The 62,351-nt window shown below is 43.2% G+C and overlaps 3 protein-coding genes across 5 annotated transcripts in view; 2 read left to right on the forward strand and 1 right to left on the reverse strand.

The window, feature by feature from the left end:
- Positions 1-5,289, forward strand: part of BLMH (bleomycin hydrolase) — a 27,169-nt gene extending 21,880 nt beyond the window's left edge. Inside the window, exon 12 of the mRNA XM_019545783.1 lies at positions 4,301-5,289. Coding sequence (XP_019401328.1) covers positions 4,301-4,452 — 152 coding nt within the window. The 3' untranslated portion in view covers positions 4,453-5,289. The remainder of the gene's footprint in view (positions 1-4,300) is intronic.
- Positions 5,290-11,799: 6,510 nt separating this feature from the next.
- On the forward strand, positions 11,800-38,277 carry SLC6A4 (solute carrier family 6 member 4). The gene is made up of 14 exons (XM_019545788.1): positions 11,800-12,124; positions 21,305-21,911; positions 22,435-22,569; positions 22,954-23,173; positions 23,420-23,558; positions 24,384-24,518; positions 26,781-26,884; positions 28,311-28,438; positions 28,938-29,050; positions 29,235-29,366; positions 30,662-30,761; positions 31,068-31,168; positions 33,757-33,924; positions 35,277-38,277. Exons 2-14 carry the CDS (start codon positions 21,449-21,451, stop codon positions 35,349-35,351), a joined length of 2,013 nt encoding a protein of 670 aa, XP_019401333.1. The 5' UTR covers positions 11,800-12,124; positions 21,305-21,448; the 3' UTR covers positions 35,352-38,277.
- Positions 38,278-44,046: 5,769 nt separating this feature from the next.
- NSRP1 (nuclear speckle splicing regulatory protein 1) lies at positions 44,047-62,345 on the reverse strand. 3 transcript variants are annotated; one of them, XM_019545790.1, is made up of 8 exons: positions 62,264-62,345; positions 61,380-61,460; positions 60,836-60,923; positions 52,172-52,228; positions 50,186-50,317; positions 48,978-49,185; positions 48,374-48,482; positions 44,047-45,684 (listed from the first exon to the last, which is right to left on the reverse strand). In XM_019545790.1, the coding sequence occupies exons 1-8, from the start codon at positions 62,281-62,283 to the stop codon at positions 44,667-44,669; spliced, it is 1,713 nt and encodes a 570-aa protein (XP_019401335.1). In that variant the 5' UTR covers positions 62,284-62,345; the 3' UTR covers positions 44,047-44,666. The 3 variants fall into 3 exon arrangements, with proteins under 3 accessions (XP_019401335.1, XP_019401336.1, XP_019401337.1); XM_019545791.1 differs by lacking the exon at positions 61,380-61,460; XM_019545792.1 differs by lacking the exons at positions 61,380-61,460; positions 62,264-62,345 and adding an exon at positions 61,142-61,363.
- Between the last annotated feature and the right edge of the window lie 6 nt (positions 62,346-62,351).

Here is a 62,351-nt window from a genome sequence, read left to right on the forward strand (position 1 = left end):
GGATGGCTGAGTGGGGTGTTTGGTTTTTTTTTTTTTTTTTTCAGCCCTCTATTTTTCTGAAGTTTTTTATGTACTAATAATTATCTCGGCACATCCTGGCCAGTGGGATGGATAGAGGTTGTATGGAGACTCGAGGTCAATACATCAGCCACTTTTTTTCCTTCTTCTTTAAAAGCATAGGGTCTGGTGACTGATGCATTGTTCCTGGGGATTTCTCTTGCAAGAAGCCATCTTCCTGAATTTGTAATTATGTGCTGCTAACCTTTACTACAGAGGAATGCTTCAAGGGGAAAAAAACATGTGTTTACTTGTCCCGCTTTACATATGCGCAGTTCAGCATTTGTTAGGGCTTACAGGACTATACCACTGTACCATTTAAAGATGTTTTGGTGAATTTGCTGAGTAAGTGCCCTTTGAGTGAAGTACTTGGAAACACTGACTGGGTTGTGCAGGGGAAAGGGTGAATAACCATCCAAGGTAAGCGGAAGTCCTAGTTGGATCAGTCGGTAACAGCTCCGCTCCTGTCGTTGAGTAGATTGATTGATCAGGTTTTTAGTCGCAAGCAAAATGAACTAAATGGCCTCAGTGTTTTGGGGGGTATTGTCCATTAGTGAGCAAAGATTTGCTTAATCCGAAAAGGAAGAGTCTGCTCAGGAGAGCTCCAGATCTGAGGCAGCGAAGGGCGGTGGTGGAAGTGCGCTGGCAGAGCTGTGCAAACGGGCACGAGGCTGGACTGTGAGTGGATGCTACTGGCTTGGGACTGAGGTGCCCTGCCAGATCTGGGCAGGACCCTCTCCTTGGCTGTCAACCCAAGAAAAGTCTGCCTTAATTGCAGAAGTGGGAATGTAGCACCACAGGTTTCAGAGTTGGTAATAACAAGCTGAAAGCTAGCTAGGTTACTTGGTACTCCTTGGTTTACTGTGCGGAGCCTGTACTTCACCAACACTGCAGCTGAAGCTGCTGTTTAGAAAAGGTTATACCTTCTACCTGAAATGTTACAGAAGTGAGCTCATTTTACATGAACGAGTCGTCCTACAATTATTTAGTTGTTGCTTGAGTTCCTTCATGGTGGAGCAGGAGGGCAGATTAGATGACGAACCTCCTTGAGGTCTCTTCCAGCCTTACTTTCCTAGAACTTCAAAAGAAGTTGCCTTCTCTGATACCGGTATTACCTTGCCGAGCATAATAGCATAAAACCCTTCCCATGCTGTCTACCTGCATGTATTGTGCGTACAGCACTTGCATGAATTCTCATCCATGCAGGGTAGCGCATTATTTAGCTTGCTCTACTGCAAGCGGTTCCTTTATGTAGAAAGCCTTGGTCACTGCCTATGTTTTCTTCCTAGCTATCTGGAAAATTTTGCGACTTTAAATGTTTCATCAGACCTATTTCATTGGCTCGACCTTTTTTTTGCTTCAGATGCAAGTTTGGGGGAGGTGACTCCTAACTCCATTCTGGGTCTCGCTACACCCTTCCATTCAGCTGAAGGCAACTAGATGCATCTCTTGAGAGTAATCTCTCTTGGACACTGGCCAGAACGATTGATTAATTTGAGAAGTCACATGAGACATGACGGTTCTTCCCCCTTCCTGCCTCCTCCATGTTCCTGCTAAGCAAGCTCAGGACTTGAGTTTGGATAGCCTAGTGCTCCTGTTCGATTTCTGAGGCAGCCTGGCAGTGAGCACATCTTATCTGCCTCGTGAAGGAATTGGGTGGCACCACACTGCTTCAAATCCTGCAAAGCTGCACCTGGACAAGCCCAGTGCGGAGGGCTAGTATCCCTCTCGCTAGGGACGATGTCAAGAATGATGTTCGACTTGGCCCATCACAGCCGAGGCCCGGTCGGGTGTGGGGGATAAGATAACAAAGCCTCAGCATCGCTGTTTCTTGAACAGGCTGATAAAGGGCGTTGGCTGAATCCCTGTGGCAGAGATTAGACTTCTGGGTTCCGGAGAGGACGGTGGCAGTGGGATACAGGCACTGCTTGCGTTCCTCATTCAGCCTTCTCGGGGCTCCTTTTTCACAGCTCTGCATACAGCGTCGGACAGTGGGAGACTGCATGCCCGCTCGCCTCGATTTTGGTAGTGCTGGAAGTGCAGCTAGCACCCAAAATAAAAACCACCAGGAATGAAGTGCTGATGATTGTGCCTTCTCCCCGAAGGGGGGTCCTGCACAGTGCAGCGGTTGGGAGGGGGATATTGAAACCCCTATCTGCTGCAAGTCCTGGGGGTGGGGGGTGGGGACAGCCCTTGGAACAGCTGGTGTGGCCTCTACAAGAATCTCTGTTGTTGAACTTTTTGTGAATCCATGCTGCCATTTTCCAAGGAATGAGTGCTGCTGTTGACATGCACTGCTTTTTTAAGGGAAAAATCCCTTTTCAAGAGAGAAATCCATTCTATATTTTACTGGCATCTTATAACCCTCCAGGCGAGTTCATTTGCTCTGCTTATTTTGTGTGTCCTGGGGAATCGGTACAGGATTACCTAACTTTGAACCCGATTTATCCAATAAGCTGTCTTTTTAAAAGCAAGGAAGAGGTCTTGAAAGGTGAACAATGAATCAATTAATGCATCTGTTCTACAGGGGTCCTTCTGTGTGTTTTGGCAGGAAGAGAAGGCTTTCTTATCCCCAGCTAGCAGCACATAAACAGTTGTCAGGCTGTCACCCCTTTTGACTCTTCTTCTTCTGGCTGCTCGATGACAGCCATATCCCATTGCTTTCTTAGGAATTTTACTGGTGTATCGGATCATCTTGCAATCCTTAATTTCTTTACTCCCTGGCAGGGGAGTATCATTATCGTAGTGTGTACTGGGTGAGCTAGCAGGCAGGAGTGCCAAGTGATCTGCCCAAAGTCCAAGAGGAAATCTGTGGCAGACCAGGGGCTTGAACTTCGATCTCCCAGGTCCTCCACTAGTGCTTAGCCTCTGAACCACCCTTGCTTTGCTAGCTGGTTGTACATTATAAATGCTGCCTTCAGTAGAGTCGTGCACGACTGTCTGCTCCGAAGGTATTCGGAAGGAGTCGTGTGCTGACTGGGCGCTTGTCAGCACACGAAGGGACAAGTCGGGAGTTCTCGTTTCCCGTCTCCTTCATTTCATAAACTTACGGGCAGCTAAAATAGAATGGCTAGACTGCTGGCTCCAGGTGGGACTCCACTGTCCCTTCTGCCCAAAATATAGCAGACTCCCCCTCCTGCTTCCATTCACCCCTTTAGCTGGCCTGCAGAGGCCACGATTGTGTTGGGGCAGCCTACTGGGGTGTACCCATCGCATTCCCGAAGGCATGTGCCCAACTGCTCCTAACAAAGAAAACGATGCCGGCATTTGCCAAGAAGGCCTGTAGGCACGGTCGTGAACAGTGCCCCTCCTTATTTGCATGTTCTGAAGTTGTACTTGGCACTTCCTCCTTGTTCAGACATCACGATCCTAATCGGCACCGTCAGGCAGAATGGCAACAGTCACCGAGGCAGAGAGTTCATTATCCTCTCAAGGTGCAATTACTTGTGGGCTGTCGGGAATGAGAGGTTTTTGTGTCCCCCAAGGAACTCATATCCTGAAGAGAGAGAGTAATCAAGACGGCTCCCCTTGCAGTACTTCCAGAATGGCTTTTAGGCTGGATTACAATTGATAGGCTTTTTAATTTATGGGAATTCAATCTGATCTCTTGCTTTACAGACAAGATGGTATAGATAGATGAGCTTATTGTCCATATTCTTTGGGCATTTTCTTGTTTCATTTGATTGTGTGATGATATTGTTACAGGGACAAGAGGAACTTTATTACACAAAGCTTCTTCATCTCTGTCTTCTACCAAAGGCACCTTCTCCCTTTCCCTGACGGTGCATGTTTGCAGTTCCCCTTGAATTTCCCAGAAGGGGGGAAGCTAATCGGCTCAAGGGAGCAGTTTGATACCAGAAGAAGAGATGTTCTAGATTTAGGCTCTTATCTTATGCCATTTTGAAGGCTTTTCAACTGGGACTTCCCAGCACGAGCTTTTAGTACAGGGGGAGAACTGGAATTACAAGGTATGGTTTATCCTCACAACTTATTTTGGCCAGAGAGAGATTAGCTTTGGGCTTGAGAGAAGAAATTACCCTCTTTATTCTTCCCCCAAACCAGGGAAGTTTGAGGTTTCTTCACAAAGATGAAGTCAAAGTTGGCTGCTGCAAACGACTGAAAGATGCTATGGAAATATGGTGATATTTCTGATAGATGTGTGAGACCTCTTGGCATGGGATCAAGCCTTCCTAGATCAACAGCATTTCTTCCATAGTAACTAAAACTCTGTTTTCATTTCCAGGTTACCTGCTTATGACTGATGACTGGTTTTCTGAGTATGTGTATGAAGTCGTGGTGGATAAGAAACACGTGCCAGAGGACGTCCTGGCAGTGATGCAACAGGTTCCCATTGTCTTGCCAGCTTGGGACCCCATGGGTGCTTTAGCAAAGTGAACTTCAAAGTATTTGCCTCCTGAAGTAGATGCAATAGAGAATCCTACTGGTTGAAAGCCATAGCCAAATGTTCATGTGACCAAAGTACTCAACTTGGTCCATAAGTCTTGACATGTATGCTAAGGATCTTCTTGGGAAATAGCGCTTAATTGGATGGCCAAACAAAAAGTTCTCAGAGGGGCTGCTCTGCAAGGAGAAAAACTTCATGATACTAATTTAAAGCGCTTTCAGTCGGGGTTTGAAATTTTTTTAAGAATCTTGCTGTTTTTTAATAAAATCGACATAAGTCTGTAGAACTGTTTTTGACCAGTCTTCTACAAAGAACGGTGGGATAGATGGCCATATTTTAGCAAAAATAGATGAGTGGTATTAGGACAAATAAGGAAATACTTAAATACTAAATGTCCCTGTTTTTTTTTTGTTTTGTTTTGTTTTTACTATAAAACTAATATTTAAAATGAGCACTTGCTTTCCTTGGAGGCATTTCAGTGTTTGGCTTTTTTTGCTGTACATCAGGAGCAGGTCTTAAGAAGACACGCTCTGAGAAGGCAGCGCTTTCCTCATATAGTAACTTTTCAAAACCTTTCTTGCAGCACAAGGGGAAGACAGTCTCTTCCTCAACATGCTTAATACACCCCAGAATCAGTATCAGGTCTGTGGCAGCGTTATTTTTCAATAAGATTACCAAGAACAACCATAAATACGTTTATAGGCAAGAGTCAAAGAATGTGATGCTCAAGCAAAACTGTTTTTAATTACTGCATTTTATTTGGATATTTTCAACAAATAGATGGTGCTATGAAGCTTTTGAATAAACACTTTCTTAAGTGACCGGCATAGCTTTGTTCTCTTTTTATTTTAATTTATCTGCATGCAATTGTATTAGATGGGGAAAGGTGTTAGTGACCCACAAACAGCCCTTGGATTCGAAACACCAGCAGATCAAGAAGCCATGCTGCTTTATCTTCTCAATGGTAGTTGCCAAGGCTCTCCTCCCACCCAGGATGAAGAGGAGTACAAACACACCATCTCATGCACGCTACAGGCACTCAAATACCATGGTGACTGAGCACTGTGGAAATGCTTTGATCTAATCAGGCCAAACTAACAAGCTAGCATGACTGTCTGTGGTGATGTGACTTTTGCTGTTCTGCACTGAGACTTTAGTCACTGGGGGGGGGAGGAAGAGGGCAGAGAGAACAAAGAACAGCACTAAAACTGAACTGTGCATTAGAAGGTATCATTGGGAAAGGTTGGTTGATTTAAGGACAAGCAAAGCAATAGGATGCTTGATGTACCATGGCTCTGAACCAGATCCACAACAAGGGCTGCTTGCCTTTGTTCCTAGAGTAGCCAAAGGAATGTGGAAGCTGCAGTATGACTCTCGCTCCTTCCCGAAAAGCTTTATCCCTCTGCAAATCATGAGGCTTAAGAAGATGAGTGAGCTGCTACTTTATCAGAAAAAGGTGAAATGTTAAGCATGTGTTTTTTTTGTTTTTTGTTTTTGGTTTTTTTTTTTTCTTTTTCTTGCACTGGTGATTCGAGAGAGACATGCCTACCTCTGAAGTGCACACGCAGGAACCGCATCGCGGCTATGAGAGTGCCAGATACCACGTGCAAAGATGATGTTGGCCTGCAGGGTAACCCAGTCGGCTGTAAATGCCATTCTCTGAATTGGCAGGTATTAGCAGAGGCTGCAGTGCTGTCTGAGCTATTAGCTGGGAATAATAACACAAATGAGCTGGACCCATTTGCAGTACAGGCCCTACAGTACTTACTACAAGAGTTATTGTACTGTCCTGGCCACACTTCATTGATTCTGCTTTCCCTAGCCTGATGTTTCAGTTAGGATGGTGTGGGCTTTTCAGAGAAGTGGTTTCTACAGGGAATCTATATAGTTCTTGGGGACAAAAGGTGCAAAGGCAATATTAGAGGTCAAAAAGCAAGTACAAGTGTCATCCTACCATACCTAAGATGCTGCTGTTTTTGATTCCCCTTTTCTAGCAAAACTATCCCTTTGTTATGATTAGGTTTTCTACTATAAAAAGGCTTTCAGTTTTATCTTCAGTGAGACCTGATCATTCTTGGTGTAAAGGAAAGCAAAAGCGTGTCAAGCTGCAAAAAGAATTGCTTGCAACCTCCTGCAATTTTTTTTTTCTTTAGTAGTAGTCACCAGCACAACCCTGAAACTAGTACATGATGCAATTCCATTGCATGTGTTCCCAATTTAGCAGATTTTGGAGATGGAGCTTGGACTCTGTCCAGGATTCCCTGTGGGAAAAGAGATTTTCATCTTTTTGTTTTCTACAAGAAATGTCTGTGGAAGCCTGCATCAAGTACATCTAATGGCTGCTTTTGTGGAACTGTGGGCACCAAGTAAGGTTACTGCCTTTCAGTGTTTGGCCTCCGTTTCTGACCTACGTGGAAGTATGTGCTATAACTAACGCGTGTGTGGGCTTTTTCCTTCCCAAAGTCCAACGTCCTAGGCGTTCAGAGTGTGCAGTGTCACAAGCAGAGACGCATTCCTCTGTTCCCTCCATGTTATTTACTGCTGGATTGTGCCCACCCTGCAAAGTTATCATTTTCTTGAGACATAACAACTAGCATTTTCTTCACCCAGGCCAGATCTGATGCTGATGGAGTTTGACATGTTTAAAAACTGTTTTCAAGCCCATTTTTGTTTAATTTGGAGTATGTCAAACTATTGTCCAGCATAAGCTTATCTCTGCTGTTCTTACCCAGATATTTTCCAGTCCCGTTTATACAATAGCGTTGGGGACTTTCTTCCCCTTTCTCTTTCAAATAAGCACAGAAAATTCACGTGGCTGAAACACGCTATATGAAATGGAGCCAGTCTGGCAGAGGCAGGAGCATATCTACACCCAGCACTGCTCGAAGTTTATTGTGAGAGGGATAAGGCAAAAATACAAGTTTTCTTTGTCTCCTTTAATACTGAGGGCTGTTAAGCAAACGGTGGCCCCATGCTAACTTGTCTTACAGTCCTTCAAGGCTGTCAGGGGGACCACTAGATTGTTCTGCGTTTAGCTGTGTCCTCATGCTGGTTTTCAATTGCCGATCATCAGCCTTTTCAGCCTCAGTCTTTAGCACCAACCTGTCTGCATAGCCCTATAACTGCCTCTTATGGCTTATAAAACAGGTAGGAGTCCTTACCTACTCGTGACTATAATGACTGCTGAGAAATCAGCATCTTCTCCTTTATTTTAAAACATCAGTGTTTGACATGTTGGTTAAAAATCATGATGTACAAACTGAATTCCCACCAGCTGTAAAAAGCATTACACCAAAAACCTCTCCTTTACTACAGTTCGCTTGGCTGTCCTTTTAAATATCTACCTGTATGAAGTATTGTGACTTATTTTTTGTTCATGTTCGTAAGCAACTTGCCCCTTGCTTTTAGTCTCATTCACTTCTATCCCCTAAGAACCTGATCCACTTTTAGATGCAAATACTATTCTGTAATTAAAGAAATATGAAACTAAGCTCCAGAAATGTGAATGGTTGTTTAAAGAAATCTAAGCTATTTTTTTTTTCTGCCCTATATTAACCGGCATGCCCCTTGCTTTCCCGCTAGGGAAACAAGAGCAAAGGGGCAGCAAGAGACTGCAATTTGGTCATTCTTGGCTCGGAGAACTATTATCAGCTTCCTGAACCAAGTTCCTTCTTTGTCCTGAAGGAAAAAAAATGTAGCTATTTTTGTGGCAGCCCTCGCTTAGGCAATTGAGACGCTAACAAAGCAGGAAAAATAATAAATGACTACGATACGCCTTAAAATCTTCTGAAAATTCAGAGCAAGGGTGCTGATGGTCCCAAAGGAATCTCAATATCTTCTCACCTTCCCAGGAAAAGGGAGTGGTGTAGTGGATGTGCACCTCGCACATCCACCGAAGCGTGGAACTGCTTATTTTACTGCAGTCGGTTTCCAGGGACTGGATCAAAGAAGAGAGGATTAATGTTAAACAATTCTTGATTATTTCTGTTCCATCAATCTGGGCATAAATCTGGCCTGCTCAGAGTACTGTGATGTGGCAAGGGAAGTAAATCCCGATTACAAGGAAACATTCATCTCCAGTTGGTAGAAAGAGGCTAAAGATGGAATGAAAAAAATCTACGCACCTCAGTGCTTTTTCCTTATTTAGGCTGTATGTTTTGCATGTGGGGAAAAAAGATCTGGGATTTACATGTGGACTGGCTATAGGAGAGGAGCTTTCCTTCAAATAACTTCCATGCATAAAACGTTTTTTCATGCACTAATTCAGGAGACCTCTTTCTGATGGTCTCAGTAAGTGTCTGGACAGTTGAGCACTGCATGCAAGCAAAGCTTTTTAAAGCACCTTTGCATGCAGCTATCGTTAATGGATCACAGAATAAGAAAGTCAGCAAGCGAACGTGCCCAGGATCTTGCTCTGAAAAGCAAAGCCACAACTCTGGACTAGTGGCTAAGTGCCTTGATTTTGTGGCAGGACACCACATTACCACATACGAAAAAGTAGCATGATATAATGATAATTTTTCCTCTTATTTCGAGCAGTTAGTCTGGCAGCCAGATTGTTTGGTTAGAGCCGTGCAGAAGTACCCACTGCTGCTCGAGCAAACCAAGCAGACTGAAGATGGCGATGCCAGAAGACCTCAGTAAGCAAGCCGTCCAAAACGGAGCGCTCTGTGTCCAGTGGTCTGCCCTGCTAAGAAACCACAAACCCTGACCCGGGCTTTTAAAGTTTAAACTCCATCCCACAGGAAGAAAAATGGGAAAAATTAAAAGAAACCAATGAGAGATTGGCAGTCTCTCTGCATGGATGAAAATGAACTAATGGCTTAAGAAATGCCATGACTTCTTCACAGACCACACAATAATCACTAGATGGTTCTGAGTTTTAGTGTTCAAAGATATAAATCAGCAAGAAGTATAAAATGAAGAGAAGTGGGAGCCTTCCACCTGACACCATCTTGTAAAGGATTGAACGAATCCCTTCCTGTCCCTATTTTAGATTGAGCTGTTGCTAAATGACACTAATGAGAAGTGGCACAGCATGGCACTTCAACACGCGTAGCTCGCATATACTCCACGTAGCTAGCAAATGAGGGGAAAGGATGATCAAATCTTCATTTCCATTTTACTTCAGAGCAGAACATCAAAGCTTTTAAGTGAAACTCTGGTTCCCGTATGAACCAAGGACACAAACAACAGATCTGGATTTTAATGCTGTTGGTTCCGTAAAATATTGGTGTTTTGTGTTTGATGGTGAAGCAAGGCAAAGCCGCACAAGGCACTGTTACGGGTGGGGCTAATGGTGCACCCCCGGGTAAGGTTGTCTGATATATCCTATTGCAGGACTATTTTTCAGTCCTCTATAACACTGTTCACTCGAACCACTTTGGCCGCAATTCCCCCATCAGAGGCTTGCCTCCTGCTTGTTGCTGGACAGGTTCGACTAAAGTGGTTTGGCCATTTCTTCAGTCACTTTCCTGAGATGCTCTTGTGCCTCTGTGCTTGGGTACCTGGATTTCTGTTCCTCTCCAAACTCCACAGGTTTCTGCTCAGTTGTACTTAAGATCTTCCCTAAAATTTGCGCCTGCAGGGGATCATACAGGGCATTCAAAAGGTATCACAGACAGAGAAGTGCCATCAAGTTGAGAGCGTGGCCTTGCATGTCAGCTGCTACCAAAAAAAGCGTCCTAGATACTTTACAGAACAAATGAAAAAACCCCATACTTCAGTAGAAGGTGTGAAGGCTGTTGTCTGGTCTTAACGCATTGCTGTATACCGTGCAGCGTTACCTGCTCTAGGAAAATTACCCATTGCTGACTCAGAGCGTCACCAGTGCGAGCAGCCGAGCACAATTTAACTACCAGCATTAAGCAAAACAATCTGCTCTGTACTGTTTCTGAAACCGTAATAAAAGTCTGCTCCAAGCAGAAAGTACAGTGGAGATACAGAAATAATAATAACCCCCCCCCCCCAGACACTGATTCTTAAATCTTTCTACAACCATATGTGTGCATGTGGAGGAATCGCAAAACGTACACCGAAAGGTTATACTTCCTGTGAGAGGCCAGCATCCGCGTGCCTGGACAATCGGGTGTGGGCTCCCAGTCCTGGAGGGCTGCAAATGCTGTCGGAGGGGGAAAGGATGGATCCTCTTTAAAATGTTCAAATATCTTTAAAATCCAGAGTTGAGCTCTGCAATTGCATTCCTGAACAGATACCTTTTGTGCTAAGATCTTAAACGAGAGGATTTCCATCTTCTCCAGGTCCTGCAATGGGAGGGGGGTTGGGGAAGTAGGTTCTGACTTGCCTTCTTTAGAGCAGGAGAGATTAAAATGACTAGGACTGTTTACTTTGGAAAGGTGAGGACGTGGGGGAACTGGTATGCAATCATGAATGGCAAGGAGGCCAGTTTGACACTGCTGTCTACCTCAGCTTCAAGCAAGAGACTAGGAACGCTCTAGCGATATTAAAGCGACGCTCGCGCAGTGTGCACGAAGCAGTACCGGGGACAAAAGCAAGGTTTTGGGTTCAGGCACACGAGGGTCTGGTTCCAGTACTCCAACTGTCCTTGAGATGGCGTCAGCCGCACGACGCTAAGTCCCCGGCTGGCCTTCGAAGGGGGCTAGCGGCCAGAGAAAGGGAAGCAATGATTATAACCCTAGGCTTGTTTGTTCTCTGAGTTTCTGTTCTTTCTGAACTGCTCCGAGCAGATCTCTGCAGACTGCCTGTTGCTTACACCAGGGACTTTGTTGTTCTTGAAGTTAGCTATTTTTTTCATATGGTTTTCTACTTGCTTTTCCAGCTCTGCCTATCAACCGAGGCACTTGCTCACTGGTCCATCATTTACCATCTTTATAAACAAAATGTTTAAGTTTCAAACTGTCCAAGTCATTTGTCTCCACTGAAGGAGCTTGGAGAGAAAACATTCATGTCAGGGATCGCATTGGGGGATTTTAAAGCGGAGAAGGAAGAGGGGAAGTTCCTTGCTTAATTAATTAAAGCCCGACAAACACACTTTTCAGGGAGCTTGCAGCGACATCTTACAACCAAGCCAACTCCCCATTTATATTTCTGCATTAAAAGAACGCAAGTGTTCAATAACCAGGAAGATTAATGACTAGCCCTTTCTCTGCTCGATTATAAGCTAAAACCCCAGAACTTCTTTCTTTGATCTACCAGACTCACCTGCACACTTCTAATTCACTGCCTCCCTCAAGCCTTCAGTCCCAGTTTTTGTCCTCTTGTTCCTACCACCCACACACTTAGGGCTGTAAGGAGAGAGACAGGAGCTTCATCCCTCAACCGTTCGTCTTCCCTCCCTCCCTCCCTCTCGCTCACTCGCCTGCCTTTGCTGGATCCTGCGCTCCTGAACTGATCAGAACATATAAATGTAGCCACCCACCTCTAGGAGGAAAACTGAGCTGCAGCCCTGGTGAAACATAAAGTTAGCTGACTAAAAGTGACGCAAAAATTCTTAAAGAGCTCTTTGGCAGCAGATTATCTGGAAATCAGACCATGTGAGGGGGATTGGTGTACAAAAACCTCAACAAGATGCTGAGTTGCCCACAGGCTGAGTTTCAGAGGCTCTGAAGTAAGCATAGGGTCAGGGTTGCTCAGGCTGGGATAACTCCAGGGGAAGACGCTTCCTATTCATCTGAAAGACAGGTACCTTTTAATCTTGCTTTCACCCCACAGCTCTTTAATGCTATATGAGCTAGACACAGGCTCTTTTATGGGGAAGATACTGCCTTCTGCTTCAGGTGGGCATCTGAGTTGCATTAACTTTCACCTCTTGCAACTTCTATTCTGAGCTGCAAGGCGACAATGATCACTTGATAGAAGACCTTTCAATTCCTCGTTTTGTAGTGCTGTTTTTTAAACGAACGCTGTATAAGTTCCCCCGGCAACTTCTGGAGGGTTGGGAGACAGACTCGGCTGTTGTGTCTTTGGGGAAAGGATGACTTAAATCTTGAAGAAACTTTGCTAAGTGCATGGTTCTGCTTGCTGTTCTGCTGTGACATGCCCACTGCCTAACTCAGGCACTTGTCCAACAATTATGAATGTTGGAGAGAAATGCTTGCAGCAGAATGTGTTATGATCATTGGAAATTAGTTTATAAAGCATGCAAAGCCCTTTTAAAATTCAAGCCAAAAATATACTAACAGAGAAATGCATGAAAAGGGCAGAATTGGACACAGAAATCAATGTGAACTCATTTCTTTTAAAAGGACCAAAACAGCGATTTTATATTTCAAATAATCACATATTATTTCAAGAGGGTTTATATACACCACAATAGAATAAGCTGAAGAGTATGCCATAAGTGTATTTACATTGCAATTACTTTTTACTGGGGAAATTAGCCATCTGATTGAGCTGCCTACAATTTGGCTCAACATAGCAGAAGTGCCAGTAAGAATGTAATGTCATCAAAAATGGACTCTAATATAACTTTTTTCAGTGATACAGTAAAGGTATCTTGAAGCATTCAGAACAGGAAAGGGAGACCCAAAAAGAAAGGCATAGCTTTAGGGAGAGAAAAGGACTTGGAGTTTAAATTGGATACTGGGATATATTATAGCATGGGACTGAACTTGGGCTGTTTATTGGCAGGCACTTTCATTGGGTTAAATGTCATGCAACCGATGTGTCTGTCTGTCAGCGTTTCTGCTAAGTGGATTGATCGTAATCTTCTCTGCCCTGCAACCTGGAAACAATAAGGATTCTAAGGACGTTCTCTGGAAATTAGGCATTCAGTAAATGTCTCTTGTGGGTGCACTGAACAAGGGGGAGGGAATGAGTTTCAAACAGCTCTCCAAATTAACCCCCCAAAAAGCAAAAAAACCCCGTGGGAATCTAATAAAAAACAAATGATCTCTTAGCATGGAAAATGTATGTCATCTCCTCTCTCTCATACTCTCCTGCACAGACGTATGTGCTGCTGAGTTTTGAACCAGGAGCAGCACTAGGGAGCCTGAGGACATGAGGACGGATCACTACAGTGTCGCTTCTGGTGCTAACGTCTTAATTCTCTTCCAAAGATAGGTCAGCAGCATTGTACGTTTGGCCGGTTATGGTGTTATGTGAGTAGACTTGTACCATAGTGGGTACAAGTATTTTCAGAAAGCACTACAGCAGAGTTTGGACCCAGGCTGTATGAGTTGGTAACAAGTTGTAAGATCAAGGCATTTTGTGACCATTCATTTTCCTTCCTCCAGCCATAAAAAATTACAAACATAATCAGAACAAGAAACATGTCCTGTTACTAGTCTGTCTTTGAACTGTATTGTGTGCATACGTGCATGTGTCGTGTTATGCAATGTGCATGTATTATTATTAACATGTTTTTATGCTTGCTGACAATGTTCTAGGAGTTTTGTGATATTTAATGCATTATGAGTCTTCATAGAAGCTATATATATATACTGGGAAAAAGGAGAGTATCATTCCCTCTAGGTTTATCTACTCCCGTACCGTCTCCAGCCATAAAATATATTTGCCCCCTCCCATGAGTTGGACTGTCTTTAAAATGTATAGCATTGGACCATCTACTTCAGTGTGCAGCTTTGGCATTAGTACGTGGTGTTTCTTCTGTAAGAATTACACAGGTAAATCCTCGTCACACGGTCTCTCGCTATGGGAGTGGTAAATAGAGAATTAAATAAGACCAAGGTTGCAATATGGACTTCAGAGTGAAGGTGGATATTCCTTCCTTAATATGCCAGGCTGTGTTGCTGCACACGTGGTACTTATAGCATAAATGGGTATGGTCATATGCAAGAGCCCACCAGACAACTGTGTTGCTCCTGCCACTCGTAGTCTGGTTAACACTGCTAGGAAGGTCACTGATTTCAGTACGACTGCTTGTAGAGTATGGCACTGCTCGGTGTTAGTGTCAGCAACTCACTCTTTCTCAGTTATTCCCCTTTAAGTGTAACTAGTATTCATATACAAGATCTATGTTACCATCTCCTTTCTGTAAGCTTCGTATAAGGTGTTCAGTCATTAAGGTGATGGGCAGCAGTTAAAACCCTAAGATGCATCAAATCTTTGAGACTTGGATCAGATCCAAAATACATGAAAGATTCATTGTGACCCACTGACTTCAATGGGCTTTGAATTAGGCTGACACTTCACTTATTATTTGCCACTAGACTAGATAAGGCATAAATAAAACAAAGTGCAGTGACTAACCCAACACCAGTTGAGGGGTGGACTAGAGGTGAGCCGATGTGTCTTCTCTGTGCCTAGTTCCTGCGGCTCTGGTCAAGCAGTGCGATTTCCAAGCCAGCACGGTTTGTCAGGCGATTACAGGCGTGTCAGGTTTGGATATGTGAAATATGCTGATCTGCAGTGACAGATATTAGTGAAGGATCTTCTAGAAACCAAACTGATCTGGTTTCTAATAGATACAAACAGGCACATTTAGTAGCAAAGTATCCGACCATTGGGGTGTCAGTTCTCGACACGGTTTTCTGCTAGAAACCGGAAATAAAAGGAACTGAAATGTGATGCTGGCGGGTTTTAAATATGAATTGGCTAGAACTGGTCACTCCTCCTTGCTGAACACCTCTCATCACCATGGTCTGCCAGCACCTAGCGTATCACATACATATTTTAATTAAAGGTCATTTGTAGACTGTGCTGCTGTACAGGTGTAAGGAGAGAGACGAAAAGGAATTAAGGAGCCCCTGCTCCCCTGCACGCGCAGGAAGCAAAATGTTGCTGTAGGGATGAGTTGCACAAGGTCCTCCACAGCCCTTTAGTCCCGTGGGTACCCGGCACAGGGGACACAGGTGGAGCTGAGGAAAGGAACGGAAAAGGGCCAGGGATTTCTGAGTCCATACTTACGTAGGTCCAGTGCCTGCGAATCCCCATGCATATATATACGTTTTAGGAGGGCTCTGGTTACTATGTTGCCTCCTGTGCTAGCTAAACGGTTTGTATCCCTTCAAAGAAACCTCCCGCTTTGTGCTCTCAATGCCTATTTACTTGGGCTTTGTACATGTATGTCTGCCTTGTGAACTGTCTCCGGGGCAAAGCGCAATTCAAAGCCGAGCAACATCTACATGTAAAATGAGTCCCAATGCAGGCCAGATTAAGAGAGATTATTTCAATGTACAGTATGAACAACAATAAACACTAGTTTGTTCGGATTTGCTGGAAATATTCATTAACCTTTCACTCTCCAGCCTGGAGCCTTTTAAATCTCAGCAGGTGCTGGTGCCGCAGTGGACAGAAGTAATGCAGAAGGAGCATAGGTTTCTATCTGTGCTCAAAATGATATTAAACCTGTCACAATCATTCTACTGGAACTCGATAACGATTTATTCAGGGACTGATACTGCAGAAGGTTCAAGCGTGGTTCAATGCATTTGGACATTACAAAAGAAAATATAATTAATCTGAAGGAAGATGTATGCACATACATGTACTTCCTTACTGCCAGATTTAATAGGATAATTTTGTGATCAGTATTAACTTTTAGAATTGTGACCGCTAAGGATAAGCACATCTTGTGCTGTAGAGGATACATTAATTGCCACATGGCCCAGGAAGTTAGGCACACACCCATGCCCCGTCTCATGTGCAATACTGCACAGCTGGCATGAAGCAACGCTGAGGTCTGCCTTCCCCCGAGGCATCAAGAACTGATTTAATGCTAATGGAAGGACAGATTTGACTGTGTTGCTCTTCTTGCCAACATTCAGATTAAAGGCAAATATTAGTTTTCCATAAGCTTAGGGAACAGAAAAATGAAGCTTTTTTGCTGGACAGATTGATTTGTAGTGCTGCTTGTGTCAGTTTGAATGTTGCACCAAGTCAAAGTGAATTTATGAACAACAAAAATTATTACTTGCAGAAGACATGAGGATATTTGTGCGTTTCATGGTTTTTAACAGTGCTTGTCTCATGTCTTCAGGTACTGATACCAGCATTTCTTCTCTGCCTTTCTCACTCAGTGGGCACGTCTACACAAGACAGTATGGTGCAGAAGCAACGAGCTATTGCGGTGTAGCTTGCTGCTACCGTGCAGTAGAGTTACTGGGCACTAACCGTGACGCGATGCTACTGTGCACTAGCGTCACAAAAAACCATGCGGCGACAGGACCGTGCAGTAACAAGTGTGCAGTCTGCTGCACGTGCAGACATGGCCAGTATCACTGAGCATCAAATATGAGGTGGCTTCAGTTTAGTATCTACTAAACCAATATGATATATTCAGTTGACGCTGGTGTTTGGCATGATTTGCAGAGGCACCAAGGTTGACAGATGCAAAAGACGTTTCTCATGCCTGTCCATGCGGTTTTGCTAAGGCAAAGCTGAGGTTCACTGGAAAATGAGGACTGCAGTTTCCAGGCTCTCAGCTGGCACCTCTTCTGTACCCCCAACACTTCAGTCTTGGGGTCAGTGAGCTGTTAGCTGGGAGAGAGATGCTTAGGGCCCCTGAAATACTACACTTGTGGAAGGCAGCAGAAAACTAACTGCAGTTTCCAGGTCTCATGTTCTCTACTAGCTTTTATTTTTTTGGTCTGTAGCTATTTCAGTTGTTGATAAAGAGCCAATGCATATTTATGTAAGCATGACCTTTGCAACAGCTCAGAACAAAGACAGATAGTCAGCTGTTATTACTATGTCTTTTGCTAAAATAGCCAACGAGAAATAGACACTACAGCAACAGAGAGAGGCCGGCAAGCAATAAAAAGGGGGATCCTCCAGTATTAGCATAACTCTCCCCAGGATATCCAGCTAAAGTTCTTAGCATCCCCTGGGCCTCCAGCTTACCTTCTGTTACTAAGAATATACATGGTCATGTAACTGTGAAGCTGGCTCCAGAGATTTCCCATCATAACCAAACACCTGTAACAATCTTTTAATTGTTGCCTACACATGCATTTACAGCAGCTGAAATTTACTGTGCAGTAAGTGAGAATAGGCCTGCATCTACACATGCAGGCGTTAAAGTGCATTAACACTGTATGTGGACTGACTTGGGACTAAAGTTAGTCCCAGGTCAATCCACACACACACTGTTACTGCGCAGGAACTAACTGGGAGTCAATCTGATACCTGCATGACGCAGGTATCAAACTTACACTCAAGTCAGTGTAAATCACTGTATTTACTGCACAGTGCAGACTTGCACATGTAGATGCATGCCCCTACGGCACAGTAATTTTGGTTACTGCACAGTAAATGTGCATGTATAGACGCACCCAATAAAGGAGGGTTCCAATTTCAGCTATGGCCCCTGAGAGGTCACAAACCATTTTGTGGGCCGGAGGTTAATTCTACTGAAAATCTTACCAAAATGTTTAAGCTAATCCAGTATTTCTTTCCTTTCCGTTATGAATTTTGGCTAGAGGGGATCCGGAAGGAGTTTTGTTCTGGACAGACAACTAGCTTACTTGTCACACACCCAGAAAAACGAGTAAGCTTATTCAGCTGTCTTTCCTCCACAGAGAAGAACATGTTCATTGCATAAACACGATCGGGTAAAAACCTCCTGTCTCTGTACTCCGGTGTACTGCATGTGAAACTTCTTTCCCGTGTCAATGAAATGGACACACTGTGCGAAGAATAATCAAGGATTCGACACATATAGTACAATCAGTCAAACTCCTGTTTCAGCCTGGATGTCGAATAGTCCTTCGTCTTGCTAACAAATCACTTCCTTTCACTCCTGTTTGGGCAACTAATAAACCTGCTCTCTCCATTGCTTTCAAGCAGGTGATTCACAATGTTCATGAAATAGCCGCCATCTTGCCTGAAATACCACCTGCAGAGAGTTTGGTCTCGCTCTTGCTGGGAACAGAAGAACGGCAACACTAGGGCACACCGCTGCTTGTGCACGCCCTTTACTCTGCCCCCCGCAGCGGACTCTTTCTTGCTTGCCACTCGACATGGGAAGTTGGTGTAAGCTGGCAGAGCTGCTCAGTGCCGTCCAGCCGCAGAGCCTCCCACACGCAGCTTTCTCCCATCTTTCTTCCCCAGCTCTTAGGGAAGCGGTTTACATTGGATGCTGAGGAGCACATTTCATTGGATGGGATGGCTGCCCAAAGTGTTTGTTGTAGATATAGTAAGTGTCTGTTGTCAGGAGATGCCAGTTGAAAAGCTTAAACTAATACTGAGAAGGGCTGCCTAGGCTCCGCTCGCAGGGGCCTTTCTCGTCTCCGGTGTAAAGGTACCTTCCCTGATAGTCCAGGCTTCATGTTGTTTTCCGCTAACGTCGGTCCACCTCCGGGGCCAGATTCTCAAAGAGAAGTTAGATACCAGAAAATACAGATAGGTGGGTCGGAGGACTTTCAAAAGCCCATAGACAGAATAAGATGCCTGATTTCCGTTTGACTTCATTGACTGGACGTTTACCTTGCTCAGGTCCTTCTGAAAATCCCAGTTAGGTCCTTTTTTTTTTTTTTTTAACTACCTAAAAAACTTGGCATTCTGGCCCTGAACTTTTTACTGAGCTCCCAGTTTAGAGACCCACCTCTTCAGCCTAGCCTGCAGCAGCTGCTGAGATGTGGGCAGCAGAATTTAGCTGCGTGGCTCTGTCTGCCAGCTCTAGGTTACGTCCGCGACACCTGATCGCACGTTCACTTGGTTAAAGACGGCTGGGCTTGTTTGAGGCACGGCGCTGTACAACAGACCTATCTCTAAATGAGCTCTAACACAATAACCAAATATAAGCTGCCCCCTTCCTGTGTGATTTACACTTGTGCAACTGCTAGTTGTGTCAGCAACAGTGTTAATGGGGAGAACAACCCAACGTGGACTTGCAGAGATGATGCTGACTGGAAACACCTGAAATGCTGACATCTCAAGTACAGAAAATTCAATCACGTGGGTGTAATTAGATGAGCATTCTTTATTGCTTTCCAGTATACTAGTCATATGTACAAAGTCCAGAAAGGGCTCAAGTTTAGGTTACTTTTCCATTTTCACACCTGGTGCTGAAAGGAGCTTCCTCAATGCAGAAAGGGGAGTGGGATTGATGTCGGCCTCATCTAAGTCTTGTCTGTTACTGTCAGTGAGATCAATACCCGCATCTGCACGAGGTCCTGGGGGAAGCGCGCAAGGGTCTGGACTGCAAAGTGCACGGTCTTTTAAAGTCTCGCAGGTAAACAAAAGCATTTTTCTTTGTTCTAGAATTATTTTATCAGCAGAAGTTGTGAAGCTGTTTCTTTGTGGATGATTAACTAATGCTAGTAAAGTACTGTTAACTAGTGTTATGATGAGAAGTCAGTGTTGCCTAGACAGTGCCTGTTCTCAAATGAAAGACATCATCTCTGTGAACACAGAGAACGTAACACATGGACAGAGTGGGCAGCTATGAATTACGATGCTCTAGTAACACCTTCAAAGGCTTATAATCTTGACACCTTCCTGCTGATTGCCCTTATGCCTCTCCCTTTTTCTCTTACATCTGCCCATGAATAGGAAGAGGTGAGGTCTAAAGGTCTGAGGACAAGGGTGATTAGGAGCTCCTGAGTTTAATCCTGGCTGTGCAATGATTCCCTCTCTAGCCTTCAGCCAGTAACTCCACTTCCTAGCCCTAGTTTCCCCCTTTGTAAAGTACAGCGTATTGATTCCTCTTCGTACAGTGTCATAATAATTACTGATAAAATGCTTTGGAAATAAAACAGATACATAATCATCATCACTAGTGTACAAGAGCATTGGGTGGCAGCTTGCAATGAAGGACAAGCTCTGTGCCTCACGCTACCAGGGCTGACTGTTGCTTTGTGATCTTCCTTTAACACAGTCTGTGTCCTAGCTGCGTTGCTCCAGATAATGACCTGAGAACAAATGCGAGTCGCCTGAGAGCTCACAATGCGAGTTCTCCTGTTCGCCTTTGCTCTGAGGGAGAAGCAATTTTACTTTACCCTTTTTCTCCGAAGCAGCTGATTGTCCCATGGCTATTCTGACAGGTGAGCGGGGAGAAAGGAACAAGAAGCCAGGGCTTCTCCTAAGTATCACGCTGTGATGCTGTCGCTTGATATTGGGCAGGTGATCTATCATCCTGTCCTGTTACATTGTGGGAAAAGGCAAGCGAATGCAAAGCAGAAAGGAAAGGAAGGGCACCACTCTTTGAAGGAACTTGATTTTCAAAGAGCATTTTCAGCTAAGGTACCGTGTTGTCCAGGAGAGAATTTCAGCATGCTCAGAAAGGACGAAGTTGCCCCTAGTCAGACTCCCTTTTGTGTGAAGCTTGATAGAAATCCAGTCCTCTCTCCATTGGCGCAGCTTTCCCAGGCTCTATATTACCCTGAAGTGCGTCTCCCAAATGGCAGAGCTATCGGTTAGGCTGGTAGCTCAGTATCGCCCTTTCAACTGCTATTTGGTTTTTTCCTTCACTATTTTCCAAAACAGTATTAAGCTTCCACAGCATCTTTCCCCTGGTTCGGATTGGACGAACCTAAACATTTAGCTAATTCAAGTGAGCACCTAGAAGTCAAAACGCTTATCTTGAGCTGCTTTCCAAACCTGCTGGATCTATCAAGTCAGGCTGATTCTGCAAGAAATGTCTGGTGAGATTTCCGGGGGGGGATCATGAAAAATTATTTGCAAATCTATAAATATCTAAATATTTTATTTCAGTGACCTTTGCGTACTTAAAGGTTCTTCCTCCTACTGTTGAGTGAAACTTAGGAGATACTGCTGGAAGTTGCAGGATGAAATTAGGAAAAGGAAAGTCGGGATACAGGCAGGCTGTAGCCTTCTTGGTTTAAGGACATGCTACAACCAAAAACCCGGCTACAAGATAGGCACACTCCTCAAAGCTGTAAAGCCATCAGCACCAGCCAGCCTTGACACAGATGTTAACTGTTTTTCCCTTCTTTGAAGCTCAGCGTGCTTCCAAGCCAGTGGAAATAAAGACCAGAGAAGAATCTTGTGGCGCTTCAGAGCGCACAGCTCTGAACAGCGCAAGGGGACTGTGTTCCAGGTCCACTTGCAAATGGACAGGAGCAATATCGTTTAACTAGCAGAATGGAAAAGACAACATCTAACAATGAGACCCTGCCCCTTACCACTAGGCAAGAGCTCTCGGACTGTAAGGAAGGAGAAGACTGCAAAGAGAATGGACTTCTAGTCAGGAACCCGAAATCTGCCCTGCGGCTGGTGGAGGATGGCAATAAAGTCCACCCTGGTCAGGGGAATAAAGAGGAGGCAGAGCAGATCTCAAACGGGTTCTCAGTAGTTCAGAGCCCAGTGCCCTGCAACGGAGTGGGAGATGGAGAAGACGTCCAGTGCGCTGCTCCCGCAGCCACGACTACAACGACCACCACAACTTCCACCACGTGTGGGGCAGAAGCTCAACAACAGCTGATGGAGCTGGATGAGAGAGAGACCTGGAGTAAAAAAATGGACTTTCTGCTTTCTGTCATTGGCTATGCGGTGGATCTGGGAAACGTCTGGCGATTCCCCTATATATGCTACCAAAATGGAGGAGGTCAGTGTTCATTCTGGAAATTATTCCTTACAACCTGGCTTCTCTGGGTATAGGTGGATCAGTTTAACAGCTCATGTTAAAATCATAAGACCATAAAGCACAAGCAGTTGGGTGGAAAGAGGCATTAAGGTAGATTAAGAGAGTAAAATATGCCTACTTTACAGAGGGGGATGCTCAGACAGGATAACCACAAATGCTAGGATAGAAAAAGAAAGATTTGGCAGCACAGCAGGCGGGGGAACTGGAAACCACAGGATGAATTAAGGAAAGGGAAATGGATGCTGAGTAGCAGGCAAAGCTTCCTGACACGGAGATCAGACAGAAGTGGAATGATTTCCAAAGGGAAGAGGTAGAAGTCTTGTTGTTGGGTGTCACAGACCACAACTGCTGTGAAACCTCCTATCGGGGTGCATTTTGGCTATGGGTCCGTGCAGCGATGGCCACAGGGGACAAAGAATGATTCTGTATGCAGTGCTGCTACCAGTGCGCCAGAAGTACTACCAGAGTCCTTGTTTCCTTGCAGGTGCGTTCCTCATCCCGTACACAATCATGGCTGTCTTTGGAGGCATTCCCCTCTTCTACATGGAGCTAGCCCTGGGACAGTACCACAGAAATGGGTGCATCTCAGTCTGGAGGAAAATCTGTCCAATTTTCAAAGGTAATGAGGGGAAGTGGAAGCTTACCAGGAACTCCTAAGGTAACAGCAGAGATTTCCTTTTGAGGGTAAAAAAAATCTTGAAAATCAGGAAAAGCACAACGGGTCACTGCCAAGAGTTCAGGGCCAAAATTCGGGCTTTGTAAGAAATGGTTTCAGAAACGCTCACGTTCATTTTTTCAGAAGTTAGAACATGCTGAAAAAATAAAAATCAACGCAAGGTCACATCTATGTGCACGATACCCATGATTACTTCCAACCCAAAGGATGCAGCGCTGTGTTGGTATACGAAAAACGGGAAGTGAAAGTAACCAAAAAACCCTGCTACTGACTGTAGTCTCTGCGAGCCAGTGCTTACATGTACATAACTGTTTTGTACCTTCCCAGGAATTGGCTTTGCCATCTGCATCATAGCGTTTTACATAGCCTCTTACTACAACACCATTATGGCTTGGGCCTTATACTACCTCATTTCCTCCTTCACGGCGGAGCTGCCCTGGACCACCTGCCAGAATGCTTGGAACACAGGCAACTGCACCAGCTACTTTGGTACCGAAAATGTCACCTGGACCCCGCACTCCATCTCTCCTGCAGAAGAATTTTATACGTAAGTGCATGTAAGTGGAGACAGCAGTACCAGGAAGAATGGCAGATACTGCAGGAGCTTCTTTGGAGGATGAGAGGGATATCTGTTGATCACATGATTTTCATTTAAAAACTGTTTGGGCTTTACCATGCATCCAGTTATCTGTATGTGTAGGGTTGGGGGTATCTCTTGTCTGTCCTGTGTTACAACATCAACGATCTCAGTCCTTGTTCAAAAAAAAAAAAGTACTTTCTTTCCTTTTTTCAGCCGCCAAGTGCTACAGGTACATAGGTCCAAAGGGCTGGATGACCTGGGGGGCATTAGCTGGCAACTGACCCTCTGTTTATTGTTGATCTTCACCATTGTGTACTTCAGCATCTGGAAAGGGGTCAAAACATCTGGCAAGGTGAATGCAACAGCAAGAGAAAGTTGCTTGATGTAGCATGATGCAACTTGGGAGCAGTTTATTAACATTAGAGGAAGCAAGCTTGGTTTTGCAGGGGGCTTTTTCAAGACTTTTTTTTTATGTAGATGTGGCACCTTTCATGTGACGAGTGCCACTGTAATCCAAATAGTACATAACAGCACCATTAGATTACTGTTCTGTGGACAAGAGCTGGCCTACCCAGAGAAAGCGAGGGGTGCATGTGCATGTGTCTGTGTGTACGCACAGGGTAAAGTCATGTCATTGCCGTGCCTGGCAAGTCTCATTATGCCTTTTTTTACAAATAGAACTGGTTGCTTGCCATCCGGGCATGTCAGGTAAACAACCTCAACGCCCATCCATTTACACTAAAACACAGTTATATTTCTGTTTAATCCAGCACTTCAGGTCACACTACACAAATTGGCATCGCTCCCATTTCCCTAGTTGGGAAACTGCACTGCAGAAAGGTTAATACAAACATTTTCCAAAGTCTCAACTAATTTTGGGGGCCTTATTTTTTTTTTTTTTGGTGCCTACCTGAGACATGTAGGATCTTAATTTCACTCGTGCTGAGCATCTGCAGTTTCCATGATCTTTTTTTGGTGTCATGAATTCTCAGCATCTCAGAAAATCACAGACTAGGTATCTCAGGATCAGTGGATGCTTGTGCAAACTGTGCGACTTAATGGTCCCACACTGGCATTGATCATTTGCATGCAATGAAGTGTTCTGTTCAGAACAATATTGCAGTTTCCATTGCATCGTTACCCGTAAAAAACGCTCTCTTTACATTTTCTCCGCCAGGTGGTGTGGGTGACTGCCACGTTCCCTTACGTCATACTCTTTATCCTATTGATACGAGGTGCCACTTTGCCAGGAGCCTGGAGGGGCGTCATCTTCTATCTGAAACCTGACTGGCAGAAACTCCTAGCTACAGAGGTAAGGGAATCTGTATAAAGGGAGCAACAGAGAAACCTGAAAGCTTGTCTGATTTCAACCTGTGTTGAAAGCCTTCCTTTTCAAAAGAAGGCTACTGTCAGCTTAAATAGGTAACAACCTACTATGGATTCAAAAGCCTAATTTCAGCCTATTTTTAAAAATGTTGGGCTTTTTTTTAAAGATGTAATAGTTATGCAGGATAGAGATACTACTTCTGTCCCTGTTCTGCCAGCTAACCTTTCAGGGGCTCCATGGTCAGCCCCGACGTGAAGCTATGGATCAGCTGCAGCTCTGCTACCTGCCGAGCAATCAGTAGTTGGTAGGTAACTTTACCGTGTCGGTAGTTGGCTTTACCATGTTTAATGGAGTCTGCTGTCAGGCGTCGAGGATACGCTGCCCGCCTTTCACAACAGTGACTCAACGTACTAAGCCTGAGAGCCAGGAGAGGTGGGCACGTATGAAGGTGAGAAGAGGGGGGAACATAGCAGGAGCTCTGCAAATATCAATAAGGTGAAGAGCGAAAGCAAGAATGGGGTGAAGGCAAAAACAGCAGCGGCAAAAATATCCTGCCGGCCCAGTGTCTGGTTTTGTTTTGAACCGTATGCAAGAGGTGCCCAGGCCAATCTCCAGACTGTGTTTGCTTCACGACATATGAGGGTCTCTAATAGGGAGGGAGATGGAAAAAAACAAAGCAATAAATTCAACAAATATGAAGATTAAAAACTAATGTTTGTGAGTCTGCAGCTGCCCAACTGATAGGGAGGGTTTTCAATGAAGAGGAAATGAAGAGACACCATTCTCTGATAAAGCAGCTTCTCCAATAAGGGCCCACGGCTTCCTAAAAGCAATAAAGGACATTGATATTGTATTGAATGGATCTGAAGTGAGGACAGCAGATTACAATCGGTGTGCTGGCTGACAGCAGAGCTCTCTCCTGAGGAGATACAGGATGCCCTCACGGGAGAATAAAATATTGGAAATGGGCTCCGGTGAACTCCATGTTCCAATCAAGTGAGGATAAAGGAAGCAGGACCTCTCCCTTTGGGAGGGAATAGAGATCACTAATTTCAGGACACTGCTCGCTGAGGCTCTGGTCATTGTACAACAATGTTTTTGTAATCAGATCGTCACGCTCCTACCTGGTGCGGCTGCCACATGGTCGAACTGCGTCCAGCCCGCTAGACTTGTGTCCACGCCACCAAATGTGGCTTTATCAGTCTCCCAGGAAAAACATCTGGCAGTAACTACACCATCCCTGAGCCCGGAGGACACGTATGCAGATCTGCACTTGAGGAATACGCTCTGGGATGCCTCCCTGCACAGACGGCTTGGCGGAAGAGAGAGATGCCAAACCCACTGCAAAATCATGCCCGTGTGTCGCATCTACACTGCAAAAACTATGCTGAACAGTTTACAGCAAGCGTCGCCTTGGAGGTTTTCAAGGGTGAAACGCCAATAGTTTTCACTAATGAAGTATTTATAACAATGTATAAAGGAATGCTGCATCGCTTCGCCTAGGGGTGCCCAGCATAAGGATAGTCTTAACTATGTCACAAAGGAAAATAAGCATGTGTCCTTGTGAAGCTCCCCTGTGCTGGACGTTTGCCTTTGTCACAAACCTACAAATCTTTCCTCCATGTAATAAACTCTTTGGAATAGGGCTGCAACCCCTGCAAGCCGCGGAAATGCAGTTCTGAGCACCAGTGAGCGCGGCGTGACACTTCATCAAACACATGTAGCAGAGGGTGCCAGAAGCCCAAAGGTTTGTGTCTCGTCTCTGCGAGCTACAGATGAGGGGAGATAATATTATTTCAACTCGCATGCCATGGCTAGAAACAGATGTTGCATTTGTCCCAGGACAAGTTGTGCCCGTGTTTGTCCCAGAACAGAAAAGCCATGGGATCGTCACGCACGCATACCACCCTCCTAATCGGGCCTTACTGAGCGGTGCAAGGCATTGCCACTTTTGTCGCTGAGGCAATCCCAGGACAAGCGTTCAGATGCAGTTCACCATGTCCCAGGACAAACTGTTAGCACGTCTGATCCCAGGAACCTTTTTAGGGTTTATCCCTGAACAACAGACATAGACGTCTGAACGGCTTCGCTTTGTCCCGGGAAAAAAATCTCTCTCCCAGGGCAAATGCAACGTCTGTCTTCAGCCAGTTTCTCTCATACCATGGATTATCGCAGCTACAACGACCTAGACCTGCCGGGCTCAGTTGCTTCGTGTTTTCTTGACTCTCTGCTTCTAATGTTTTTCAGGTTTGGGTGGATGCTGCAGCTCAGATTTTCTTCTCTCTTGGTCCAGGCTTTGGGGTCCTCCTAGCTTTTGCCAGCTACAACAAGTTCCACAACAACTGCTACCAGTGAGTCCCACCTTATTCTCATTAACCTAAATAAAAAACCAACCAACAACTGGATAAGTGTGGGGTAAACATCCTGGGTACAAATATATATTTTAAAAAGAGAAACATAATGTTGCAATTCTGACCAAGTTTCAAGGCCATTTTATTTTCCATCTGTAGTGAATTATTATTATTTGTGTGTGTTGTGGTAACAGCATTGGGAGGCCCCGACTTCAGAAACCCTACATGCTACTCACTGTACAAACCCTAAACAGATGCCTGGTCCTTACCTCAAAGAGTTTCCAGTCCCAAGTCACTCTTGACCTTTGCAGCACTGCACCAATAGGGATGCTAATTACTATCAACCCATTATCATGTGAAGACCTCTCAAAAAGAGCTTGGACTGGGCCCACCACTGAAAGCGGACTGCAACTCATTTAGTCACTGCCAGTGAGACTTGGAGCCTGGAGAGGAAAGGATAGTTGTGGTCGTTTCCTTACGTTCTTACAGATGCTTATTATGTTCTATAACATGAAACTAGCAATTCATTCTCTGTACAGCTGCTGCTGGATTAATTGGAATCCTATATTATTCACCTTTGCACAGTGCGTCTAATGCGCAGAGGCATCCAAAAAGAAATTGAATTCAATGTTTGAAATTCTTCCTTAGACGCATCAGACACTACGCTTCTATCCAAGGGAGAAACGACATCTTGTACTAACCCTATGAGCTGGACAAAACAAAGAGACACTCGAGAAATAGGGACAGACTTTGTCTCATTTCAAGATCAGACTGCTCATCCTTATAACTAAAGAATAAAACTTTTTGATAGTTGCGGAGAGACGACTACCGAATGGCACTGAGCAGAGCTGTCTGCACTTGTCTCAGAACTAGAAACTGCCACTACATACCAGTGCAATGGTTATTGCACTAGGAATATGCAACTGCCTCTGCGGTACAACAGAGCAGTCAGGTGTACAACCAGCAGTGAAGGAAAACATTTAGCCAAAGGCACCAAGGCAAAGCCTCGTTCTTCCAAAAAGTGCCACAGGATTTTAACAGGGACACAAACCTTTGTTTTAGAGGCCTTTTCCCAAAGGATCCTCACGTAGCAAACACAATGCATTTCTAATCATATGCCCTGGAAAGTTGCAGGCAGGGCTAAAATGACCATGTCAGTATTGAAACCCAGGCTTCTAGGCAGACCACAGTCTTTCAAACACGAACAAAGGATCACAGAAACTGAGGGTGGGAAGGGACCTTGGGAGGTCACATCTAGTGCAACCCCCTGCTCCAAGCAGGACCGGCCCCAGCTACATCATCCCAGCCAGGTCCAAGGAAGGAGATCCCCCACCTCCCTGGGTGAACACCCAACAGTCAGTCTTTCCCTCTGGACATAACCTGGCAGGTGCTGGGGTCCTGAGAGGCGCTGGGTTTTCTGTTGCAGGGATGCGCTGGTTACGAGCACGGTGAACTGCATGACTAGTTTTGTCTCCGGATTTGTCATTTTCACCGTGCTTGGATACATGGCCGAGATGAGGAACGAAGATGTGTCCGAGGTGGCCAAAGATACAGGTGGGTTAAAGTATTCTGCTTCTCTCTCAAATTTTCTCCAAAGTTTAGATATAGCTTGTTCCTAAATGCATATAACGTGTTCCAGGCTGGGATGCATTTTACCTCCTAAGTGCTCGCTAAAGATTACAAGTCCAGGAGGATCAACCTTGGCTGGGGACAACCGTCCCTAACTATGCAAAGTGCTTTGTATGTTATGTTACTTTGTGTATTATATTCTCACATAATAAAGATGCGTTCTATATAAATCTAATAAAATAAGTATAATAAATCGTATCACTCGATGTCAAGGGCCGTAACAAAGAAAAACAGGCAAAGACAGCAGTCTGTGGTGTACCACAGCTCTGAAATTGTTCCCTGAAGAGGAAAGGATGTAGAAGTCATATTAGATATGATTTAGTGAGCCCTACTGTGGCTTCAAATTGAAATCTTCCCCTGTGGACAAAGGCATTTCTATTAGAGAGGCAGCAGGGTGATCATCTCCTGTCCTCTCTTGCACCAGGTCCCAGCCTTCTCTTCATTACCTATGCAGAGGCCATCGCAAACATGCCTGCCTCGACCTTTTTTGCCATCATATTTTTCCTGATGTTAATCACTCTGGGACTAGACAGCACGGTGAGTACACAGTACTCTGAACAGGTAGATGAGTGGGGTTAGGCATGCGGAAATACTCCAGAGCATGCCGAATGTCCAGCATCAGATGCACTTAAGCGCCAATGGGTCACTGCCCTGATTGCAGCTTAATTAGTTGGACCGTGGAAATTGTTCTCTTCCTACATCTCTTTGTCATGCTCTTCAGTTTGCAGGGCTGGAAGGGGTGATCACTGCAGTGCTGGATGAATTCCCACACGTCTGGGGCAAGCGCAGGGAATGGTTTGTGCTTGGTCTGATCATCACTTGCTTCTTGGGGTCGCTATCAACCCTAACGTATGTAAGTACCTCACCGGTTTGCTCTCAACATTGTTCGCTGGTTCAGAGTCCTAGGTGACATATTGGGTGGGCCACCGGTTCCCCAAAAGCATCTCCTGGACACACAAAATGTGCACAAAAACAAGCAAGCCAGGCTAGGGAGACTGGTTTCCTTATGGGTTAGAGACCATCAGTCAAATGTATGCCAGTAGTTTCACTCAGAGAGGAATCTGACAGAGTACTGAACCCAGAAAACCTCCAACACATTCTGCATCATGAACCACACAGGTACCGTTCAAACTTTGACCCCACTAAGTGGGTTCATCCTTCAAACCTTCACAAATATAAGCACTTGCCTCACCTCCCTCCAAATCCTAGGTTTCTATACTTAAATACTGCCACATTCATTATCAAAGCATTTGGAACATTTCAAAGCCACAAAAGAATAAGAAAAACAATTTCCTCTAGGAACTGCAACTGGAATTTGGTGACCGGGGCACCAGAAACGCCGACTACTTGCTAATAACCCACAGCTGAATTGCCAGTCCTTGCGTCTCCTTCCTATCAAACAAGCTGTATATTGCTCTTAGTTATGCCTGTGCAACCCTGTGGCCAGCAATGGGGTTTCACTGCTGTAACTGGTGCAAAAACTGGATTAAGAGTGTAGCACTGGTAAAACCACTAGCAGACTCTCCCCATGCCTGAAAAAGGGCGGCTGTGACCGAAAGCTTGTAAAGAACAATTTTTCCAACTATTTAGTTGGTCTAATGAAAGAGATCACATTTACCCAAAGTACCATGCCTGCCTAAAACCATTTCTATTGGGGCTTTTTGGTCCCACTGTTCAAATTCCCCTGCTCTCATTGTGTTCAAAGCATTCACCGTAACAAGGAGGGAGAGCTCCTCTCCAAGGCACAACGCCTGCTCTTTAGCCAAGTCCTGTTCCCAAATGGAAAGAACAGAGACTAATGCAGATTTTGTTTCCTGCCTACTAACCAAGGCTCAGGGAAAGAAAAGGAAGTTGTCATTGCATGGAAAGGTATAGATCCCATCTAGAAATGCCAGTAGCTCTTATTTCAACTTTTCTGCAGGACGGCTTCATTTGCAAAGCATGAGTCAAGGAAAGTATAATGCGGAGAGTAGAGAGGTCACAAGCACTGTCAAGGATTACTCAGATCGGAATAACGTGAAGCGATGAGTTTAGAGTGAATTCAGATCTATGAATACTCTGCTCCTGACAAGGGCAACATATAACTAGCGGCATTGGAGCTGTCATTCTGGGGATTTTGCATAATCGGTGCCATCATCTCCTTCCTAGGGAGGTGCGTATGTGGTGAAGCTGTTCGAAGAATATGCCACAGGGCCAGCTGTCCTAACAGTGGTGTTCTTGGAATCGATTGCTGTGGCCTGGTTCTACGGTAAGGATGTTCCCCTGTTGACAATCGAGGCTGACCAGAAACCCCGGCTGGTATTTCCTCCATCTGTGTTCAGGCAGAAAAAGCAATGCACGTATTACTGAATCTGAAAGCGATATTTCTGATTCCTTTGTCATGGAAGTACAATACAATCCTGAACTCCACATACAACTGGAGGCATTAAGTAATTTAGACTAACTGAGGTCTCTGTGCACTTGACCCTGTCTCATATTGGGTGCTACATCTATTTCCTCTTTATGTCTATGTTTGAATAACGTGCCGCTGTCCACCGCTCATTTATTTTCATAGGCATCACCCGGTTTTGCAGTGATGTGAAGGAAATGCTGGGCTTCACCCCAGGCTGGTATTGGCGAATTTGTTGGGTAGCAATCAGCCCCATCTTCCTTTTGGTGAGTTCATGTTCCCAACTCTCCTCCTCAGTCCAATAAAATCAATATAATAATGCAGTACCTTAGCATCCACACACACAATTTTCATTTACATTCTCCTCCTTGCATTGCTTAAAGACAGCTTTTGTAAACTGACACCATGCAGTTAATGAGACAAATCTAATAAATGTTGCTAGAATTGGGTAGGAGATCAATGCTTGCAAGCATTTCGTGCATGATTTAGATAAACATTCATGATACTGGAAAATTTTAATAACCTATACTGGAGCCCTCCACTGCTTTCACATGTATCTCGGTGAGATGAAATAGCAAAAAATAATGATAGTAAGTACAGAAAAAAAGAAAAACAGATAGCAAGCTAATGTCTTATTTGAACACTAGCTGACTTACAACTGCAGAATCCACCTAGCCAAAATCCACATCAGCAGATTGCATCCTTCATAAACTTCTAATCAGAAATTGGAGCTACCGTCCCAACAGCTGACTTGGCAAAGTTATTAGAAACATTTTTAAACAGAGTTTTTTAAGCCCTGTTCCAAAACCAGTTCACGCTGTCTTTTGTTGTAGCGTCCCTTGGGAACCAAGAGTGTAGTGGAGGTTTATGAAACAAAGCATCTAGATTTTAAGGCCTTCCCAGTGAACTCAAAACACTGCTGGAGTGATTAATGTGTGTTTAACTAATTTTCATTTTATTACTTGTAGACAGAAAAAAAAGCTATAAATAGATGTGTAACCACACATAAATTATGCACTTCTATTCTCTTTATGGTCCTGAAACAATAAAATTCAATTAAATGAAGAGCAATTTGGTTTCAGTGGTGTGGTTACTAGGCAAACCTGATATTTGCAGTCTCTATGGAAACTAAACTAAACTAAGAAAAGCCCAGAAGAAGGTTTGTCGTCTCTTTATGGAAAGTTTGCAAATCACCTAGTGACCTGAATCCCCTGATGAAACCCAGGGGAAACTGAGCTAGAGCTCCTTCCTGTAATAGTTACCAACACCAATACTGTGCTGTTCCAGCCAAATACTTAATTAACGTAGCTTGACTTCAGGCAGTACAGAGTGTGCTGACCGTCTCAGATCTGCTTTTGTACGAGGCTGGAACAACGCTGTCCTGGGGCACGAGCACACAACCAGGTTACAAGGCAGAGGATTTCCAGTGCATCTAGCTGCTCCGAGATAATTATCTGGCTGATGCTCTACAAACCCCCTTCCTCTGTTACCTTGCAGGCGTGCCCATGCCCTTTGTACTATTACCCCTTTTAGCCCCAAGGAACTGAACAAAAGTAAGGGCCCCGTAGGTGATTTTTGATTTGGCAGAGAAATTGAGGATGAAGGCTGAATGTCATCAAAAGAAAACGCCCTTCCCCATTCCCTCCTGCCTACTCACTTCCAACATATAACTACTAGCTATGAGATCTACACTTTAAATATTTTTAATCACACTGGAGTCAAAGCAAAATGTTTTGATTCTGTGTGTGTGTGTGTGTGTGTGTGTGTGTGTGTGTGTGTGTGTGTGTGTGTGTGTGTGTGTGTGTGTGTGTAAACACATCAGGGGAGAAACATAATCAAAAACTGCATACAAATATTCAACAACAGATGAGGGCCGTAGGACACCTATACATCTGAGGGTTGATACGACTTGCATGTATATATAGGATAAGATGGCATATGGCATTGTATGTAGCATTGGGGAAACTGGGATGAGAACAGCGTGTCCAGTTCTGGTGTCTACATTTTAAAAAGGATGCTGAAAAACTGGAGAGGGCGCAGAAGAACCACAAAAATGATTCAAGAGCTTGACAACAATATGCCTTATAGCACAAGACTTGGAGAGCTCATTGTGTTTAGCATACCAAAAAGATGGAGGGGGACTTGATTAACATATATAAACAACTTCATGGCCAGAAAATATTATCTCCTAAAAGTTTATTTATTCTACAAGAGGAAAACGTTAAAAGAACAAGTGGCTGGAATTTACACAAATAAATTCAAATCAGAAATATAGCAAACATTTTAACATTGAGGTTGATTTAACTAATGGTTAAACAAAGTGCTGGGTTCTCTCTCTTAGTGCATTCAAAGCGAGACTGGATGCCCTTCCGGAAGAAACACGTTAGTTAGACCACAGTTACTGAGTTGAACATGGGACAGGGTGAAACGCCATTGTCTGCGATACGCAGGAGGTCAGACAGGACGATTTAATGATTCCTTCCACCCTCAACAGCTATTGCAATATCCTGTTTCTAAATTTAGCTTTGGATGCGAGCATAACAGGTCACTATGGAATAAACTCTCAGGAGTAAAATATTCTCCCTAAAATCTTCTCAGGCAGTGGCTTGCTTATCACCTGAAGTATGAGGTTTTTTTATCCCTTTGATTTATTTTTCTTATGCTGGCTAGCATCACTGGGGGTTCCCATACCTTTGCAGAAGCGTACCAAGAAAACAGAGAGTGTACAACGCCCGTCAATTAGAAACAGAGAGTGTGCCATCCTTTTTCAACCTGGGCTAAGCACTTGCTCCAAATGATCCATTTGGGCAGTGGGTTCCACAAGCTCTAACACTTTCTGGGATTTCTATTTCAGTTCATCATTTGCAGTTTTATATCCAGTCCTCCCGACCTCCGGCTTTTCCAGTACAGCTATCCCTACTGGACCACCATAGTGGGTTACTGCATAGGAACCTCCTCTTTCATCTGCATTCCAGTCTACATGGTTTACCGGTTATCAACCACCGCAGGAACATTTAAAGAGGTATCTGCTGTGTTCTAGTTGTTTCAGTTCCTTTTGGGAGAGAAGGGATGGAAGTGTGCTCTCCCTAGTGATACCAAAGGGCTTGAGAAAGATGTAAAAGATGGTTGCATATCTTCCAGGTGGTGCATGCAAAGGTAAGCACTACAAAAAGTATGTGTTCATCCCAGCCCAATCATGCCAGTAATGCATGGACATGTTGGCTTGTATCGTAGAATCACAAAGACAGGACTGGAAGGGACCTCCATGGGTCATCTAGTCTAATTCCTGCCTGAGGCAGGATCATCCCTATCCAAACCATCCCATACAAATCCACTGTCTAACCTCATAGCAAAACTACAGCCAGCCCTGACACAACACAGGACATAACGCCCAGACCTGCCATAGGGGAACCACAGTGGCCAAGGTCCTGCTTCTATAAAAAGTTGTTAATATATGCTCAAGAGATCCCAGGAAGAGGGCCAAGCCCCCACTACAACCCCCCCCCCAGTCTATCCCAATCTGACCATGGGGTAAAATTCCTTCCTGACCCTAAACATGGCAATTGGTCATGTTTAAGATGGTCAAGTGCTGAGAAGATAGTGTCCAATAGTATAACCCTCAATGGTGAAGTGCTTCAAGGTACGGATGAAAAGTGCTATAGAAAGGGAAAGTGTCAGTTTGGGTACAAAGTGTTGAGTTTTGCTGGATTTGGTGGCCAGAGATGCAGGTAGAGAGTACAAATAGTGATACTCCGCTGCGAGCCCACAAGCATTTTCAGACTTTCAGGAATGGCAGATACTTCTTTTCTCTGCCAACCACCACAGAAAGGGAAAAAGTTTATTATGGACAGAAGAAAGGAGGCAGCCAATGCAACTCAAAGAGCTTTAGTTGACTGTCTCCAGGTCAGAGGCAGAGAGCCAAATCCACAGAGGCACCACTACCCATATCCGAAACAAACAGTCCTCCCCACATTTCGATACGAGATCCACAGCCAGCTGGAATGTCATTTTGGGAGCTCTCATGAGGTATACATGAAGATCCAGTAGGAGAAGAGATGCTCAGTAAAGGTCATGGGATTCAAATAAATGACCGAGTCCCAGAGCAAATAATCGAGAAACTCTCTAGAGTAGCTGGATGCAATAACGTGCATGAATTAGAGACAGAGAGTGTACACTTTTAGAGCGCTTCACCCCTGCATAGTGCTGTACAAACGCATGTTGAGCCTGGGCCACAACCGGGAGGAAGGCAGATACTCTAAAGGAGGGTGAGGTTTTTCTTTACAGTCTCCACTGGTTCGTTCTTTCGAATAATGGGAGATCGACCTGAAACTGAAAACTGCTCCACTTCTGACTAGTGTGTTTTCTTCTCAACAGCGTGTTTTAAAAAGCATTACTCCGGAGACAGCCACAGAGATCCCTTTTGGGGACATCCGCATGAACGCTGTTTAAGCTAACCTACCTTTTCTGGGGGAAAAAAACAACATAAATGTTTCTTTCCCGAGGCTCCCTCCTCCAAAGAATTGAGTTTCCAGCTAAGCCAAGGAACAGGAGGGAGTTTTCCACAGAGGCTCAGAAACCGGCAATGTGCATCTGGAAGCACGGTGCCTCCAGCGTACATATCCAAACATTTCCATGAAATCTGCTGTGCACTGCAAACCAGACTACGAGTTCACTGCTGAACTAATTCATTTAGGAAACATGAGGATATTGTGTGCGTGTGTGTGTGAGAGAGAATGCAGTCACTCGGTGGATGAGCACCGGGGCCGTCTGGAAGCATGTGTGACTCCCTCAATCATCCCTAAAACGTAGGAGGAATATCATCAGTTAGGATTAGATTTAGAAATCTCAAGTCTGTGGCTGTACTCCTGTATCTTCCTCAATGTGACCATTTGTACTGGAACCATGTTGTATTTGCTTCTAAGGATCTCGTTGCTTCAACAAAGGTTGAAAAATACAGGAAAATAGTTCTGATAGCCATATACTACCCAAGTTATTCAGAGCTTTGTAGCTTAAAAAATGAATAGGACTCTCAGACCCTAGGGTATTTTGTTGTGGAACTAGCAGAGGATGATGTAGGAAACAAGCCCAAAGAGCACTGCACCGCTCTGTACACAGTAGCACACCCAGATAGGAGCATTTTCCTCCCCTATTCCTTATACCACTTCTGCCTCTGTCAAAGACAGGAGACTGGGCTAGCTGGACCACCGGTCTGACCCAGTACAGCACTGCTGATGTTCTTACGTTCTGTCGTGCACTTTGGACCACACCAGTTCCCTTTAGTTGGTTCTTGCATAAGTCACACGCACCAGAATGATTTTTAAAGCTCTGGGTTTCACAAAATGCTCAGCCTCTTCCCATTTCTGTCTGGGACCAGTTACACAAAACAGTCGGCCCACCCACTTCTTGGTCGTAGGTCACTCGACAAGCTGTGATGATGTTAGCAAACGCTACGCTCCGTTGCCATCTCTCCATCACTTTTAGCTACGTACTCACAATGACATTTCCCAGACAAACTACTTCCTTTCGAAACAGGAGCCCAGTGTGAATTGCTTTAAGGTCAGATGCCAGAAGCTGGACCATTGGCTTGTTTATGGGAACTGTGCTCCACAGCTATAATCTGCTGGAGCTTGTGGTTTTTTCCTATTGTTTTCTTGTTGCAAAACTAAAATTTAGGTTAACTCTTTAGACTTGGTGGCTTACAAAAGCTTTACCAAAAATATAGCAGTCTGTACTAAAATCAACTTTTCTAGCCTTTACCCTGAAGATGAAGGGGGAGGGGATGGGGGATATTTTACCCTGAACAAGTGCTTGAGTGAAATTCTGCAAGGGTGAATCCTAATGGTAACTGTTGGTATATACTTAAGAGCATTTAATTGCAATTTCAATTCCATGCAACTTTAAATTCAATACAGCATATATATGTACTTGCACCTTCCAAATAAGGGAGCAGGTTAAATAGTTAGTAAACTTCTGACTAACTGCTACTGCCAAGTCAACTGCAGGACCACAGAATGACTGCAGTTAGATGGAAGTTGCTTAGCTAAACCTATGTAGTTACTATGTAAATAAAGAAGATTTATGTTATATTTTTACCCCTACCACTTGCAGCCTTACAAAGTTTTGTTATAAAACCCTAAACAAATGAAATTAAAATAGGGCATAACACTTCCTGATACCTCTACCTATGCGATGGAGTGCTAAAAATGAGGTCACATGTGGATTTATAGAGGCAGACACTCAGAAACCAGCAAAAAGAGGGGAAAAGGCTTACAGCAACAGAAAGAACCTGCCTTGGGCACAAAGGAGTGTACTCACGTGTTTGTCATCTGAATACCATACATCTTACAAGGGTTTTCTCCCTCTGTATGTAGACATGTACTCCAAAGCATGCCTATTAGAGTAACCCTGTAGATGTGAGATCATTTATCGTTAGGTGTTTAACCTAACCCACTTCCAAGGAAATAATTTAGAGCAGCGAAAGATTAATTTGGTCTAAACTGCTGACAAAGAGTCTCAGGGCCACACAAGTCCTGTCTAATGGGAATACTGTTTCAACAGCACCATGAGAGACAAAATAAATCTGTTTCTCACTGGATAATGACTTGCAACTTAACCCTCACTACATGTAAAAGTGACTTTTAAAATGGATTTTACACAGAGCGGACATAGGGTATGCTGGAGTTGAACACAAGGTGACTCAAAAACCCCTGTGTAGGACGTGCTTTTTTAATATTTAAAACTGTCTAATATTTCATATCACCAGTAAAGCAGAAGCACCAGAAAATTAGAAGCCACTTGATTGTTAAACGTTTCTGCCATAAGCTTGTTACTGAAGAAATACATATGAAGCTGCAGCATAGACTGAGCAGGATAATCACATACTTCCTACATCACTTTTGGGAAATAAAGAATCACTAAATCAGATTAGGCAATCCCAGCTGGTCTGTGTCCAACCCATGCCAGAAGTGTCACCTATTTTTAAACAGATACCAAATATAAATTGAATTTCTGCCTGCACCAAAGCAAACAGTAACAGCTAGCTTTGCTAGGCTCATTCCAAAAAAAAAAAAAAAGTACTGCTTAAAAACTGAGCTCACAGCTCTGCTTTCTATTAGTTTTTACTAAGTCCTGCTACAAAACACAGCACAAGGAGACACTCGGCTGCCATCCAGCAGGAAGCAGAAGGTGATTAGGTTCAGAAAGGGCGCTATCCGCAGTGAAGCCAAAAAGGTCCTTTCCCAAAGTGGAACTTGGGACATGAATTCTGCCAAGTACCTCTGTAGGAATCTCTGCTTTTTCCTGGGCATTGAAAGAGTATGGGAACTGTGTGGCAATGCCATATTATGGCCTTATTACTGTAATTGTAACTGGGGGGGCAACCCCCCCCCCCAAATCCTGATTTGTCCTATTCAGACAGTAATATACAACAAGCAGTGGCTTCCTGGGCGATTTCAGTACAGAAAATTAAACAGCTGCCCAAGGGCAGCAGACACCGGCCAGAATACCCTGAGCTTAAACAGGAGCCCTACCACTGATACACTGTGCATCAGGTGGGTAAGTCTTAACTGACTTCCCTGGGCACTGGAGCAAACCCCAAAAGAAGAAACCACTACCCTGACAGTCAGATGATGCCAAACAGGCCTCAGATTCTGCGGAGAAATTAAGCCTGGGCTTAATTTCAAAGCATCTGAAAACTGCCATTCAAAAGTGTTAGCTGTCAGAGCAGAAAACCTGGGAAATCTGAAAGCTGCAAGTTTTGGCAAAGGAAGATCGCAATTAAGAAGCTGTAAATTAACCCGTTGGCTGGACCACCGGTAAAATTAGCTGCGAGGATCTCTCTCTGAATTCCCCAACTACTGATTAAGAAGCTACTGTACTTGTACATAAGCACGAAGGGAAACAAAGACATGCTAATGTGGGTGTATGTTTTATTTGTCCTGATCTCCTTTGAGGAATGACCGTAATGTGCACATTCTGCATGTCCAGAATGTCAGAAGAGAATTCAGACTTCTGAAAGAGAAGGTTCGGCTAATTCTCTCAAGCCTCAAGAATTTTAGCTGGGATATCCATTTGACTTAACACAACAAGGAAATTCAGAAGCAGCACCGCTGTTTTCTCAGTGCTTAGCATGAAGTATGACTCTCGGTATTAAAGCACCGAGATGCCATGCAATCGGTCTGAGTAACTCAGTCATCCAACCCGACCGAGACGTCTCACCTTAAATAGCTAAAAGCCCACCATGTCTGTGCTCTTTCCCAAACCCAGATGGAAATATAGGTCCTGTCCTAAAGAACAGTGATTCTTAGAGACAGAAAGGAGAGATCCCCTCCCAAATGACTTCCTTTCTTTGCCTCTCAGAAGGATGAAATGTCCTAGGTTTTAACAGAACTGGTCCAACAGCAACACTTCCAAGAGGAAGAAACAATCAAACACCTTTTCTTCTCATCTTTATCTTTTCCAAGTCGTGTGACCCCAGGACGGATGCATGTTCTCATTTGCAAGGGTTGTATCTGTGCAGAAAGCTGAAGACAGAAACTGAAATGGCACAAAAGAAATTCTCTTAAGCGGAAGGGATATAGAGGAGATGCTCATATTTTACCCACTGAAAACTTTGCTTGAGGAGATTTTATTTGCTGGTTTGAATGTCACAGTTCAGATTTTAGTGGAGGGATTCTGTAAGTATAAAATGCAGAAACATTTTCAATGACATCCTCTTCACAAGGAATAATCCAAATCAAGGCCTTTCTGGTGTATTTTGGGAACAGGGAATCAGCATGCCTTCCAAAAACAAATTTTGAAGTGCAGAACTTTCTTTTTCAATATAATGCAAAGCTGTAACCCACGCATACATACACACAAACGTACGCGCACCCTCACATGCCCCCTTTCAAGAGCTGAACAGGCATACTACTTTAATTCCCACAAATTTTTAATTGCACATTGGCCTGAGGTTTTCTTAAGTCTTCGTTCTGATCACAAGTTAGTTTCCCCAACATCTCTGGTTAGCTCAGAAGCTCACAAGCTGAAGCCTCATTGTGCCATTTCATTTATTTTCATGGTTACCACTACCTTTTTTTTATTCCTTTTACACACCATTCCAAAATCATTAACAATTTCAGTAATTATCAGTTAGCTCAATAAGTAATTTATACATGCATTAGACGTGGAATCTCTCTTTCACCAAAATCTTAGTTCTACGGTTGCCAAAGGGGCTGCACACAGGATTTGAAAGCTTTTCAGACCACAAAGTCCTTTTCTTCCTCACTGATTTACCAGTTCCTTACACAGAACACCAGAAAATCCCATTCCCTGATATAAAAAAGTGATACGGAAACTTCCAAAGCCAGTTTTACCTTCCTTTGTGAACTGGGAGTATGTTTGCCTTTTAAGCTTTAGGAGGAGCATTAAACTGGAGTTTTATTTGTACAGAACTAAATATTCCCTCCAACTTGTATACGATGTACCTGTATTAATTTATGCAGCTGTTTAGTTACAAGTGTTACAAGCTGGATTGTAAGTCATCAGTATGTGCCTTGTATTGTAAACTGTTACTGTAATAAATTTAATATCATAATAAATCTGCAGGTGTTTGTCTCATCTCTACTCTACATTTGACTTTAAAAAATTACATATTTTCCAGCAACTCTAAGACTCCGTTTCAGCAAAGCAGCCATCCCAGAGAGCAGAGGTGGCAACCCAGTTTACTACACTGACAAGACTGCTCCAACAAAGAGCAGAGTATCCCTTGCACTGTGTATCCCTTGGCCCACTCTTTAGAACATCAGTTTGGGTCCACAGTAACAGAGGAACCAATATTCATGACATTTGTTTAAACAGAATAGCAAAAGCAAACTTCTCCACATCTGGAGTCAGTGCACAATTGCTCAACAAACTCGCGTATCAAACCAACTCCATTTAAGGTTGTTGTGAGCTGATACAACTCTGTATTTAAATTTTTAAAACTGGTGTTATCTGCGTACACACAAGCTTGGTGAGTAAACTGTGAAGGAAGCAGGTAGCTGGATGGGGCTACAGTTAAGAATACACATTTGTTTAAAATTTCTGTTCAAGACATCTGCCTGGAAATACTGGGTGTGTCAACACGTGCACATTTACTGTGCGGCACCCTAACTTGCTGTGCAGTATGGGCGCATATCTACACATGCACGCCTATATTGTGCAGTAACTATGGCGACTTATGCTGACTTGGCAAATTTACACCTGATTAGTCACTGCACGGTAACTCACATGTAAACACCTTACTGCACAGTAACACTGTGTGGACTGACTTGGGACTAACTTCAGTCCCAAGGTCAGACCACACACTGCATTAATGCACTTTAGTGCCTGCACACATAGACGCCGGCCTATTTCTGCTTACTGTGCAGTAACTTACCGCGCAGTGAATTTAATGCAACATAAATGCACATGTAAGCGGGCCCACTAAGTATTAATCTTTTTAGACAACTCGGCTGAAGGTTTCTGTCATGATTTAAACATAGTATAAGCAGGTGCAATTTCTCTGGAGCTGAACCCAAGTCGAAGAGAAAGCCGACTTAACGTTATCGCCCCTCTAAACGTGAAGCTCCACTGTCCTCTGCATTCAGATGCTGGAGTGAGATCAAGAGGAGGGTCCAGGCTGCCGTCCTCATTCTACTACTGAATTTTTACAAGCAGAAAAGAGGTTTTATTATTTCTTCCCAAGAGGAGAAGTTGGAAGATCACATTCTGTATCTTAAAATCACCCTTTGTTGTTGAGATAACCAAAGCCTTTGTAAGCAATATGTTCTCAGGATTACCTCCCTCCCTAGAAAGTATTTATTTCATTGTAAACAGACCCATAAAAGGACCAACCCATATACTCGCTGCTTTTTTCTTTGCCTGCTACAGCTGGCATTTCCTCTAGCCACTGAGCAGATGTACAGAAACAAGTCTGCTTTCTCCCCAGCTCTAGGGCTAAAACAAAGCTGGAGCTATCCAAAAGCAAACTGCTTGGTAAAATGCCACCAAATATATTTCATCTGGTTTGGGAAACAGCTGTAGGGAGCTGAACTGGGTAAGGGCTGGAAAGTTTGAAGGGAGGGGTGCTCTCTGTTAGGACAGAAAAGAGAAAGTGTGGTGGGCAAGATTAAGTTTAGGATCAGATATCATGAACTTCCTCTGTTTTGCTTGAGCCTGGGAACGGTCAATAAAGCAACTGAAAACAGGGATTCCAGACCAAGAGGTTGTATACTTAAGTGTAAGCACGCTGATAAAGCAGCTTGTGATTTTTCCTGTAAACTGTACAAACAAGCTACCACCACACAGAGAACAAATGAAAACCAACTCTGCTCTGAGAACCGGGATCAATGAGATGTTGAAAGTGGTCCAGGTTTTGGCAGTGGACTCAGCTGCTCTTGTACTTCAGTCCCCCGAGCTACGCTGTGGCCCTAACTGATGTCAAATCCTAGGCCTAAAACACTAGCCATCCTTTTCTCAGCTTTATCAAGAAACGACCAGCAAGTGAGCCAACTTGTATCCGAAGAGGAGCTGGAGCATCCAGGTTCTATATCGTACCTCCTACCGTTTGCTGAAAGTCTCCAACTGAATATAAAAACTTCCTTCCCAGAACCTCAAAACAGTAAAGGCTACTTAGAACAAAGAAACATTGCTTTACTTTCGAAAGGAAAGATGCTTGAAGTGTGTGGTATTTCCTGGAGATTAAAAGATGGTCCAAAATGCAGCAGAGAGATGCCCCCACCTTGAAAATACCGTATTCCAAGACTTTGTTACTATAATAAACTGACAACTACTCCAGTTAAAAGTGAGATCCACAAGAATAAAGGCATTGTCTTTTGGTGACCTAATTTTCAACTGGAGTCAAGTAAAGAATTTCACCTTTCAATATTCCACTCATTAATCTCAGAACGTGCCTGGGTCACCGGAACTGGCCTGTGACGGACAGGAACAGAGCGTGTACTGGGAGACGTGGACAAGTACCGGAAGGACTGCAGCCTTCCAAATCCTTTCTAGTTTTCAGGAGCACTTAGAATTAATTTTGTAAATCACTTCAAACTTCTCAGTTCTGTGTGTTAAAGGTTCACTTGGCACCTGCCATCTTCAACTTCTTAGTGCCTTAAGGACATGAGTAAAATCCAACGTCTTGATGAATGCAATCACTAAGCTCCAACAGGGAAACACAGAAGAGGAATACTACACACATTTTACTATTTCCTCATAAAACCAGCCTCAAATTCCCTTGCTAATGGGAAGCAGATGTGAGAAAAAGAACAAAACAAGTCGAGGAGGAATGTCTAAAAACATTCTGCCACTTGAAAGGGAAATTCAGAAAAGACTTCAGCAAAAAGATGGATAATACTTTGGCTCACGTGGTAGCTGTTAGTTATCCACATGCTGGTAACACTGGCAAATGGATGCAGTCTATGGGGCTGTCCCAAACTGACCCAAGAAATCGCAGATGAAATCGAATACCTGCACACTGGTGATCCTTCAGACACCTGAACATGACTACTACTTTTTATTCACAAGACAACTGTAGACCAGGCAAGGTTCTCATGCCGACCCCCTGAACACCGTACGAGGAGGAGAGAGGGCAGATCAGTTTGTAGGTGGGTTCCGTACTTGGACTGCGTGAAAAAAGTGAAACTGAAGTGCAAATAAATGTGAATTATATTGGGTTTTGTGATAAACTTGCAGAAGAACAAGTGGAAAAAACTCCCCAAAGCTTGAAAATGTATTATAAAAGGATGCTGGGTTTTTGGTTGTAGCCGTGTTGGTTGAAGGACACAGGCAGGCCAGGTTCTTTGAGAAGATGTCATATTTTTTATTGGACCAACTGAGAACTCAGTTGATCTAATAAAAGACACAACATCTACTCAAAGAACCTTGTCTGTTTATAAAAAGTGTTATTTTTTACTAGTACAAGTTATAGTTTTGGAATGATTTCTATAACAGTTTTATAAAACCTTGAAAAGACAGATTTATCCTGGCAAGTCCAGCATATTAATTCTAGCAGAACCTGTGGGTACAACTGGAGTACTTGAAGAAGAAATATGCCTCGATTTATCTCATGAGAAAGGTATGATGCAGCTTGTTTCCACTAAAACTTAGAGTAACAGACACAAAGAGCAATCAAGGCACTAGATATAGTACAGAATGTACATTTTATTTAATTATTTCCATACATCAAGCTCTAGAAAGAAAACCAAACCCCACATTTTCAATAGGTCAATATGAAAAAACCCCATACATACAGGGTTCTGCTAAATTATAGTTTTGGATTTTTTTTCTGCATTTTCCCAATTTTTAGTTTTGCGTTTTTCTCAATCTTTGTCAACTTCTCTGAACAGTGATGTTTTTTAATAAGCATGCTGCTTCAGCAGAGTTGCTGCTGTTACAAGCAGTCACAGGGATTACGTGATAGCAGGGACTGTGGTAGTCTTACCCGTCTCAGTTTAGCCTCTATATGGGTGGCTCAGTCTCAATGACACAGGGGACAGGATGTTGAAAGCCAACATGAACAGAACCAGCAAAATTAAACCTCTTCCCTTTACAACTGACCAAATGCAGGCACAAAATGAACTACTTACATATTCCAAAAGAAGGAAAAAAATGTTGTTTTACTAAATTTTTTATGGATGTTATAAAACCCCCAGGAAGAGTAAGCGGCCAGGGAAAACTTTACTTCTAGAGGCAGAGTCCCTGATGTAGTGATTTTCTCACCAGCGAGAGTCTACCATCTCTTTTTTATCCACTGAAATCAAGCTAATCCTCTTCTTTCTCTACGTAGGATTTTGTGCTAACTCGTGCCATTTGCCGAGCCAAATAGCGGTCCCTTGCTGATGTCACAGTCTCTTCACTGCTCCGCTTGGCGAATTTGTTCACACCGTCTGATGACTTCTCCAGCTGCTCTTTCACTTTGCTTAGCCCTCCCTCTTCAGCCCTGCGCTTTTCCGAGCTCGAGGCTCCCTCATCGTCCCTCTCCCGCTCTCTTTCAAGATCAGGCTGGCTGTCTCTTTCTAAGGCTCTAGGACTGCCCTCCTTCCTGTCCCTGCGTTTCTTTTCACTTTTATCATCTCGCTCTTTCTTCTCCTTTGCAGATTCCTCCTTTTCTCTGCATTTCCCCCCTCTCTCCCTTTCTCTCTCACTGTAACCGTCTCTGCCATTTCTTAACCTCTCTTTTTCTCGCTCCCTTTCTGCGTGTTTGTCTTCCCTCTCCTTCTCTCTCCTCCATTCTCGGTCATATCCTTCTCTCTCTTTTCTATCTCTCCCCCTACGTTTGTCCTCCTGCTCTTCCCTCTTTCTGTAGCTATCTTTACTGCTATGATCCCCATATCTGTCCTGGTCTTCCTTTTTCCTTTGGTGATCCTTTTCCTGGGCCCTGCCTCTTCTCTCGTAATTGCTTTCCCTGTACCGTTCATCGCTTTCCCTTCTACCTGTTCCACTCTCTTCTCTCCGAGGATGATTTGACTGGGTTTTTGCACGGTGACCTCCTTCGTCACTGGATGATCTTGATGACGTGGAGTGCTTCCGGCTCCTGCGATGCTGGGGATCATCCCCACTGCTTGCAGAACTGTCTCGACTTTCCTTCTTTTTAGAATGACCCTTGGTGTTTTTATATTTTCTGTCATCATCACTGCTCTCACTTTCTAAATCAGTGTCCACATCTGGATTATCCTTGTCCTTTCGCTTAGGAGTGGTTTTGAGTTGTAGTCCATCCTCTGGAATTCTGTTCCTTTGGCTGGCTTCATCAGAAGTACTGCTAGATTTTTCCTCCTTTATCCTAGATTTTTTTTTGTGCATTTAAAAAACAGAAAAAAGATATTACACAGCCTGCAGTCTCAGACATTTCTGGAGCCCATGATTTCTTTCTGAGACTTCACAAGTAATGCAACAGGAAAGTCTAAGCAGGCAAATCTAGTTTGCTGTTCTCGTTCTAATATCCTTTGTACTGAAAGTCTGCATCAGGCTCTTTGGTAACATGCAAAACAAATGAACTGATCTCAAGAATGAGTAAAGCTACAGCTCTGTATACAACACTGACTTGTATTTTGGTAACACTACCTAGGTGGCAAACCATTTCCTAGGCGATTCATATCCATACCACATCATTCCTATATTGGGAAGAGGTGGGGATTTTTCCCCCTTTTTGGTGTCTGAGCATTACGAACTTTATTTTTATTTGGGATCCTATGACCCCAGCTGACTTCCTGCCCTTTGGGCAGGGGGCTGGACTCGATGATCTCCTGAGGTCCCTTCTAGCCCTAATGTCTATGAAATCTATGAAATCTAATAGGAGCTGTACACAGAACACCCCATGCTGAACACGTCCTCATAAAAAAAACCCACCAGTTTAAATTTAAACTTAAATTTACTAAAACTACTAGTTTAAATTTACTAAACTACAATTTACTACAACTACTAGTTTAAATTTCAGTTCAATATTCCTGAATATTTCTGTGCTTCCTGCCAAGGCCCTCAGTCTTGTGGCTGTAGTGATGCTAAGATCTTGTTAACATTTTTAGCTTGCAACATGCAATAGAAGAGGAAACATGGGACACTTTGCAGATATCAAACTTGGGCAATGCCCAAAAAGGTTATAAGCGGTCAGTCTTCTTTTGACTGATAAGGAGGTGCATTTTGATTACAGAAGCCACATGTCTGTTTTCACTAATCATTTTGCTGCACTGTCTGTATGTGGGAAATTGGCTGTAGAAATCAGTCGACCATCTGGCTAGGCTGAATGCTTGATCCATGGTTTAAAGTGCAAAATGACTTTAAAAATTACATTGTGGCATTCCATATTTATTCTCTCTCAATTACTTTCCCACGATAGTTGAGCAAGAAGGCAAGCCAAAGGTTTGTTTTTTCCTCTATGGAGTGCTTCAAACTTTGTCTAATTGTTGAAAATCTACTTGTGCCTTTTTTGTAACCTTACATTGCCAGTGGTAAAACTAACAAAAATAATGGAAATCTTCAGATGAACTCATCTGGTCGTTTTGTGGCTGGCAACAGAATAGATTGCTGTTTGTTTGTTTTTTCTCATAGATGCATTCATTCATTCGATAAGACTTTATCATTACGGTTAAGAAACCCTGCATTGAACATAACCACACTTGGACAAAAGCATTTTCAACCTCAAAGAATTGTTCAAAAAATACAAAAGCAAGCAAGTCAATCACAGGTGGCACTGCTTCACAGAGATAAAACAGAGGATACCTTGTATTGATATGTTTGTAAGGAAGCAAAAGTAACACAAACAGTTCATGTAAGTGACCTCACAGGAATTGTGTTGGTGATGTCTAAGAGAGACTCCTTAAATTCTCTTTGCTAGTGAAAGTCAAGCCTAAGACAGCTATGCTTTTCCAAGCACGAGCTCTTTTATTAGCTGGTTCTTTAAACTGCAGAGTGACAAACAGTTGCAGTTCTAAGTATTTTTCTCTCTTGTTATAAGTTGCCCTGGTTTTCTCTCCCCATTATTTCCAATGACATGGCACATCGTTGTATTAAAAGGCAAGCTAGAAGTCCTGCCTCAGGCTGAGGATCTCCAACATGATCACCTACCTCACCAGAACCAAGAACTGACAAAATGTTCATCCAGTTTCAGTCCCAAAAATCCTCACGATTGAAGCTACTTATTCATTGTTTTAGAATATCAAACATCCGCCTACTCCCTGACAACCATGTTTAAGGTCCCCACAAGGTAGTTTTAAGCTGAATAAAGCACTGGTTTGTTGCAATACAGCTCTACAATAAATTAAATCCAGTGATCACTATTAACCAGAGGAGAAGAAAGAGCTATGTTCCTTCAATTCCAGCAGTAACACAGCTCCACTTAATGCTTTTGTTTTAAATGGTACATATAATAAGCTTTGAAAGTTCTCCCCCTGGACTTTGTCCATCTGTTTTCTTTCCTTTTATCACAAGACTTACAAAAATTAAGAATCTTTTCCATCTTTATGAGAAAATGTTGGCCAGGCACAATGATAAAGACCCACAAGTTTTTCAGTAAATTTGTGTGGGACACGATTTTCTAAGTGGTGACTAAAATGAGCTGTGATGTGAAGCTGCATAATATTATACATCTGGGCCCAAAGAATATCGGACTCATTCTCCCTGAGGAAGCAAAATTCTTGGCTTAAGGCAGCTGTTGACAAAAACTGTATAACATCCAAATAAGAACCAAACTGTAATAATGCCACGCAACCACCAGCATGACACAGTGTAACTATCCCTTTGGTAGCATTAAAAACAAAAGGTTCCTGCACTTTTGCTCCCCTCTCAATTCCCACAGTTTCACTCAATGATGATGATCTTTTCACATTTTCCAACCAGCCAACTCTGCAACGTATGTGACTTCTGCTACCAGCACTTTGGTATTCATTCCCCTCCCAAGATGCTAGTGACACCAGATTTTTGAATGCTGTGAAACTGGTTTAAATTTAAAGAGCTTTTTAAAAACTCTGACCTACCTGGCTTCACGAAGGCTGCATTTGGGCATCTCTTCTTCCCCAACCTGCTGGTTTAAAAGATGTCTGTAGAATCCACTGAGATCTTTCTGTTTGGTTACATCCAGACATGCTAAGGAAAGAAAAACAAGAATGATATAATAGTCAGGAATCATGAGACCCTTTTCACATGTGGTAGGGCTGATTTCCAGAAAGAGAAGCTGCTCAAGTGATTTCCCTTCACATGTATGCTGCTTTACCAATTTCCAGCAAAAAACAATTACTTTCACATCTGGGACAGCTTTCTGCAAATTGGGCAGGATTACTACTAGCATTTTAGTATCCCTAGGGCGCACGGACTCATTCTTTTCCTTTAACAATTCCCAAGTGAAACAAGTCACCCAACCATTACTGACACAAAAGGGCAGGAACCTTCTATTCCTCAGCCTCCAAGTCCAATCCAGTCCCCCGTGTTGTTGTTTGCTCCTCTTCCATAATACACCATCTCATGCCCTGTTCAGAGACCAGGGCAACACCACTATACATCACATCCAAAAGTACTTTTTTAAAGGCAAACGCCACGCTTCTCTCCTGAGGGGAACTCGTATGTGTTCTGTGCAACTCTCACCTTCCAGTGCTGCCTCTTTTTTCTCTCTTTCCTCTTCCTCCGCCCTCTCTTGCAGCTTTTTCTTATAGGCCGATGTTACGAAAGCCTCCTTGTCATCAAACTCTCCTCCTTCCATTTCACGCTCTTTCTGAATTTTTCTATCCATTCGTTTTTCTTCTTCCTTCTTTCTTATCTCAGCTGCCTTGAGGATACTGTGGATGTACCTTGGCTAAGGTGGGAAAAAAAACAATAATGAGAAGGAATCAAGTTGGCTGAATCAGAACAGGTTAGAATTGCTGAAGACACTGAAAAAAATCAGTTTGAGAGTGTAAAAGTAGCTAGCCTAGCTAATTTGTGAGGTGGCTGTGGCTGGGATAATGATCTCAATGAACACAGTTCATGTCTTGATCATGGCAACCTTTCCTTCAACAATGAAACAGACAGCAAAAATTTCACCTTAACTTTGGGGGGATGTAACTTTGATTTCTTTCAACACAACCCTTCTTTGGACAGGTTTATGTTTAGTGGCAGTTCTCCCTCGCTTCCTTTTGTTAACTGGGAACAGAATGCCACTTTCTTTTACACCCCATACAACCTGTTAAATACTCCCAAAACCAATGACGTGAGCAATGATAACACAACTTTCCAGTATCATTCACTAATACTTTGGAATAAACATGAATGATTTGGGCTGTGGAAAATGGTTCATATTTAACAGACAGGATACAATCTGGTTAGTTGCCTGACAGCCCCTCCGTAAGCCAACAAGCAAGAAGTAGATAATATGGATATATTCATTGCTACAAAATGTGGTCCTGTTGCCAAAAGATATTATTTCCTCCCTCAGTTAGGACTCTTCCCAACAGTGAAAACAGAACCCGTTATAGTGCTCCCGGGATCTAATCGTGATCAGCACATCATAACAGGTCCTCTGTAAACGCATGAGACGACAGAGTCCTTGCCCCACAGCATAGTGGTAGGAAGCTAGTCATGCACCTATTGCTCTCCAAATCAACTAAACAAGGTTCAGACATGCTTGCTGAGCTTGCAAGTTAACAAACTTCTTATAACATCTCAGGCTTCTGAGCACAGAACATGTAGGCCCCCACTACAGCATGCACAACTGGTTCCTAGGATATCATGAACCTCAGTAAAGTCTGCTAAGTAGTCATGGCTATTTTCCCAGCATGGAGAGATAAGACAGACAGCATACATTTTCAGGTATGGACCTTTTTGTCATCTTTTCCTGACAACACTTTGGCATCACTTTCTTTCTTCTGCTGCTGCATTTCATCATAAATACTGTCATATTCGTAAACTGTAGAGTCTTCTGCCAAGGCCTTTTGAATCTCTAATTTAGTCTTAAAAAAAGAAAGAAAAATAAACTAGGCAACATTATGTTTTCAATACTTTTTATTTATATATTTTGATTTAATCAGATCAGTTCATGATATAACTCTAATAGGAAACTGAACATAAGTTCAACGTTGCTTGATCTATGAAGTCCTTGGTTTAGTACTGCTATTATAAATGATCACTTAGAAGAAGAATATTTATGAGATTAGGCAATACAGTGCGAAGAGAAAATATAAAGCAGCAACAACTGAGCTATTATGGTGACTACTTAAGTGGAAAATTACTATTTTATCGAATTAAACAAGTTAAACAGAATTTAAAAAGAAACACAAACAAACTAAACCAGTTGTGCCATACATTTTTCTTAGTTTTCTCTAAAAGTATTCATATATTAATTTATATATCATACATTTCATTTACAGACTTGTCCACTGTACATTTCAACTCCTATGGAACCATGGGGTTGGGATAAATGCAACTGCTTTCCTACAGCTGGTGGGGTTTTTTTTTACTGAACGCTCATGTTTTTTCCTAGCTAAGTTACCTCCGAGTACAATGCAAAGGGTAGCTGTTAGGTAGGACTTCATTATATAAGAACCTGGTACTCTTTTGCTGTCTTTAGCTTCCTTAAATATTACGCTGTCCTCCAAAATCAAGTTGTTTAACAAATGAATTCAATAAAGCATCCCTGCAGTCTACAGCCCAAAATGAACTGCAACTTCTTGTGGTTTTACAGTGTGTGTATGAAGTAGTCTGCAAGTTTTATGCTGTAAACTATAATCAGCTCTATGGAAACCCAGGTACACAGTTTGCATTAGATTGTTTTTCAGCTACTCTTTGGACACAGCCAAAAGAATCGTCCTGGTCAGTAAAGTGGAATCATTTATTACACTAATAAAAACACAGAGGTTAAAAATATGTATATCTATCTCCTTAGCTAGGAGATGCGTATTTGATAAATTAGAACTAGGAAGTTCTATATATTTTTTAATAAAAATCTCATGTTGCAGATAAGGTAAAATTATCGTGTGTAAGTAAAGATTTTTAAAACACTAGTTCTAAACACGAAGAAATATGATTATTTTTTCACAGCCTGCTTCATAATAACTTACTTTTCTGCAGATACCTATTAGACAAGTTGACTGAAATGACATCATTAGATTATTAATTGTTAAAATTAACTCAAATTTTACTTTTCCTTAAAATACCTACTCTTAAATCTTATGCTTCTAGAAATAACTGGGGAGGAGCACAATCCACAATGGCCTAGAAACCTAATAAAAACCTGCATTGTTGACTATCACCATTAACTGGGCAGCTTAATTACAGCTAATCCTAATTTTTGAGGCTGTATCTGTGTGGAAAACTAGATGTATGAGTGTTAAATGATGCTATTAATACTACAATCTCTATTTTGCCCAGTTGAAACCATCATATCTATATAACAGTTGCTGTACGAGGTGGAAGAAATGTAGAATGTGTAGGATTTCCACAAATGCTAGGTGCCTCTGCGTGAGAGCGCTATGGGAAAATCTGGGGCCTGAAGGAATTGCAAAGACTGCAAAATCTGGGGCCTGAAGGAAAAGTGCCTGAAGGAATTGCAAAGACTGCAGCACCAGAAGCAAGTGTGTGGAGATGCATTCGGGGATGTAGTACTTCAGAGAGAAGAGAAAAAAGAGGAATGGGCAAACTAGCTCCATAGATAAGACGGAGGGGCAGGTTACCTTGTCTGTGCTATAAAAGAGTATACTTGCGTTCTGGTTGTTTGCAAGGAGAAAACACGATTTAGCTGAATGGTTACCAACCACAACAAATCCTTATTTTGTCATGTGCACAGCAACCTCCCAGTCTCAACTTACTTGCTTCATCACTTGTTTTTTCAGTGCTTCTTTTTGAAGACTCTCACCCACAGAGGCCTGTGAGAAGGAAATATTGACCGATATAAACATTAAATTATTTGTTTCCATGGTGTGTACTGCATGCTGTTTTTCTAATATTGTAATCAATAAAACATAGCTTTAAAAAAATGGTATCATATTATTCATTATCAAACTTTTATAGCCCATAATGTAACCCATTAATCTTTTATTTTAAATTTTTCAAGAATTTTAATGAGAGAAAATAGCAATGTTGGCTTGCCTTCTATTGAAGTAAGTACTCTACCATCTGTTGAAAATGGGTTTTCTAACCGGCACGTTTTTAACTTAGTGATGCTTCTTTTTTATTGTCTTTTTATGGTCTCAAATCAATAGATAATACTTTCTGTTAAACAGATTCATTAGGAGGAGACAGGAATCATTGCCTGTTTATATCATTAGGAATTTCTCAGTAGTATTTTAAAGCAGAGAAATGCTGAAAAAAAAGGTCTTCTGCACTTTGGCAGCTACCTGAATTTTCCAGTACTGCGTGAAACATGCTCTACGAGCAGTTTTTAAAAAGAGAAAGAGCTTGTGTCGTCAGTCTTCAATAAAAAAGGTAATGAAAAACTACCAGCAAGTAGTTTATATGTGCAGACACCACAATGCACCGAAGAAAACCAAGCAAACATCATACCACATAATTTCAAACAGTTCTGCTGAAAGGCGAGACTTGGTACCTCTGCAAAACAACAATGCGCCATGTCCCTCATTTCATATGCTGTTGAAATCAGAATGGATGTGTCAATACAGAAGAAGCAGAGTGCTGTCCTGCTAACTTTGAACAGTGCCCAACGGATTATCTAAAGGTCCCTTCACTCTCTTACTGCAGCAACGAAAATATTGCAAACCCCCAAACTTTGCAACCTTTTGTGCAGCTCACCTCGGAAGAACACATACGCACATGGCTTGAATTTCAGGAAAGTAGCAATGAGTGTTTTCTACCCTATGGAAAAAGAACTAATGGCACCAGCACAATTTCATTTCTATTTTGAAGACTGTACACGGTTCTTTTTCTGTGTTGTAAATAATACTCATTGTTATTTTCACAAGTATATACTAGAACATAGATTTGAGTCTCTCTCCTTATGTGTTTTACAATTTACTTCCTATAATTTAGCCTAGATTCAGGGAACTAATCCCAAAGCTAAAAGAGCCTTATAAACTATTCAAAATACTTCCTTAAGACATTCTCCCTCAATAAACTCCATACACTGTGTGTGACTGGTGCTAGACAGGTTAAAAAGAAAACAAAACTGAAAAGGCAGCTCTGAAACACTGCATATTTCAAAACTCCCTTTTTCAAACAGTTGAACAGCTCTGTATGGGATGGATCTTGGCAGGTAAGAGTCAAAACTAAGGTCAGCTCCACACTTCAAAATGGTAAAAGCTAAGTCATAAAGAAAAGCATGATGTGCATTGGAAGTGTGGGGGGGGCACGACTCCAGGATGCAAAGCTAAGAACTACTCAGTTCTCCTTGCGTTTATCGAGACAGCCTTTCTTATCTAGCAGAGAGGTGTAGCTAGCTCTGTTAGTTTGAAGTCAGGCAGACAGCAAGGTAAAGATATACCTTTATAGGTGAGAGATGCATAAACTTTCCTAAGTGAGAGCTCGCTTCATCTGGTGCTCACAAAAGCTTATTCACCTGATTCATTTAGTCTGTAAGGTGCATCTTAACCCTGCCTTCTGCAGTGGGTAAGGCAGGCAAGGAAGCAGATTGCATTCTCTTCCCTGTATTTGTGGGGACTGAGAATGGCAAAGGCATCAGTAATACATTTATTGGCAAATTTGCAGGATCACTACAGCAGAGTCATTTGAGAGCTGCACTTTCCTCCTGACAGTGTAAACTGCTGAAAGCATATACCAAGTCTACTGTAATGCCAGACAGACTCTGCATCCTTATGCTACAAGTTACTGCGTTATTTAGATAGGAATCCACATTCATTATATTTGGATGTATAACATAATACGCACGCACATTTTCTACAATGGATTTTTTTGGTGCTGGCAAACATGCAGGAATGGATTCAGTGGCTCAGTTCCCCTCATCCTTTCTGGTCCCGTGCTCCCGTATTAAGATAATCCTGGCTTTACAAATCCAGTTCTGTTTGATTCTGACGTCAGAGACTCAGCTGCTGCATGAGCGCTTCAGATTATTTTAAAATATTTTTCAATTAAACATACATGCTAATTTCATAGGGTTTTTTTCCAAAGGCTACATGACAAGCAGCAGGGCTTTCCCCGCTTAAAAGACTATGTCGGGCTAACTCTGTGGACAAGTTATTTCCCAGCGTTTCACAAAAGACCCAGATTCCACTCCTGTTCTGGGAGAAAGTTGTCCATTGCTTGGCATGGTAAGGAACATCGCTGATGGAGTCCAAATGGAGCCCTGTCCAACACAACCCCTAGCTGAAGGATGAGCGCTGTCATTAGATAGAAGTTGTAGGGAGAGGGATTTGACAGGGAGGCACCTCCTTGGGAAGTAAGGACAGAGAGAGGAGGTAAGCAGCAGGGCAAAAAATTCAGTAGCTGCATGTCTGCAAAGAGGCAGTTAGTCTGAAACGGGGCACAGGGCAGAGCAGGGTGACCCCTTAGAGACTAACTCATTCAAAGAGGCATACGAGTCTGCAAGGTGCCATGTATTTACGGAGTTAACTGTCTTTCATCAAAATATATGAAACTGCTTAGAATATTTTTCTTCTTCTTCGACAACGACTGGACATATTGGTCAACAGACCAGGCAAACACAAAAGTAATATGCAGACCTTATTACTGCACACTAGACTCTGGAGAGGTCCACCTGCCGTTTGTTTGTCCAGCGTGCCAGTCCGTTTAAGTAAAACAGGTTCAGGACAAACACCTCTCCTGGTTTATGGGGGACAATTTCCTGTTGTGCTCTGAGCATTGATAGATGAGAACTTCCTGTTCTTTTGTATTGTTTTTACTTATCAACTGCCTGTTTATTAAAGACCCGACAAACTCACCAATCTGTTTTGTGCTTTCTGTTTGCCCACAATCAAACTATTCTTTGGAGGCACAAAGCTTACAGTTCAATATTTTCTGAAGAGAGAAAACAATAGTTTATCCCTGCAGTGAAACAGCACACAGTTCTATCGTGTAAACCAAGGAAAATTCTTAAAATAGACACTTCAGCGTGCCACCCCTGCAAAATCTACCCAAAGTTTTTCCATTTCCTTCCCATTCCATTTGCATTTGACCCTTCTTTCTTGATTCTCTTATACCTTGTGCTGCCACTTAAAATTCTTGTTTCTCTCTCAATCTCCTTCCAAAATGCATTTCTTATTTAAAAAATCCCTACGAGGGTAGAGAAAAATATGAGACTCAATCTACTGATGAGTGATTCACATTGCCTCAGTTATGCCTCACTGCAATTAAACATGTGAACCATGCATTTTTAAAGCACTATAAACATAGTGCACAAAGCTCACCAATTCAAAATTCCCAAGTTGAATACCCAAGAAAAAAAGACACAGGGTAAAGCATGCATGTATTTGTCTCTCGGTTTTGTAGAAACTTTAAGTTCCTTGCATTTCCACATTCCAGACCCACTGGTCCTATCTGCTGTCGGGAAGGGAGTGGTTCATGGCATGGATGGTCCAGCACGGCTGACTGAAGCCTGTGGCTGATGACTAACTCAATATTATCCGAGCTGGCATTCTTGCAGCAGTGTCAGAATTTAAGAATGCCTCAGAGAAAATGGTACAATAATCAGGAGGCTGGACGGTCACCTTGCTGGGGGCCACTTGACCCCAGTTATCTTTCCTGCCTGGTGCAGGGGGCTGGACCTGATGATCCACAAGGTCCCTTCTAGCCTCACAACCAATGAATCTATGAATCGGCTACTTTAAGCTGGTGTCTCAATGTGCATAAGAAATACCGCTACAGTGTAGGTCTCTCACTGACTTCTCAAGTACAGATGATCTCAGCTGAAACTTAGACGATCTGTAACAAGGTGTATTTTAATGGCCAATGACGATGGGATAATTTCCATCACTGGCAGAGCCTCTGTTTTTCAGGGATTCATGAGCGAGGGAAGAATGTTTTGAGATTTTTGCCCAAATGCCAAGTAATGTAGTAATTTGTATACATGGCAATATATATTGCTTTATCCTTTTCTTTTAAGAGGTCTCTCAGTAAGTAAATGCCTACCCCCTCGCTCTCTAGCAGTGGCACATCATCCCCGCTAGAGGTTTCTCCTATAGCACATGCAAACTTATGCACACAGAATAATGTATCTTTCTTCAGATTTGTAGTTCATTTCAAAAGGGATGTGAAATTAGCTTTATTTCAATGGCAGAGAAATTAAACCAGGACTGATTTTAATCTCCCGCTACAATCAAACTGGCCTTAATGTGGTATACAGAAACTCCTCGGCCAATTGCCAAGAATGGAGAAATTAGGGCTATTATTTAGCCAGTAAATGAGGGAAGTTGAGTTAATATTCTGGCCATCAGAGCAAAACTTTCCATGTCAGGCTTTCAACTAGTGCACTGGCATCTGTGCTTAATTATATCATGCTGACCTAATGCAGTGTTCAAACCGGTGCCTACCGAGGGAGAGACGGCTCTCAACTCGACAAGGAAGAAAACAAGGATAAAGATTCAAAGTGAGGAACATAATAAATAATTAATATACTAAGCAGCAGGAAATAGTCATGGTATAGATTTTTATCTGGAAACTACAGAACTGAATTAAAGCCAAAAAGTTCAATGAGTTGATGCTGGAATGTGTGTGCACTCAGGAATGAGAAGGAGAGCTTCTCCTCTTCCTTTCAATTCCTTTTCTTTTCAGTTGCTGTTATAGAAAAAAATTGGCTAAAACTGTGAAGTCCATACTGCCATTTGGAGTCGGTGAGTGTCCGTACTCGTCCTCATCTAAGCCTACCCCAGCCATGAAGGTGGTCCTATAAAAGACACCATCCGCAAAAACCCTTGTCATTCTTTTCCTATAGTGTACTTAACATGACAGAATGAACAAGCTTGCTTTCCTGCTCTAATTAGCTGTGTTTAATATTGCAATTAAAGAAAATTTTTGCTGTCTGAGAAACACAAATGCTTTGCTTAATAAATCAGAAGGATCATCTTCCACATAAACTTGCAGCCACTAACCAGCTCAGCCACATCAAGCAGACTATAAAAATGATCATCTTTCAAGTCTATTCTCACCGATGCAGCAAGGGTGCAGGCAAAATCTTAATGAAATATGCATAGTAACATTAAAAAGGGAACAAAAAAGTTTGGTATCTGATATGTGATCACAATGACCAAGTCAGGTGTGCAGACTCCCTGGCATGGACTTTATTAGAGTTCAGTTAAAAATACACAATCTTCAGACATTCGAGATGTAGTTCTCACTGATAAGGTAACAGACAGGAAATGAAACCCCTCCCAATGCTGCTCCTTATCTTGAAAAGCCCTGAAATTATTACTGAACTAATAAAGTAATTTTGTTTTAAAAAAAAATGATTTTACTTTTTTTGATAAAGGCCGTTGTGAGATTATTACTTTCTGGGGGCTATGTACTATACCAGGCTGTGCGCCATATTGATGCTCGGCTGTAACTTATTATGGTGGACTCTGGAAGGGAGTATATCAGCACCCATTACAAATCCCTTGCAGGAAAGGGAATTTAACCTGTTAAGCTATTGGTTAGCCGCCAGCATCACATTCAAAAGTGCTCTTTGCATGCTTTCCCCATATTGCTTTTTGTCTACCTCACTAAAAAAGCACCAAGCTGCTTAAAGCATGAATTGCACGGAGGCTTTACAGAGCAATCGCAGCATTCATTAGTACTGCTAACACAAGTGCTGACATTCTTTGGGATGACAGCATTTTGGGGCTGAGGGAAGTACTGTCAGGCTACTATGTCAAAGGGGAAACCGCCTGTTTTCTCACTCATCAGTTTCAAGCTCTGAGGATTGTGTAATTCTAGAAGTTTGCAGAGATGACAATGATGATAAAAGCATTATCTTATTGGATTGAATCTTCCCCCTTCTCACTTCACTTGGAAGGATCAGCATTCCGGAACCAAGGGCCATTCTCCAGCTTGGGAGACCAGGGTTCAATCACAAACTCCCCACGTGATCTTGGGCAAATCCAAATAAGGGATTTGAGAGCTATATAGGTTCAAAACTGTGAGCATGAAACCCCTGCTCAGCTGACACCTAGTCCTGGGGTTATCTAGACTCTGTAGGTATCTCTATTTTTGACACTCAAGTTCCCTAAACACCTTAAGCCCTCCAGGGAACTCAACTGCACCGAGCAGCTCAGCATTTGATCCATTCCTCTGTCCTCTCAGGACCACAAACCAGGCAGATTTCTTTACTGAACTCTCCCAAAGAACTCAGTCCAGTAGCCCTTCTCAAAGTACGCTGAACACATTGGTCTCTAAATAAAATGCAGTGGCAGCTGCTATTTTCTTTTAGAACACTATGGTGAAGGTGTCTTAGAAAAATAATTGGTAAAGCTGTATCTGGGTATCCACTAAGCAGCTTTTTCTGTTCCGATAGAAACACATAGAACAGCTTAATTTATGAGGGTTTCAGCCCCCTCTGCTGGAGCAGGTAGAAATTCTGAAACTATGCCTATATTTTTAAAACATGAGACTTAGATAAAGAAATACTTGCAACTTAAACATCACAAGTTGTTCACCAATGTCTTGGTTACTAAAAAAGCTATACTTGTGGAGAAAGCAAATCTCCTGGGGCAAATGTTGTTTCTTGCACAAGCTTAGCAAGAAGCAAGGACATTTCACTTCCTAATTGCACTGAATGCCAATTACAAACTCTGTGTCTGGGGCTAGGACCAGAAATTACACATAAACTGGTATGAGTGATTTGAACCGGTTCAAATATGTAACACAACAGAACGTCAGTGCACATAAACTGCTTTCAAAATGGCCCAAACCGGTTTAAGATAAACCTGGAGGGATGTAGTATCAGAGTTAACTGATTTAGGTTATATCAGTTTATTGAGCTTCTGTCCAGAACCCCTCCAGATTCAAGTTAACTCAGTCTCCTAGCATCCCAGGATGCTTCACACCTTGGCTCAAGCTATCTGTTCCAGCCAAGCAGGGAGGCGTGCTCTAGCATCTCCCAGCTTCTGGCATGGGCCACTGCAGGCATGTGAATGTCTGTTTGCTTGCTTATTGGTTCAACTACACAGCTTAGACTACACTGCAAAGATTGAATCGATCCAGCCTTGGGCTTTTTGACTGTCTGCACTTCGCCTGGAAAAAAAAGGCTGTAGAAGAGCTCTTGTACATATCAGTCAAGACATATCAAGTAATTTGCATGTAAAATTAAGCACGTGGGCAAATGATTCCAGGTGGGGGCCTCTGTAACATTTTACAGATAAACAATATAATTAGCCCTAGTGCTCAATTCAATCTGTTTATTAAATCCACATTTTCAGTTCAGTTATGTCATTCTGGCCCTGGCAGTTGGGGCCTCTCCTTCATCCATTTATTTTGCTGCATATACTTGACTCAAACCGGGTGTTTTACCTGGTCATGGAGCAAATATATGGACTATCTCCCTTACAGAAACAAATGTAAGACAGAGCTACTGTGTAAAATTACTCCATAGTAATATGTGTTCATCACTTGCAAAAAAAAGAAACTGCTGAGGTTCACTGAAAAGCAGGACACGTGTTCAGTGCGTGATCACAGTGGTTTTTCCCCTGTTGTGTTAGAATCTGTAAGAATTTATGCTAAGTTGGCACTGCTCTCCCTAGAGCACGGTGGTCAACCTGCAGTATGTCTCACAGGTGGTATGGGCAGCCTCTGTGCATGGCACGCAGCGAACCAGGGAGCGGACAGGCAACACAGTGGCAGATAGGGCAGGGAGCAAAAAACAGAGCAGAAGATCAGACAAGAAGAACAGCGCTAGAATCAGAAAGCAGAACAGCTGTCTGAACAGGAGAAGAGGACTGGAGTGCTACTCGGCAAGGGCATGGGGCTAATTGGTGGCACACCTGCCAAAAAGATAGGCCCCTGCTACACTAGAGTAGACTTGACTCCTACCAACTTCAACTGGAGTTTGGAAGCAGACCATTGAAAGCTGATACGCATTTCAAATTCACTAGCTAAATCAAAACTTCTCCCCTTAAAAAGCAACATTCTGTTAAGTGCAAACCACTTCAGAAATATCGCCAGGAACACACTTTTGAAAGCCCTGTTGAGGATTTACTTTATATACACAAGTTGCAGCAGCAAAACAAGCTGTTAAAATGTTCCGAGAGGCCCTGGAAGTAACGTTTCCACAGCAGAAAAGAATATATTTGAAAGAGCTGTTTGCAGACAGAGAAATTAAGTTGCTTAAGATCACACAAGTCAATGGCAGAGGAAGACAGAACCCAGAGCTCTGAGAGCCACAGCTTTGCTTTAACAGCCAGTTCATGCCACTCGAAACGACTATTTGAAATTAAAAGGTAGACTGAACTTGCACTCATTTTACTAGTGTCAGATAGCAGCCCATAAACTCTTCCCAGTCAACGCTCAGAATATGGCTCTGTTTATCGTACTGACACCCCCAGAATTCAATCTATGCTTCAGTGGAACTCAGGAGAAAATTATTGATAACTGACCTCCTCCTCAGAGTCATCTGCAAATACCGAAGGTTTCTTTGTAACAAGTGTTTTCTGTGGTGTTTTCTTGGGCAAAATAAGTCCATATCTAGGGAAAGACATTAGAAATGGTCTACTTAAAATTACTGACAATTCTGGCTTACTCACATGTATCTTCCACGACAGTCCTCCCCCCAGCCCCCGCCACCACACACACACACCAGCCACGCAGTATTAAAAACAGAACAGCAAACTAAGAAGATCTGTACAACTGGATGCATTTTAGAAGATCATTTGGGGAGAGATGAGGCCAGTGTTACTGCCTACTTGTCAGCTTGTCCTGTAGTTGTCCCTATGCTTTATTCTATGCCACTCATTTTGCATACAAGGGACTTCCTCGACCCATCCACAACACTGGTCGTTTCTCAAGTCTCTCCTGAAGTACTTCTTCCACGACAAAAAACTGACTTGTATTTTTAATGCATGTGCAGACATGTGAAAAACCCCATTCAAATCCATGGACTTAGTCATGTATGTCAAGTTAGTATCAGCGGTAAGTCTTTACTTGGTCAGGCCTTGAGTCAGTTTCTTGTAACTGTTCTTGTCCTCTCCTATTTCCTGCACATCTTTGAATGAACTGTCCCACCTACACGAAGGGAAGAGAACAAGCACTGAAAGGAAGGTTGTGAAGGCGCTGGCTACGGCGTGCATAGAAACCAAGAGGAATGCAGTGCGTTTCGTGCTTTAAATAGCCTGATCAAAACGTTAAATAGCTCAATCAAAACATTAAAACAGCGCGATCGCGATGTTAAATAGCTTGATCAACGTGTTAAATAGCTCGACCAAAACATTAAATAGCGTGATCACGTTAAACAGCTGAGTCAAAACCATCATAGGATGGTTGATGTTACTGCTCCCATCCCTGTGCGTTTCGTGTTATTTTCCCTTTGCCCGTCCCTCCGCTCGCCTTTCCGCGCCGCAGCCCGCGTGGCCCTGGTGTTTTGGAAGCACCTAGTCCGTCTGGGATGCGAAATGAGAATGCGATACGGAGCCGACCAGGATTAAGTTTTGCTTCGGCGCCACTCAGATGCCGACGCCGCGACGATGACAGGCTGCGCGCGGGGGACCCGGGCCTGTCCGAAGCAGACCGGGAGCGGTGGCACAGGGCGGGGCAGGGCAGGGCAGGGCGTGGCGCCACGTGTGACTTGTTTTGCGGTTAGAAGAGGAGTGAACACAAAGGGGCAGGCCAAGAGTCACAGAGAGGAGGGTAGCGGGGGCTCGGGAGTCGCATCCAGGGCAACCCCCTGCTTCAAGCAGGACCAGCCCCAGTACATCGCCCCGCCTCGTGGGGGTCCGCCCGGCCCTGCTGGGCTGTGACCCCCGCCCCCGGTGCGAGCGGCGGAGCTGCGCCCCCGGCCCGCCGCGGCCCGGCCCGACCCCCGCACTCACTGCCTGCTGGGCGCCGCCATCTTCCTTCCGGCCGCCCGCCCGCCTGCCTCAAGGCGCCCGCAGATTCCTCACGGCCCGCGGAGGGGCC

This window comes from Crocodylus porosus, unplaced genomic scaffold, assembly GCF_001723895.1.
Source record: "Crocodylus porosus isolate Cpor-Errol unplaced genomic scaffold, CroPor_comp1, whole genome shotgun sequence".
NCBI classification, from domain to species: Eukaryota; Metazoa; Chordata; order Crocodylia; family Crocodylidae; genus Crocodylus; species Crocodylus porosus.

Coding starts and splice junctions, on each gene's coding strand:
- SLC6A4 (XM_019545788.1), top strand. CDS start 21,449: ATGGAAAAGACAACATCTAACAATGAGACCCTGCCCCTTACCACTAGG. Junction 23,559..24,383: donor GGGTCAAAACATCTGGCAAG/GTGAATGCAACA, acceptor TTTCTCCGCCAG/GTGGTGTGGGTGACTGCCAC. Junction 29,367..30,661: donor CGCTATCAACCCTAACGTAT/GTAAGTACCTCA, acceptor TCTCCTTCCTAG/GGAGGTGCGTATGTGGTGAA.
- NSRP1 (XM_019545790.1), bottom strand. CDS start 62,283: ATGGCGGCGCCCAGCAGGCA. Junction 52,229..60,835: donor CAGATGACTCTGAGGAGGAG/GTCAGTTATCAA, acceptor TCCTTCTCACAG/GCCTCTGTGGGTGAGAGTCT. Junction 48,483..48,977: donor AAAAGAGGCAGCACTGGAAG/GTGAGAGTTGCA, acceptor TTCTTTCCTTAG/CATGTCTGGATGTAACCAAA.